The 69490-nt window shown below is 37.1% G+C and overlaps 1 protein-coding gene and 1 long non-coding RNA gene across 3 annotated transcripts in view; one reads left to right on the top strand and one right to left on the bottom strand.

Annotated features, from left to right (window-relative positions):
- Positions 1-23789: 23789 nt before the first annotated feature.
- Positions 23790-47003, bottom strand: hnf4b (hepatic nuclear factor 4, beta). Its single transcript, XM_067416827.1, has 11 exons — positions 46827-47003; positions 46575-46714; positions 38129-38312; positions 36225-36319; positions 33580-33680; positions 33146-33295; positions 32957-33044; positions 32313-32465; positions 29129-29392; positions 25544-25663; positions 23790-24468 (listed from the first exon to the last, which is right to left on the bottom strand). Exons 2-11 carry the CDS (start codon positions 46687-46689, stop codon positions 24341-24343), a joined length of 1398 nt encoding a protein of 465 aa, XP_067272928.1. The 5' UTR covers positions 46690-46714; positions 46827-47003; the 3' UTR covers positions 23790-24340.
- Positions 47004-56815: 9812 nt separating this feature from the next.
- The window catches only part of LOC137082963 (uncharacterized), a 96784-nt gene continuing 84109 nt past the window's right edge, over positions 56816-69490 (top strand). For both annotated transcript variants that reach the window (XR_010906436.1, XR_010906435.1), the window contains exons 1-2: positions 56816-56924; positions 58707-58817. This is a non-coding gene — a long non-coding RNA (uncharacterized lncRNA). The remainder of the gene's footprint in view (positions 56925-58706; positions 58818-69490) is intronic.

Raw genomic sequence — 69490 nt, 5'->3', positions numbered from 1 at the left:
TTAAAAGAAGTAAATTTACTTTTCTGCATCCTAGCTCAAAATCATCAGTGCTTTACTGCCAAGGGCATTTCTGTGTGACAATAAAACAATACTAAGTTTATCTGCATTTGCAGCAAATTCGATAATATCTACCATTATTTGTCCTTGTCCTAGTTTTATTTATATACTCCAATTTAAGGCCCCAACCCCAGCAAAAACATTTTTGAACTCATGGGCCGGATGTGCTGGGTATGCCAGAGCTGAATTTTAGCCCCAGTCCAGCCCTGACTGTCTCTGAGGTTTCTTTGGTGTTTGTCACCCAGAATTTAAATACTGATGCTGCCGTCTACATTATGAGTCAATAATCACGTAATCACAGTGTCATATCACATATTGTTGCAATTTATTTTGAGGAAAATAAATCCAAGCTGGCTCCCAAAATGTTGCAGGTTTGAATTTATGGTGTTTTTCTACTCAATGTGGCGCAGGTGCAACGCACATTTTTTTTGCTAGTTTAATCCTAACACAGTTATCATTATCATTATGTGCCTCATTGTTTAAAGAACAAATTCATTTGTGCCCATTTTTGGTTGGCGATGAGGTGTTTTTAGGCACATTGTTGCCGTGTTGCTATTTTTAGGCAATTGAAAATGACTGCGTACCACATAAAGGTGAGCTAGTAATATGCCTCTATAAGTGGGTGCACAATGCGCATACACTCTGCTTTTTACACACACAGGAATGCGCAGCAGCAAACAAACATTTTTAAATAAAAGTATTACATTGTAAAAAAATATTGCGTACATAATGAAACAAAAAACGTCATAATGTATAGTCACTGCATGTGTCAGAATTACCTATTTGCTGTTGTGGCACTAGTGTATAGAAATGAAAACGGAAGACCCCCATCTATCCAGACTACAATGTTTGGGAGTGTTTGTGTTTCATGGACTCTTGTTTATTATTTGGATAGGAGATAAGTAGTAATTATGCATTCATTTGTGTGTATACAGCTTCATAATACAGCTAGGTGTTGTTTTGACTACCTGTGAGAGTTTACGCAGAGAACTGAGATTGCTATACTGCGTATTCTTTATACAGTAAAGTGAGAGAAGAATATGTGGTAAAGAGAGGAATGATTTTTTTTGCCTGATTAATGGTTAAACTAATCAGTAAAGAGTAATATGAGTTCAGTGAAGCACGTGGAGATCACTAATGTCCGCCATTTTGTGTTAATTGCGAGATAATGTCGTAATACAGTTTGACCTGTAACACTGAAATTACAAATTAAATTGGCAACTTATTTAACCAACCGTGGCAATACACACATGTATTTAAACTGACTCATCGGGTTGAGGGTAACTATTCCACCATGTAAATAGCAAATCCGCCATGGTGCAAGCACAACTGGCTTTTGAAGGGAATGGGAGATGAGATGAGATTGGTTTATTGTGTCCAAAACACACCCATTAATCATTAAGAGAATAGGGACAACCCAATCACCATTTTTCCTGTTGTTAAACTATAGCAAAAGTGCATTCTGACCCGCCCTAAGAGCACCTGCAACATGCGCTTTAGACCATGTGCTTAGATCGATAAAATAGAGCCCTTAATCTTAGTTTTATCTTTTTGCAAAAAAATAATTAAAGCTGCAGTCCGTAACTTTTTGCACTCTAGTGGTTAATAAACAGAACTGCATTCATCTTGCGGAAGAACATTGCTGCCGGAGCTACTTCTCTCTGTTTACATCTATGGCGGATCACGCAGGGACTTTGCTCCTCCACAGCAGTACCTACCAGTCTGGCCTAAAATAGCCCCAATATAAATACTTATTATAAGTGTACCATAATGATTCAGGGTAAGAAAAAAACACGGTTTGGAAAATGGATTCATGTTGTACATTCTCATTATATATTTTTTGTAAATCTTGAACACAAAAAAAAAAAGTTACGGACAGCAGCTTTAAAATAATGAAATAAAAAATAGACAAACAACCAGATTTGAAAATTATTTTTTAAATTGTATTTATTTATTTTAAATATTTTAAACATCGCCTCTCTGAAATATTAATTTAAACCCAGAGAACCATCATATTTAATTTCTTAGACCAATAAATAAATAAAATACAACATTTTTTGTAAATCAGTAATTCCATTACAATAATTAATATCAGTCCAGCTATTAATTTATAAATGTTTCATATTTGAAATTATTGTTTTTTTTTAACAAAAATTATTGAGGACCTGAATTTCAAATAATTTTGTATTCATTTATAATTTATAGAAATGGTCTTTTTAAATGTATAATTATTTGTATGGTACTATATTTCAGAACCAACACTGTAAACCCTAATAAGTTGAGAATACTCAAATGATTTGAGGAAAGTGATTCCCTCAATTCAATTGAGTAATGGAGTCTCCTAAAACTTGAATATTTAAGTTTACTTAACTTGGTGCTCACTTTCACTGTACTTAAATTGTTAAGTTCACCAAACTTGCTACACCAGTTCAGTACACCATGCTGGGTACAACCAATCAAAACTTCCCCATTGGTCCCAACATGCATTGCAGCATGAATAAATTATGCGTCTGAATTGTGACAAATTTTCTTTGAATTCGTACTATTTGCTGTTACTTTTGCTGTTTTGTTCTGATGTTTTTGTAGCTTGTTTTATGTTCAGAGTTGATCTGTTTATCAGATCTTTTCACCATTGTAAAAAGTTTTGTCACCATTGTAGAGATTCATACGCAGATTAGTGATGTGTGTATGTGTCTAACTAATGCCATAGATTTAAACATTTTGTGCACATTAAAAAAAAAAAAAAATTTTGATTAGCACAATAGTGAAGATTCTAGTATTATTAATATTTCAAAACTATTAATAACTGCTTTGACAGCCAAAGCATTGGACTCTGCACAAGATCAGGAATTCTGCCTATACTTGATGATGTTATTATCATCATCAATGAATAAACAACATCACTTGATGATATTTTCTCTTGGCTTTTTGTTACTGAACATATGTGTCTCACAAACACAAAGCAGCCAGAGAAACACTAATATTACATTATAATTTGTCAAGAGCCCAACTAAAGCAAACACTTATCTCCATCATGGTGACTTCCAACAAAACTATTATTTTCATTAAAACAAAAATAAAGTCAATCTGGTTATAAGTTAGTTCACGTATTATTGTTAGGTTTAGTAACTTACAAATTTTTACTTACCGAATTTAAGATTGCACACAATGAAAAATTCTCCATCTTAATTTGAATCAGCAACAGGTGAGGCGAAAAGGACCGCCTTTTGGAAATGTCCTCCAATCAGTGAATTCGTTCTCTTGTTGCTAGACAGAACTCCTTGCATGGCCAATCACATCAAAGCAACACCAGAGTGAGCTATTTTAATTACTTATGATTTTGAGTTCATACAACTTGAAATCTTAAGTTTATGCATTTTGTAGGTTAATAAGTTATACTAACTTATATGACTGAGTTTTTAGACTAAACTAGTAATTTTTAGTCAAGTTTACTTGATTTGTTTAAGTAAAGACAACATTAGGGTTTACAGTGAATGCCACTGAACACTGACCAATAACTATAAACATATCTATAAAAATGATATTCTGTCTGTAATCGAAATAAAGCAGGGGCATTGATTTTAGCTTGAAAGAGGTACAGTCAGGGCCGTAGCTGGGTATCTGGGGCCTGGTGCAGGTTGTTGCTGTGAGCCCCCTTGCAGGGCCAGGGGCCCCTTGAAACGTCACCACCTTTCACCTGTTAGCGATGGCTCTGCAACATAAAGTAAAATAGTACATACAGTAAACAAATCTGTTTCCCCCCTGTATCACCATGTTCATTTGGTTTTCTCAGAATTGTTTCGATAATGAATTCCCCTGACTTCCTTGTTTTTCCTTAACAGTAAGTCATCTCCTCTGGTCCTCTAAATAGAGACTTTTATATGGAAGAATTCTGCAGTTTAAGAATCTTTCCTGGCTCTTGTACTGTACAGAGCATCTTATAGCATCCTGACACTCTTATTTTAGTTTTGAGATTCAAATCTTTGAGTAATTTCTCACATTTTGAATGGTTGTAGTTAAGAATTGTATTGCGTGGTCTGACAAAAGCAAAAAAGATACTTTTCACAAGTACACATAAAATACTGTACATTTTTCTCCATTGGCAAAAGAGCCAGAACCTATTCAGAAAAGTCTCCAGGGACTTTGGGTTTCACATCAGTGTGTACAGACTCATCTGGCAAGGTCCTGTTGTAAACATGTTCTCTAAGAGAGAAGTACACTTTTGGAGAGACAAGATGTGCTCTTCCTCTTTTAAATCAAAATCATTTTTTAGCAAGTTCCAACAAATGCTGCCTTTTTTGTTGTTGCAATCTCTTTACTGAAACGCAATGAATCATACAGCTAGTATTGACTACAGAAAGTCTCACTCCTTGACTGTCAGTCACTTCAGGTTCTTATAAATACCACAGCACTGTATTGAAGACATAACTAAATGTTGGCTTCAGTGAGTTGTAGTATTTGTTAATGGTTCTTTACAGAACAGGGATCATTGGTTGACAGCTTCTGTACTCAGACTGACAGCTACACACAGAGCTGCTGTGCTAGTTGACAGATGATTTAAACTCTTGTTTAGTCTCAGAATGTGCTGTGATATTTTTCTTCCTGCTCAACAACAGAAAGTATTTGTCTGAACCTTGAATGAGTACCAACACACTCCGGTACATGAGGGGTACAAAACTCAGGTATAGGCTACAAAACATTAGGGTACTTATAAAGAACAAATTGGTTCCTTTCCATTAACTGTACTTTAGAAAGTAATATAAAATGTAGCTTTAACTACATGACTACACAGAAGCATTTCTTCCTCTAAACCAATGGTTCTATTCTTTTATAACTTGAAGACCCTAATTTTCCTTAATGAAATCAATCCATAATATAGGGTATATTCCTTATGTGTTTCTGTTGTAGCTGCTTGTTTTAAAATGTCTTCTGACAGTAACAGGAGTGTTTTTTTTAATAATAAAGGTAATCATGATAAATTTTGTAATTACAATGTTTCAAGAAAGTCATGTTTTTCTAACAAACAAACAAATACGTATGTATGTATATGTGTAATAAACAAATGTATATTTTATGAAATAACTGAAAATTATATTAAAGTTCAACCCACCTTATTTTGTAACTTATTTTTTCAATTTCAATTTTGATTTTTCAAGCTGTTTAGTGTGAATATTTGAGACCCCTGATTCATTAGCCACTATAGGGAGATAGCGAGAAGAATAACAAAGTTCAGTACATTGTAGAACTGTTTGCACTTCAAGCCAGTGTCTTTATAATTAAGACAACACAATAAAATAATATCGTAAGAAATACCAGTTTGCAGTACCAAACAGCATAAAGAGGAAGCTAATGACACCTGAAGCCACACACACTTAATTTACAAACGGCCACTCATCTGCTCTTATAGTTCACAAGATCACACGCACATGAAATTAGATACAGTAAATTATGCTTATTTGGCATGCTGGCAGGGGGAGGGCTCTGAACCCAGACTAGTACCCCTCAACTGGGATAGGAACCAGCCAAGAGAGAGGCGATGGGGTGGAGGAATGCTGTGAAAGTGTCACACTGTGAACTTTTTTTTGTGAATAAGTAAGCATCACTTAAAAACATACATTAAATATAACTGAATAGAATTAAGTAATTACATGCTAAGAATGAAATATACACTGTAAACCCTAATGTTGTCATTACTTAAACAAATCAAGTAATTTTGACTAAATATAGATTAGTCCAGAAACTCTAAAATATAAGTTAGTATAACTTATTAACCTACAAAATACATAAACTTAAGATTTGAAGAATCAAGTTGTATAAACTTAAAATCATAATTAATTAAAATAGCTCACACTGGTCCTTCTTTGATGTGATTGGCCACGCAAGGAGTTCTGTCTGGCAACAAGGGAACTAATTCACTGATTGGCAAAATCCCTGATCTCATGCAGAGCCTAATGCTCTGATTGTCAAAGTGGTTATTATTATTATTAGTTTTGAAGTATTATTAATAATAGCCATGAGATCTTGTGGTAATTGAACAATTTATTTATTATTTTTTTATGTGCAGAAAATGTTTAAATCTATGGCATTAGTTAGACACACACAGACATCAAGAATCCGTGTATGAATCTCTACAATGGTGACAATCAAAAAAAATAAAATAAATAAAAAATAAATAAATAAATTCTTATAAACCGATCAACTCTGTACATAAATCAAGCTACAAAACATCAGAACAAAACAGCACACATAAAAGCAGATAGTAAGAATCAAAGAAAATTAGTCACAATTTATATGCATAATTTATTCATGCCGCAATGCATGTTGGGGCCCATGGGGAAGTTTTGATTGGTAGTACCCAGCATGGTGAAACAAGGACAACACAAACCAATACAGTTTTTGATTTGTTAACATAATATGGGGTGGTTGTGTACTTCATTTTTAAAGTTCTGTGAAAGCTCAAAACTTTTAGCCTGACGTGGTCATTCTCAATTCTAGTCAGAATATGAGTCTGAAACTGCTCCATTGGGCTGTGATTATGAGGCGTGTTTCAACCGAACCAGGAAAGACATCAATTGGACAGACCTACAACCAATCAGAGCAACGAAGGGACGCATTGTCAAATGTCAACAGAGTTCAACTGCACTGTGTTGCCAAGTCCGCATTTTTTCCGCTGAGAAGCGACCATTATGTGACATATAGACTCATGAGTGCGAATTTTAGCAGGCAACCTTGCCAAAATAACACAAATTTTACCCCCCAAACGCCATTTTTTCCCCAGAGAACCCCCCGAGAAGCTATTAGTGCTAGTAGTTGGCGCTTTTTGTTGTTAAAACTTGGCAACCCTGCCGCGCGCTGAAATCAGGCTGGAATACACGATCTTTGCCAGTGTTGTAAAATAATTTAATGATACAAAGAGTACTTACCCAACATGATCATCATTTCTGAGAGAAATTGAGATGGCGAATGCATATACAAACAAGCTCTCCGTTTAGGATTCAAACAAATATAATCCAAGCCCCTTTGATGACGTGCATGATTACATTACTGTTTATCCTCTGTCCGTTATCGTCTAAAGCCTGCCCTGATGATTTCATTGGTCCGAACAGTTTCTGTTCGGGGATAATTACTCCTCTATGGAGCAATGCCAGACCGAATTGCCCAACTTAAAAATGTTGCGGGCGGGGCTGAGTTCGGCTGGCATCCAGGCTACAAAACTTTGTCATAGTAACTGAAAATAATTGAGTTACCTTAACAGAAAACAATGTCATATTAACTGCAAATATTTGAGTTAAGCTAAATGAGGACTTTAATTTAACGGTTATTAAAAGGTACAAGTAGCATGTAATCCAACCTTTTAAGTTCTGGAAAAAAACTGACTTTTAAGTTAATCAACATAAAAATTTGAGGCAACGATTGGGCCTCCTTGTTAGAGTGTCTGACTACGGACCAGGGTTCGAGTCCCGCTTGGAACGGACAGTTCGACAAGGAGGGGTTACATTGGTGCCATAACCCAGATGCGAGTGAGGTTTAGAGGAGTGAATGTAACAGAAGCCAGCTAGTAGTCACTGTGCAAGTAAACCTCACTCCTCTGACCTCAAGAGATGCTCTAGCGACTGACGCTAGAGGTTGCAGCCTTTAGCCTCGTTGTTCAAGTGTCCGACTCTTATGCCAGCACACCCGGGTTCGATTTCCGCTTGAAACAAACTGTTCGAACAGGAAGGGTTACACATATATAAGTCCGCTCATCCGGGTAAATGAATGGGTGCTACTTTTGAATCACACACATAACAGATTCACTTTTTCCAACACATTTGGCGCTATCTTCTACTCCTTTATGGAGCTAAACCTCATCGATGCACAAGGGCATTGAAGGCTATTCCATCAGGTACAACCCAACAGAAGGTCAACTGTGGTACTAGTCATATATTTTTTTAATAATGGCAATGGGAGGAATGTTTCACAAAACACAGTGCATTGGACTCTGCCATGTAAGTTCATAATAAGAAGGTTGTGTCTGATGAGTCCCGTTTTCTTTTACATCACATGGACGTGTGTGCCGTTTACCTGGGGAAGTAATGGCATCAGAATGCACTGTGGGACAATGACAAGCCGGTAAAAGGAGTGTGATGCTCTGGCCAATGTTGAGGCACTGGGAAACTGGCACTGGGAAACCCTGGGTTTGGTTGTTCATGTACCGTAAATTTGACACGTGCCACCTACCTAAATATTGTTGCAGACCAAGTGCATCCCTTCATGACCATGATGCACCCTGGTGGAAGTGTTCTCTTTCAGCAGGATGATATAGCTTTTCACACTGCACACATTGTTCAGGAAAGGTTTGAGGAACAAGATGAAGAGTTCAAAGTGTTGTCCTAGCCTCCAAATTCCCCAGATCTCAATCCAATTGAGCATTTGCAGGATGTACTGGAGCAAGAAGTTTTTTTCTATCTTACAGCATACAGGACTTGAAAGATTTGCTTCTTATGTGTTGGTGTCAGATACCACAGGACACCTTCAGGGGACTTTTAGAGTCCTTGGCTCGATGGGTTGGTGCTCTTTTGGCAGCACGTTAGGTCCTAGTGTTTTGACTCATCTGTGTATTGTCACAGATGCCAGCCATTCTGTCAGTTATGACTTGCATAACAATGATTATTTTTTAAGAGCATTTATTAAGCATGGTTAATGTTAATATTGGTGTTAAATAAGACTGAAATCTGAAGACAAATTATATTTTTTTCCAGATAAGTTCCAGATAATAGAAAAATAATAGAACCTAATCACATCTCAATGCATTTACACAGTAATCAACTGCATTAGGTTAGGTATGATTATTTTAACAGGTAATTCTGTACTGGAATATAAAGTGTAACCCTCCCAAACTGGCTCCCCAAACTCAATGTTTGAGCTCTAAAACAAGCAAGGATCAGGCAGAGGAGCTGCTTGCCAGAGGCAGCAATACTAATACGACATGAGCAAGAAATGACAGGATTTATGTATACTTTGCTAATGCCATTTGAGAGAGGAAATCTTCTGTATTTTACTGGATTATTCTACATTATGTAATGTTATTGCTTAATACTAATGTATAAGTGTTCTTTCAGAATGGAGCCGACACAGTTATATCAGAAGAGTGGAAAAGTACTCTCCTGCCTGCGGCCCCATTGCTTGTGCGCATTTCTCCCTCTGGGGTCGCTCTGTATGTAACCAGGTGCACTGGAGGCCTCAGTTCAAGCCAAAGTAGAAGGGCTGCCAAGACGTGCCCGTTTGCTTCTTATTTTCTATCATATCTCAGCCTTGAGAGCCAGGCTCCATGTGTGAGTGTGCGGTTCAGGGTGAAAATGTGAGCTTGAGGTTGCAGGGAGGTTATTCATCTTCAGATTTTCTACACTGAAAGATCAGTGTCCGGCTTGCACAATAAGCTTGAGAGAAAGCTACATGGATTTGGCATTGTACTGGGATGCTCCATTGTTCATTATAAGAGATTCATGCCATGCAAATACTGGTATTGTGAATGATCTAGCCAGACAATAAAGACAAGGCTGGACACACATTCTGGCCTGTTTAAATCAAACACAGCTGCCCATGAGCCCTAAATAACCCTGCTCCACTTTTGTAATTTATAGTGTCCCAGATCCTAAATTTCCTCTGGACAAACATAGGCAGAAAGACTTATTTCTAATTCAGGGAGCCATCCATAAACATAGTCAAAAGGGAAGTCCAAAGAGCTTCTCCTGTAAAACAACATTGACAATGACAACTCGAGGCATTCTGAGGAGGCTGTGATAGTTGCTCACACTGTGTGAAATTTGGAGTTCCGTGCTATAATGCTTGTATTGCCAGTTTCATTGCACAAAACACTGCTCTAAAAGAGTTTTTTCACAGTGATGCCACTGAAGAACAATTTTGGTTCCTCAAAGAACCTTTCCGTTAACAGAACCATTTTTTTTTTTTTTAGTGTGAAGAATATTTTATAATCTAAAGAACTTTCTAAAGACTTTATTGCCATTAATGGTTCCATGAAGAACCTTTGATATTCACAGAACCTTTCCTTTGCACTAAAGGTTTCAATCTCTATGAACCCCCTCCTTCTGAAAAGCGCAATATGCTCTGATTGTTCAGCTGGACCTGTGTGTTGTGATTGGTCAACTGCTTAGAGCATTCGGGAAATGTCGCAGCCTTACCACTGCAAGTTTCACACTAGCCTACTAACGCAACTTAAACAGACTTCACCCCTTTATTTTGCATATACCTTGGATGGGAATTATTTAAATGTGTAATATTGTGACATGTTTTTTTTTTTCCGGAAGAAAACTCGAGTTGAGGCATTTCAGGGAGTTTAAAAAACTGTGTTTACTGAGAGTCCCTTTGATATAGAGTCCCTTTGGAGTGACTTTGTGCTTTGTAACTTTGCAGACCTATTTCATGCTCAAACAACATCAGGCTACACACTAAAGAAAGTTGAACATGTAAACTATTCAGATGAATTTGGTCATTATACATCATTCAAAACTGTTAAGTGTCTACTTTTGTGTACACTCAATACAAGATTTGTCTACGCTCAAATATTCTTCATATAATACAGATAATAAAAAACCTATTGTTTTCCTTTTTTTAAAGAGTGTGATTCATTGTCTGGATGGAAGACAAAAAATAGAAGGTTAGAATTAGATAAAGCAGCTTGTGGCTATTGTATACAAGAACTGATAATGATGTGTGATGTACATTAAAGGAACAACATGACAGGGGTTTAATTAAGATGATAAACCGTGACCACCACTGAACATCATTATACATAACAAGTTAATCACACAGACGTTCACTCTCTGATTCATATAATGACATTAATATGTCATAACCTTATTTGGTTAACAATAGATTGGTTATTATAAAAAGGCCTGCACTCTATTAAGACTTTTCTGTTGAGGCCTTAGGTACATCAAGATGTCTCAGACTAATCTCTGGCTTAGCATACTATTGTGATGTGCTGTTCTACATCTTATTATAAAGACTGCAAACAGAAAATGGGCTTTGTTTAAACCCAAAAGTCTTAAACACATGTGCTATCAGAAATGTCATAATTCCCACTTCAGAAGTTGAATTACGCCATCATCATCTTCATGCATACCTGCACCCTTGCTTGACAGTATGTTATTCAATATTGAATTTAAAGTCCATATATTTTGAATGTACTGATTTGCAACTTAGCATGGCAAATGTGTAATTACAGTACATGACATGTATAGTTTTATTATATTATTTAAAGGATTTATTAAATTGTACACTGATGGATGAGATATATTAGGCAGCAACTGAACATTTTGTCCTCAAAGTTTATGTGTTAGAAGCAGGACAAATGGGCAAGCGTAAGGATTTGTGCGAGTTTGACAAGAGCCAAATTGTGATGGCTAGATGGCTTGGGTCACAGCATCTCCAAAACTGCAGCTCTTGTGGGGTGTTCCCGGTCTGCAGTGGTCAGTATCTATCAAAAGTGAGCCAAGGAAGGAACAGTAGTGAACCGGCGACAGGGTAATGGCCAAGGCTCATTGATGCACATGGGGAGCGATGGTTGGCTTGTGTTATCCAATCAAACAGACAAGCTACTGTAGCTCAAATTACACCCTGCCACAAACAAAAATGGTTCAGCGATGGTTTGAGGAGCACAATAACAAGTTTTGTTGACTTGGCCTTCAAATTCCCCAGATCTCAATCCAGTCGAGCATCTGTGGGATGTGCTGAACAAGTCTAATCAAGTCTACAAGTCTAAGTCCATGGAGACCCTTCCTCGCACCTGACAGGATCTGCTGCTCACATCTTGGTGCCAGATATCACAGCACATCTTTTAGGGGTCTAGTGGAGTTCATGCCTTGATGGGTCAGGGCTCTTTTGGCATCAAAATGGGGACCAACACAATATAAGAAGGTGGAGTTAGAATTGAAGTTAGAATGCACTTGACCATCTGAAAACATCACAATCAGTTCACAATCAGGCATATTCATTTAAAGTATATAAATTCCGTTGTACTTTTTAAAAGTATGCTAAAGTGTACTTCTTTTTCTCAAAGGTACACAAGGTGGAAATATTTGATAAGAGAAAATTCTGAGAAGTGATGCTCATGCAAGTTGCTTGCTAAAAATATGAATGCACCATTATTAATCTGCAAATAAATCAGAGAAACCTGCACTGGCTGAGTTAGTAATTAGCGCTAATGTGTCTCTTTAGTTCAACCCATTTTGGGCTTGATCATTATTTATCTATTATTAAGAGCAGCAATTTTGTTTCACTCAGTAGCTGAACAAAAAGAAGCTTTTAAGAAGTTTGAGGCCAATATTCGCTTTTGCGTTTGTGCAAATACTTCATTTAAGTATGGCTTCCTGTCACAAATTCATAAATTAATGTGCACTGTGTAGGCTGCTGTCATTTTATGAGAGCAAACAGCTGACAGCTTGTATCTCCATTATAAACAGATGGGAGGTGCTTTTGTTTTGTGCTCTCGCTGCTGTTTTTAAAGTGCCATAGTTTAAGTGGGCAAAAAAATTAAGAATAACTGTGTGGTTTAAATTTACTGCTCTACATGTCTTTTAGCTTGTCATCACATGCCATTGTTATTGGATAATTGTGGCAATGCTTCATTACTTAGATGGAGACAGGGATCTGTATTTTATTTTAGAAGACTCAAAGCTGATTTTCCAAATGTGATGGTCGTGTTATTGTGGGCATGGTGTCCGTGTGGAGAATATCTCCAGAGCAGAGCTGTTTATGACACGGATCAGCAGAGTTTAATAAAAATCAGGCCAGGCTACGGACTGACCATTTTGTCTTTGTCTGTGTGCTCTGGTCCTTGTCTTTCCCTGGCACCTGGGAATGCTTATGACGGCGCCAATTCCACCATGGGTTCTGAGGTTTTGAGATGCTTGGTTTCAAGTGACAGGTCTACACTTTACTTATCCCCACTTCTCTCGTTCTTGGCTAGTAAACCAGCATCTCCTCCCATCTATGATCCCTATATTTTCATGGTTGTGTCGTCATATTTGCGTTGATATTTTGAGCTTTTTACCATCTACTTTACTTTGATTAAAGAATTACAGACAGAGACACGGTAATTTTCCCACTGTGCTCAACCACAGTGTTGTTTTAACATTTGGGCTCTAATTTTGATGTCTTACAAAAAAAGTTTGTATAGCGCCAAAACACCATACTAAGAATGAGGCTTTGCACTGGGTGGTGATGTTAAGCTTTGCTTTTTGTTTTTGGCTAAAGTAAGTGCAAATACAACGCAGGTGCCAGCAGGCGTTTCTGAAGAAAAATATGGCCAAACAAGATTTTGGGAGCACAATATGGATTTTGTCACATTTTAGAAAGGTAATACATGATGAAAAGGGTGGTGGTGATGGTGGGGGCTATTTCATGCATTCACTGTTAAAGAGTTGGGTTCTCATACTAAACATGGCCAAAATAATTTTTTTTATAAAAAACGAGTTGGACGTATGATGGAGTATGACTGTGCCAAATACACTTCTTTAGGAGTTGAACAAGTTTCAGAAAGTTTTTTTTCTTTTCTTCAAGTAGCATGGCCCTTGTCTGGCTATCACTAGACTAAGCTCAAACTTGTAAGATTAAACATTGGTCAGGGGAGTCTGCTCTGTGTTTTCTGCTGCACAAGAAGCGTGATAAAAGAGCATTATTCAAATGACTCTGTTGGATAGTCCTTCAACCAATCAGACCACAAGAGGCGTGATCAACGAACATAATTCAAATGACTCTGTAGAGTTCGTAAGCAATTCGATAGTCCTTCAACCAATCAGACCACAAGAGGCGTGATCAACGGGCATCGATCGCAATGGGTTGCGAGTGTTCTTGGATCTGCATCAAAGTCCCTTAAAGCTACACTGTGTGATATTTTCCCCCATCTAGCGGTGAAAAGGTAAATGACCATCCAGTGAATAATAGTTTCTGTTCCTCTCAATTACGATTTCGTTTTAACTCCTACAGTGGCCAATTTAGTCCAAGATTAACATGGCAATCCCCCTCTTCACATTCGACACGGTGCCATCGAGTATTAAAACGTGAAAGGCGAAGCTTTAATTTACGGGTATGTCCCTCTTTGGCTGATGTACTTTCAAGATGAAGAGGCAACATGGCGACCAGCATTCGAACCCCTCACCCGTATGTATTTTCAATGGCATATTATAAACTTACGAGAATATTACAGAATCAGAAAATTATCAGAAAAACACACCAATTTTGGGTTTTGCACTTTCTCTCATTCATAAGTAATTGGAGTGCACTCTTGTGTCTTCCCATATATCTAAAGTCTTTGTCTGCACTTGATCCTTTGTGTGTTTGATCCTGCCTCAACCTTGCTACAAGGGATTGCTACATCGCTAACAATGAATTAATATAAACAAGACTGAACAGTTTTTTTAACAGTTTTTTATTACAAAAAAATAATATGTCCTTAACCACCCCTACATATTCAACTGTATTTGATGGGAGGGATTTGAGGCAAATGTGACTTTTTTTCCTTCTACAAATTCTGATGTCTGAAAAAAAATCACTGTATTCAAGCTACTATCAATCTTTATGTCTTAAGCCAACTGCAGACACCTGTACAGTAAGGCAAAATCCAGGATAGATCACTGAATCCAGTATGGATGACAGCTGTTCTGGATAGCCGTAAGAGGGACTTTGAAAATGCATCTGAGTTGAGCTTTGAATTGTTCCACAGGCTTCATTTATTGAGAAATTAGCAAATTTGGATTACAGTATATGCTTTTTATCATTTTGATTCATCGTGATTCATCATCAATACTGAAAACAAGAGATCTGTTCATAAACATGTACAGCTGTTTTCTGCCCTTTTGTTTCTCTGAAACATATGAGCATATTTATTCTCTAACTGTTATCGGCTACTATGCTGGAATTGAACACTGAGACAAATGTATGGAAACTGGCTTGTAATACACTCAGACTGAGCTACAGTGACTGGTAATGAATCACATGGTTAGTTAGAACTATTATTTGCATAAAAGCTGTAAAATCTGTTACAGGAGCAGAATGAGGAAGTATGTCATTTATGTTCCCTAAAATGTTGTCTTTTTAAAAGCAAATTGACGAGGAATATTACCTAAAACATGAGCACATCATCTGATATAATGGGAAACCACTCAAATTCGTGTCAATCTAGTCATTCATTAACCCTTTACTTGACCCTTTACACTGAAAAAAGAGGATGTCTAATCAGCTTCCTCTAATTTTCTGAAATTCAAAATGTGTTTTTTTCCAAACCTGATTTATTAACATATGCATTTATTTTAACATTTCCAACTTCAAGTTATTCCATATTACCAGATGTATGTTTTTTAAAAACTGATGCTACATATTTGACATAGAAATCAGTTGTTGATAGATTATCATGATGAACAAAACGTGCAAGACTCTTATTTTCTACAATAATTCAAAATGCTACATTTTATGCTACAAATTTACACTTTAGCACACTTTTAAAAAAAATACTTATGGTGGTGCTATGTTAGTCGACACATTACATCCAAATATGGGCATTTTTAAGCATGACAAAAGATTAATTAAAGCAATTAATTAAAATTATATTTTTAAGAGTGCATTTATGTGTGTTGAATATGAATATAAAACTAATAAATAATGTCACTGGCTTGCCAAAAGTAGTAACAAAAACAAGTTTTCCTTTTAAGCAGAAACGAATAGGCTCTGCCAATAATTACAGCAGCATCCGAAAAAGAAGAAATCCGGTGTTTCAGGTTTAACAGAAGCAAGACTTCGGGTCAATTAGTGTGACGGCATGCTGAAAGACCCAGTTTGTGCTAATGCGGACTGTGCGGTTTGTCATTTATTAACTCTGTTTTCTGGTGACAGCAAAGACAGGACTGAAGCATCATGGAAAAGCCCAGAAAAGAGCAGAAAAAGCGGTGTGAAAGGCAGCCAGCTGGAAATAAGTGAAGCTCCCAAAGTTCTTGGAGAATGTCTTTTCAACAACATTCAGCAGCCCTGTACAGCCATGAACAGTGTTGCCACAGTTACTTTGAAAAAGTAATCTGATTACTGATTACTGATTACTCCTTTAAAAAGTAACTTAGTTACTTTACAGATTACTTGATTTTAAAAGTAACTAAGTTAGATTACAAGTTACTTTATTAGTTACATTCAGGAGTTGCCGACAACACCCCTGCCGCCTCAAAATAGAAATGACAACCGTTTTTGGCAACACACTTTATTGCATTTATGCCAGAGCCTGACGGCCCCGACTTTTTTACGCCCCTTTTTTAGGCTTCTCCTTCGTTTTATATTTATTTTAATAATTAAAATGAACAATGAGATGTGCTGGTGGAAACAACATGAGACCATGATAGCTTGCGCCACTGTCGAGAAATGGCTCGCGCAGGGTTAAAGAGTCCGTTTCTTCAGTGCAGCTGCTAGAGTTATGGCCTTTTTACAACCGGTTCCTTCATTCGTTTTCTCTGAGCAGGTATCTATCGGATTGCTAAATGACCAGGAGTAACGTTAGGCCTAAATGCCTTCCGAGAGTCTTTCGAGACGTATTTAATTCTGATCACTCAAACAAACCGATTCAGAAGGTGCATGAAAGTATTTCAAACTAAACCGGACAAATGTAAATATATCTGGTTGTTTAAACCACATGTGTAAATTTTACTCCTGGCAAATAATTAAGAAATAAATGTGTGAGAGCGTGTTATGGTGTAGTCAGATAGATATGACGGTGCTACTGCTACATCGCTGCAAATGAGTAAAGCAAGCCAACGCAAATGGCCGTTAATGAAACTTTAAAATAAGTCACACAAAACACAATCATCTTCAATATAAATTAATGAGACTAATGATCTTACCAGTGCTTAGGTCTCTCTCTCTCATATTGCGATCTTTGAATTTGAAATGGGCTGCTGAATAAAATGCTAGAATCTTTTGCTTTGATGTAAACTCCGTTAAATGAGCATAGGCTATACCGCGGGAATTGAAGATCGGATTTATATTAATTTAGCTGAAGTCTAAGGTAGGCTATAAGACAACCTGCATGTCCTTTTTTTTTTTTTTAGATTGTGTAGCCCGTTTCGTTGTTTTGAGCGCCGTTGCGAGCAATAGGCTAATCTACCAGCCTGCCTCAGCTCGTCAGAAATGCCTTTGTGGTGGTATAATAACTAGCCTACTTTGTTTTTAATGTCAAAGTGGTTATATTTCGTTTCATTTCTTTATTGAGTTCATTTAGAAAAATGTTTAGAGCAATTTTTGTTTGTTAAATTAAAGTTTTAATTTTTTTATGTGACGACCCAGTGAGTTAACCGCATGAGTCTCTCAAACCAACTCTTGAATTGTCTTGCCTATATAAACTTTAATTTAACAAACAAAAAATTGCTCTGAACATTGTTCTAAATAAGGATAAAAAAGAAACGAAACGAAAAATAACTACTTTGACATTAAAAACAAAACTGAACTATTTTAATGGCTGCAACAATGTAAAAAGTAAAATAAATAAATAAAAAACACGGGCTCCAGCCGGACTCGGGCTGAGAATTTTGATAAGCTGTTGGTTTTTACAAAGGAAAATGACTAAAATAGTAACTCACAGTGACTTGGATAAGTAACTTTAATCTGATTACTGGTTTGGAAATAGTAACGCGTTAGATTACTCGTTACTGGAAAAAAGTAGTCAGATTAGAGTAACGCGTTACTATGTAACGCGTTACTGGCATCACTGGCCATGAAGAAAGATGAATCTATCTCCTTGAATGAAAACTGGTTTATTCTTAGCAAAACACATTATAAACCTTTAAAATAAACAGAGAAACACTGTTTATTTTGCTGTTGTATTCAAAAGTGATGGCAGGGCACGCAGTGATGATACTGGATGATAACGTCATATTAGATAGACGGTAAAAAACAATGGGTCAGGATTTTGCAGCTTAGACATTAAGTTGGGATGCTGTATCTGCATTGCTTCATTTTCCATTGAGTTCTGCAGACATGACATATAGCACTTCATGTTCCATCGTCTTGAAGTCAATGGGTTTTTTGAATGGGCTTTTGGTTAAATGCCTGACATAAGGTCCGCGGTTGACACAAGACATTGACATATCTTTTTTTTCACTGCGTATTTTCACATTTTATTCTACAACATGAAATACATTAGTAATACTGCCTTGTGGTTTTGCAAAGCTTTTACTTGTCTTGTAAAAGTCGGGACAACCTCATCACTCACTATTCCGCTTTTAAAGCAACGTTGAGTTTATAATTGTGCTCTTGCAAACTATTCTAACTCAAACTTTCATGGAAAGTTAGAATAGAGTTGTCAGAAGCTTAATGGTGGTGACATTAGTCATGTGACCGTGGTGTAGTTCATTCATAGACCACGTTTAGCCTTTTAATTCTGGCAATTGTATTTAGGTTTAAAAATGTTGTTCAAGTTTGTGAAGATTTTAATGATAAACAAAATGTGCAAGAATCATACACATTTGTTTTTCACAGATCTAAAATCTTTTTTACAATATAATTATTTTCTGCCATTCAAAAGTAGTAGTAACCAGTGTTGGATAAGTTACTCGTATGCACGTCTGATGCATATGGCACACTTAACTGGTTACATTAACTGGAAACACTTCAGGATTTTTAGGGTCGTCCTCTGATCTATGTCCAGGAGACGCGTGTCACGTTCTTCAACTGTCTGGAAACAACCGCCTGGGATGCTGTGTTGCCAAACCCACTTGTGGTAAAAGAACGCTGTCGTGTTTACAACTGTGACAATGAATGTTTATAAGGATCAACTAAACTCTGGATTTTCAAAACTATGTAAAGTATGTAAAGTTTGTGGCATTGACTCTATAAAAATACGTCCAAGAGTTTTACACACTGGTCTGCAGATACCTAGTCTCAGCCTCAGACGGCTCGCCCACTGACCATTGGCTTAACTTCTGATGCATATGGCAAACTTATCTGGAAACACTTCAGGACTTTCAAAGTCATCATCTGATTGTTCTTTAACTCCAAACTCCTTTGTGGAAGAAGAAAATCATTGTGTTTACAACTGTGACAATGGCCACTACCAGGGTCAACTAAACGCTAAATTTTCAAAAGTATGTCAGGCTGCATTGTTGCAGTAAACTTGGACAACATTCTTGAGTGAATAATTTATATGCACACTGAAATCTATAAAATATTTAATGCATCCATTTACATCAGAAGTAGCTGCTGGAAGCTTATGGGAAAACTCATTTTCTTGAAAATACTGAAGGCTGTGGAAACTGCACAAACATATGGCGAGGCGGTGTAACTACACAAACCAATTTGGGCGTGTCCTGCAACCAGCAAGCGGAGACTGCCAAAATGTGCGGAGCTACTGCCATTAAAAGTGGCCCATTTCGCCATGGAAATTTATTTATTCTCTTTCAGTGACGACTCACCTCTTCATTGAGTTCTCCTATTTGAAAGCCTTCTCGCCGTCGACAGCCGGGAATGCGCATTCTGAACTACTCGACGAATGGATCATTTTGGCCCAGTTGAAAGCCGAATTATTAACTCACAAATCCTTGCTTCTCATTCATATAAATTGCCTTGGGCTCAAGATCAACATATCCAAGAGTGTAATCTCCACCAGTTAACGGATAACCTTCCTGGGAACAGCTCTCGACTCTTTCCAAATGAGAGCCTGTCACCATCCAACAGCTAGCGGTATCGATCTTACCTCCCCCTCAGAACCTTTCAAAAGGCACTGGGCCTTGGCCTCTGCATCATCAGCACTCCAGTTAGGCCTACTGCATATGTGCCCTCTGCAGTGTTGGCTGAAGCCCCGAGTCCAGGCTCATCCTTGGGGGTCTGGCCGCCTTCGCATCAGGGTGAACCATGGCTGCATCAAAGCACTGGGTCACTGGAAAGACACCAGTTGGTATTAGACTGGTGTAAGCGTGGGTCTAGTCTCGAGGAGGAAGGGGGTTTCAACAGATGCCTCCAACCTAGGTTGGGGAGCTCTGTGCGAAGGGCAGGCCAACCTCCAGCCTCTGGTCAAGCTTGGAGAAAAGGCTACATGTCAACTGGATCGAGATGAGAGCTGTCTCCCGAGCCCTAGAAACCTTCCTCCCGAAATCACGCCTTGGTCCGTATGGACAACATGGCAGTGTTGTCCTACATAAATCACCAGGGCGGACTCAGGTCAGGAAACTTGTACCACATGGCCAAGCACCTCCTGCTATGGGCACAGTCCAGCCTGCGCTTGCTAAGAGCAGGGCATGTATCGGGCAAATTGAACCAGGGAGCAGACATGCTGTCTCTCCATCCTCAGATGGTTCAGCTAATATGGACTATCTTCAGGAGGGCAGAGGTAGACCTCTTCGCCTCAGAAGACAACTCTCACTGTCTAACATTCTTTTCGAAGAACATACGTGCTGGCCCACAAATGTCATGAGTCATGAGTCCATTCAGAGCCTAGGTCATTTCACAATCTGCCTTTCCCTCATCGGAAGATTAAACCTACTCTGCCCTGTCAGGGCTTTCAGAGTCTATATAGAGTGTTTGGCCCATTCCAGGCAGTCAGAACAGCTCTTCGGTGACAGCACATAAGGGCTTCTGGTCACAAAACAAAGATTATCACATTGGATAGTAGATGCTATCTCTTTGGCCTATTCCTCGACAGGCCTTCAATGTCCCATAGGCGTCAGAGCTCATTACACGAGAGGCATGGCTTCCTCATGGGCTTGGTCCAGTGGTGTACCAATTGATGACATTTGTGCAGTGACCGGCTGGTCCCTTACCATCCACATTTGTGAGACATATTTGTCTAGGCCCCGTTAGATTTCTGACTAAAGGTCTACTCTAAATGCCTCAGGCCTTGCTACCTCAGACGGGAGTTCTGAGCGAAGTCATTAGCTTAAATAGCACAGCGTGATTGTACTGGGTTCCCATAAGTGCCTAGCAGACACAATACGAGTGAACCGCTTTCGAAAGGGAACGTACTCCGTAACTCACGTAACCTTGGTTCCCTGAGAATAACAGGAAAGAGTATTGCGTATAGTATTGCGTATGTGCCCATGCTATTAAGCTTCACATCCAGGTATTGTTGCTTCAGTCGTATTAACCTGATTTTTATGCCGAAATGGGACGCTTTTATAACTACGGCCATTTTGGCGGCCTCAGCTCGCTGGTGCCGCCTCACCAAAGGTTTGTGCAGTTTCCACAGCCCAGCCAATCAGCGTGCTTAAAATGAGTTTTCCCATAAGCGTCCAGCAGTTGCAATACTCGTTCCAGTTATTCTCAGGGAACCAAGGTTATGTGAGTAACTGTGTATGTTAGTAATGGCTTCTGACATATTTGGTAACACTTGTGTCATTTCTAGTGGGTACCATGATCTTTAATTTAGAATAGTGATCTAAATAACTAGTAATTCCTTTAGAAGGATTTGGTAATAGTTTACTCATCACTATCTAAAACCTTACAAAAACCTCAAAAGCTTAAAATGATTTCAGTCGTTACTTGGGAGTTATCATGCTTTTCAAAATACGGATACCTTCTGAAGGACTTGGTAATACTTGAGGCATAACGGGTTACCATGATCTTTACTTTAGAATTAATTATACGTTGTATATTACTCACATTAATTATGAACCTGAATATAGTAGTTCTTAGTAGTCCTCTGGGAGGTATGAAAAAAATAGTTGTTACTGATTAATAGTGAACTACTTACTAATTAGTTTTTTTTGTTAGTTAATAGTAGTTACCAGAATGTTAATATAGTGTTACCTTCATTAGTGACAGAACAGTATTCTAAAGTGTTACCTTATTAAGTAATTATTTTATGTTAATTGCAAAATTTTTATTATATATCTTAATTTTTTTTAAACTAATAATATCTGACTCTGTTTTAGTGCTCACTGACAAAATATGTGACCTACTTACTGCTGTGATGAAATATGTTTTCAGGGAATTCACATATCCAAAGTGTTATCCGGTTATGATTTTGATCATTCTTTTATTGCATAAATGTATCTGATTCACAATGCCTATGGCAATAGCGTGGTAACATTGTGGCGTTTTTTTGTTAGCTGGGGACATGTCTTCACAGGTTAGGAACATTTTTTATTAAACTTTGCACAATAAAATAATTACTCGTCTATTACGTATGATTGGTTTTGCAAGTGTGTGAGTATGAAATCATTGATTTGACCCCCCCCCCCCCCTCAAAAAAAAGGTCCCATTGAATAAATGTTAACAAGTGCAGCTCTTCGTTATTTGGACAGAGCCTCTCGCTGTGGCTACTGTTGCCAGGGGGGCAAATATTTCTTGTTCCATCTCTTTATTGATGTATAGCCACCTACTAAGCCCCTCTGCTGCTGATGAGTCAGACTATCCCTCCTGAACGCCTTAACTTGTTTCTAACCTAGTGGAAAGGTGAAATACAGAGATAGGCTCTTAAACAACTAGGCCTGTAACTTCATACACGGCTATTTAAAAGATAATATTTAGGCTAAGATTATTGTAAAATACACCTTCTCTGTGATGATCTATTTAATTATGATCTGTGAATTACTTAAAGGTATAGTTCATTGTACATTTTGTAATTACATTATTGTCCAAACCTGCATGAGTTTCTTTCTTCTGCTTAACATAAAAGAAGATATTTTGAAGAAAATGGTTAACCAGATTGTTGACGACAACCACTGACTTCCATAGTTGGGGAAACAAATAAAATAAATATGGAAGTCAATGGGTGCCATCGACTATCTGGTTACCAACATTCTTTAAAATGTCTTCTTTTGAGTCAAAGATGGTACATTTTTTATTTTATTTTTGGGAACTATCCCTTTAGGTTTTCACATATTCAGATTAGTTTTGTTCCCCCCAGATTACTTTTTATAGATTTTCTTTTTTGTTGTTTTTTGTATGGGTTAATCTTTATTGGATTTCTATGGGTTTTGTTAAAGACTACTTATTTGAATTGTATATTAATTTAAAAATTAGTCATACATTAAAAGCATAATCACAAAACTTTCAACATGAAAGCATAATCACCCTTTATGTCATGGGAAAAGCTTTTGATAATAGTAAGCATTTGGCACCCTCTGGTGAATATTATGAAGTATTGGTCTGATATATTCAAGGCAAGCTTAATGTTTTTCTAAGTTCATGTTTAAAAATGTCAAAATTAAATTCTGTTTCCTTACTAAACTAAGTAAATTATTTGATAAAAAAAGAGTCTTGATATTCATAAAATTTAAGTCAAGTAATAATGCAAAACTTTTTTTTTCTACTAATTTGTACTTTTTTAACAAAAAACTGAGAGAAATGTGTATGATACAATCAATACAACAAATATATGATACAACAAAACATAGATAAGTATAGATTATATATATATATATATATAAATATATATATATATATATATATATATATATATATATATATATATATATATATATATATATATATATATATATATATATATATATATATATATATATATATATATATATATATATATATATATATATATATATATATATATATATATATATATATATATATATATATTGATGTTGAAACCAATCAGGCAGACTATCCCTCATGTGTTTGACATCTGGTATCTGATTGAACCATGAACCCATGAGAGTTGTTGAATTGTAATGTTTATGTACGCGCCCTGCCATGTCACCATCCAATAAATTAGACAATCATTTACCAGTGATCTCAATACAAAATACTGCTTGGAGGCTTTTTATTGTATGTTTATCGCTCACATAAAAAAATTAACACCATTACATTTTAACACTATTATTAAGCATAGCATGTTAAATGTAAAACACAATGACTCCCCATCCCCAATTTTAGTTTCTGTGTGCAGTGCACATGCATCAGAGGTGAAGGTCTTAAAGGGATGGTTCACTCAAAAAATAAATAAAAAAAATCTGTCATTATTTACTCACCCTCAAGTTGTTCCAAACCTGTATGAGTTTCTGTCTTCTGCTAAACACAAAGTAATATAATTTGAAGAATATGGGTAACCAAACAGTTGACTTCCATATTATGGAAAAAAAAAAAAATACTATGGAAGTCAATGGGGTTCGTCAACTGTCTGGTTACCGACATTCTTAAAAATATCTTATTTTGTGTTGAGCAGACGAAAGAAACTCATAGAGGAGTTTCATACAAATTGAGGGTGAGTAAATGATGTCAAAATGTTATTTTTTGGCTGAACTATCCCTTTAAGTATATAAAGTTAGTCATGTCTGGATAACCTTTATACATGTGGTTAAAGGCACGTGTGTACAGTTGGCATGGCGAGACTGCTGGACATTTCTCTTGGCATGTCTGCTGCTTGTTCATGTGTGAAGACCTCAGGCCCAGTGTGTGTGGGTAGCAGGGGATCTTCAGGCAGAGCTGTTACAGACAAAAGTCACAGTAATGATACAATTTATATCTAGGCCAGTGAAGTAACATTGAAACATGCGTTTTCTGTGAAGGGGCTTTGCAACTATTTTGTGCAAAACATACACATAAACTTAAACCTAACTGAAGTGAAGTGAATAACTAATAATAAGGTGCCTACAAATTCCCATTATACCATTTTGGTTTTTTAAACATAAACTAGATTTGTGATTGGAAAACTTCCAGCTGTTCAAGTCTTATAGTTTATTTGAAAACAAAGATTCTGTGATCATACAAAGCTATAAGACTTGGAATGATGATCATATGGGTCATATGGATTATTGTTATGCACTGTAAGGAAAAGGTCAGTAGAAAAATGGAAAAGGTACTGGTAATTTTCTGCCAGGACATTATCCATTAAGTTTACTTTCCCTTTAACCCTAAAACACAACACAATGCAATACATAATTCAATATACAGCTACAACAACTATAACGAGTCAATATGGATAATTCCTTCATATTAACAATTTTAATTTCTGTAATTTCTAAATCAATAAATATTGTGTGTGTGTGTGTGTGTGTGTGTGTGTGTGTGTGTGTGTGTGTGTGTGTGTGTGTGTGTGTGTGTGTGTGTGTGTGTGTGTGTGTGTGTGTGTGTGTGTGTGTGTGTGTGTGTGTGTGTGTGTGTGTGTGTGTGTGTGTGTGTGTGTGTGTGTGTGTGTGTGTGTGTGTGTGTGTGTGTGTGTGTGTGTGTGTGTGTGTGTGTGTGTGTGTGTGTGTCTGTGTTAGAGACTATACAATGCATTATAATGTGCATAATAAATGAAATAAACATAATTGAAATAAAGTACATTTAATGCTTAAATTAAAGTTTTTACTGTGTAAAGTGTGGTGTTGGTTGGATGTGTTTTATGGAAAAGTGAAGCACAGACGTTGTGCAAAATATGTTCTTTTGTGTTTCACATGTACACAAATCCACACAAGTTTGAAATGACATGATGGTGCATAAATTAAATCAAAATTGAAATTTTCGGGTGGACTATCCCTTTATTGACAGCTTGACTACCTGAGCTTGTGATACTCACTAGAAGGTACAGGAAGGATCACCGATGTGAAGTTAGGCATTGGGATATGCTCTGTCAGTATTCCTCTGGAGAGGACAGACTCTGCAGCTGTGCTGAATATAAGTGCCTCAGGATTCGACTCTACAGAAAGGCAGAAAAGTTATTGTTTTATTCCATTTCCAGCCATTAACTGCAGCTAAATCCGAAAAAGCCTCCTCAGAGCGCTAATGGTGGGTCTTATCTTAAGCTCAAGAGCTTAGACTGAGACAGATGGACTCTGGACTGAGTTCTCCTCTGGAATCTTAACCAGCTTTGAGTTCAATGAAGTTTGTGCTGGAGAAAATTTCCATGATGTCTCACAGTGTTGGGGGTAACTCATTGCAAGTAACTCGGATTAAGTAATCAATTACTTTTTCAAATAACAAGTAATGCATTACTTTTCAAATTTACAACAAATATCTTTTACTTTTTCAATTATAAGTAATGAAGGTTACTTTGCTTTCACATTTATTGAATGACAGCTCTCCTGTCCCCATGTTAAGACAAACTAAGTGCGGAGTCGTTGTGTGTGAACATGATGGTTATTTTAGTTCTAGACTAAAGGTGAGTGTGCATTTACTAATCTCACTTGCAAAAAAAAAGAAAAAAGATTAAGTATTGCTCAAAATTAATACAATTTGTGAAATGCATAATCAGATTTCAAACCTTCAATAATTAAATATGTTAAATAAATAAAAAATATTTTTATACATTTAATCTCACTTTGACCAATGTACTTGCTGCGGCAAAAATGCGTTTATGGCTTATGGCTAATTGTTAGTGTTACCTGAGGCTAATCATTTAACTTTTGGTGCAAAAGGGTCTTTACATTTGCTTAAAAATATTTTTTTTTTGCTATATATATATATATATATATATATATATATATATATATATATATATATATATATATATATATATATATATATATATATATATATATATATCAAAAAAAATATTTTTAATTATTATAATATATTATAATTATTATAATTATTATTTTAATTATTTATATATATATATATATACACACACATATAAAACAAGCCCAGGTGAAAAAAAGTAACATAAAAGTAATACTTTTCGTAAAAAGTAACTAAGTAACGCAATTAGTTACTTTTTAAGGGATTAATGCAATATTGTAAAGCATTACTTTTCAAAGTAACTTATCCCATCACCGATGTCTCAGGACCAGCACTACTCATCCAAGAGTTTATATACGATTCCTAAATCAGCAGCATGGCAATTCAGAGGAACATGTTATCGTTCAGGAGAGTTTATGAAATTCTCAGATATATTAGATTTTTGATTGAACTTTGTCTCAGATGTTTCTCCTTAAAATTTCTTGAGAGAAATAAGTATATGAGAATAAAGCTATAATATGAGCTGGTAAAAATGTGCTTACTTTAAATTGTTATGGAAATAATAAATATACTTAAAGGAATACTTAAATGTGAAAAGACTAAGGTTTTAGGACACTTGATTGCATGTTAATTACCATAGTTTATATTTATATTAAAAAACATATTAGCTAAACTTTATTGTGCTTTTTTGACCCACTTAAAGGGGGTGAAATGCTGTTTCATGCATGCTGAGCTTTTTACACTGTTAAAGACTTGGATTTCCATCCTAAACATAAACAAAGTTTCAAAAACTAATGTTGGACATTTGATGGAGTATTTCTGTGTCAAAAATACTCCTTCCGGTTTCTCACAAGTTTCTGAGAGCGGAAGGTCCTTGTATGGGCCGTACGGGCTCTTCTCCCGGTAGGGTGCGCGTGCATGTGACTAGAGGCGAGAGAGCAAATGCACGCCCATGAACACTCTCTCAGCTGCAGATCCACTCGTCCGTGAACACTTTATAGTCCGCGCCGCGCTCCACTTTATTCCTATGGGTGACATCAAGCGACTTCAACGCTTCAGCACAGCATTCCGGGAAGGCAGCGCTGCATTTGAACCGATTTGAACGCAGAAATGACGGGAAGCTTCACAACATTGCTTCAGTCGCGTCTCAAAGTGGATTTCCATGGCCACTGCTGTCACAGGACTTCACCAAATCATCCCAAAGAAGTGTGTTTTTGACGGAGCGGTCCCAGCGATAAAGGTTCGGTCCTGCTTTGGAAGCAGGCGGTGAGTAAAACTGCTTCAAATGTCTGTTGTTGGCTATCAGTCGCGTGAGTAAACATCAGTAAACGGCACGATCGTGTATAGTTAATTTATCAATGGAGCATGCGATCTATGGTGTGTGTTTAAATACATTTGTTTAGCTGACCACTATAGGTGTCAGTTTGTTTATTGTAAAACCACCCAAACATAAACCTAGAGGAGGTTCTCACAAAGCGTGTTTCGTCATTCAAATGCGCTAACGGTTACTCCATTGTTGTTCTATGTATAACGTTACACTAGTCTGACGTGCAAATTCGTTTTGCTTGCTACTGCTAAGGTTTAGTCGCATACAATAGTCTATAAACCGAATCATGTCCTCATAAACTGCGAGTAAACACACACAAATGTTGACAGGCCACTAAATACAGTACAGACCACAGAGACGGACGTCCTGCTGTTACTGTTTCTCCTGTTCAATTTATTTCAGCCTCCGAATCTGATTCTGGATCATATCTGTATTAGCTGAGATCGATAGCTATGGGTTTCTCCACGCTTGAGGACGTCACCGCTTTGTGCGCACTCGTCATTCTTTAGCTCCGCCCACACGATACGCCTCCAGGCACATAGTTTTTTCCGGAAAGACTCGGTACAGCCCATATTTCTTTTATAAATATAATAAAACTAAAGACTTTTCGGAGATATGAAGGATGCAATACTACTCTATAGGTACTCAAGATTGACTGAAACTGAGTGTTTCACCCCCCCCCCCCTTTAAGTTAATTTTATGTGGAATTTATAATTCCTTCTAATGTCTTATAAATGTGTCCTATAGTAAAAAAGACTTTTGTATTTATACATTTGTAATGATGAACTTAGTACTGTTAAATAAAATATTGAATAACACAGTAGGCTACTTTGCATGTGCTTTAGCTATTCAAAATAAGTGTACTCATTTAAAGCATGACAAATTATTATTGAAACTTAATGATTTAAAATGTACTTCAAAGGAAAAAACTTGTTATGAAAGTCTATAAGTACACATTTATATAATTAATATTATATTATCTGCAAGTACATTAAGTCTTAAAAATGTAAAATGTTAAGTACACTACAAGTGTATATTCAAAATAATTAAGCACACTTCTTTTTCTCAAGGGTTACACAAGAAATTTATTAAAAAAAATGATTTTTGTTGCGTAACTGCAGTTTGATACAGTATCATGACAATCTGACCAGTGTCTGCGGCATTGATGAGATCTCTCAATGGAGACAAATCTGAGATTACTGGTGTAGTTTTGTTATGAGAAAGATCTGGGAAGCTTGAGACTTCAGCAAGTGTGTCTAAGAGCTTAATTTGTTCTTCATTTAATCTCACTGCTGGGTTGAAGATATAATGTAGATATTAAAGAGATCTCACTTGTTATCGTTCTTTAATTCGGTACAAAGCACATTAATTTTGTACCTGAGGCCGGCAGTGCTTCAGGTCCTCTGGTTGCTTCTTCTCCCAGGAGCATCTCCATCAACAGGCTGTCCACATTGGCTTTGCCCAAGAGCCGCATCAGCTGCAGCTGCTCCACCATCTGCCAGGCCACACTCTGGAGTGTGGTCAGCAACAACAGCAGCTCCCCAAACCGCCCTCGTTGCTCACTAGTGGCCTCATCCAGCAGCACCTGGGCCTGGAATCGCAGTCGGCGCACTGCCTGAACGCATTGCAGTCCAGGGCAATCTGAAACACAGACGGTGTTCAGTGACGTTGGTTACAAAAACAAAGGTCATTGAGAGATGTATTGTGTTTAGCTGAGAAAGCATTTGTCAATGAGTGCATGGAATGGATAACTGAGTATTGAGTGTTGTATGTGTAGGTGTTCTTGTGAAAATGTACATTATATTTTATAAGCAACAATCTCAGACAGATGTTTAAAGTCTCTGGACAAATGTCTGCAACTGGTTTAAGAGGGAAAAATCATGCATTCCAAAATGAATTGAAAGGAAGCCAATTATTCAGTTCTGAATTTTGTCCAACTCTTTTGTGCAGTTGTTTTCCAGCTAACAGGGAACATTTTAAGAATATTCTGGCAAGGTTCTCTCAAAGCTATGAACAAATGTTCTTCCAGTAGCATTAACAGAATATTTGTTATGTGATATCCGGTCTTTAATATTGTTCTCAAAACGTTAGCACAAATTTTTTATATACATTGTGTAAATATTATTGTTGTATTTTATATATATATATATATATATATATATATATATATATATATATATATATATATATATATATATATATATATATATATAGTATTAGCAATGTATACATGTAGTAGATTGTGAAACAGTATGCAATAAAAAAATGTTCAGTGTATATGATTATACTTATTAAAATCACAAATGGATGCTGACAGTGGGGGGAGCTATTTGCTCTTAGTTCTCGCTTTATATTAGGTCTTTAAAGGACAACTCCGGTGAGAAATGAACCTAGGTGTAATTAAAAGATGGTTACCAAGTAGATCCTTCTCTGGGATCCATTTTCATGGAAATCGAATGTAAAGAGTTTTATCTCTAAACACAGATTATCTTATAACGCTTGTCTATGGGGCACAGAGTAAGTGAAATTAAATCAGCAGTTAATACCACTAACAAGGCTCAAAATAGCCTCACACTAACACGGTAGCATAATGAGGGTCCCTACATGCAAACTGAAGCATTGAGAACTTTGTACGTGTACAAACAGTTTAATAAGAAGATACTTTATAAACAGTGCATTACGCGTTCACGGACAGGTGCCATCTTGGAAAACAGTCTCGACTCGTCGAGCGACGAGCGCTCTGCTAAGTGATGAACTGTGACTTGGAATCTCATATGGTCTGTTGTTTTCCGGAAGAAACCACTGAACATGACAGAAAATAAATAAATAAAAATAAAAATGTCCATGTTATTACATTTCACAAACTTAATTCCTATCGACCAGCTCACTGAGAACAGCGCTCGTGGATCGATTCGTCGAGACTGTTTTCCAAGATGGCTGCTGTCTGTAAACGCATAATGCAATGTGTTTATAAAGTATCATCTTATTAAACTGTTTGTGCACTTTCAAAGTTCTCAATGCTTCGGTGTGCATGTAGAGACCCTCAGTTAGTGTGAGGCTATTTTTTAGCCTTGTTAGTGGTATTAACTAGCGATTTAATTTCACTACCCTGTGCCCCATAGACTAGTGTTATAAGCTAATCTGTTTTTAAAGATAAAACTCTTTACATTCGATTTTCATGAAAACGCATCCCAGAGAACGATCTTCTCGGTAACCACGTGTTAATTAGTCCAACGTTCATTTCTCACCGGAGTTGTCCTTTAAGTACTATGTACTAACATTTAAATTAATCATGTGTTATGGGTAGGTTATAAGGGATATTCCACCGCTTTTTCATATTAAACTATGTCATTCTCTTAACTAAGATGATTTGATACATACCTCTCTCGTCTCAGTGTGTGCACAGTGCACTTAAATCGCTCTGACATGCAGTGACGATCTGATAGCATTTAGCTTAGCCCACTAAGCCCAGTTCATTCACTATGGTAGTAAACAGATTTTAAGTTAGAAGCGACCAAACACCTCCACAGTTTCCCTATTTAAATACAGTTACACGAATAGTTGAACAATTAAGTATGATGACAAAAAAAAAAAAAAACGTGGCGCCTTTCTAAGCGAATTAAAAAGGAGAACTATAATGTATGGCGGAATAGCACTTCTAGAGTACTTTGACTCTGCGCAGTTAAAAGTCCCGCCTGAAACATCCCCCCTCACATCTCACCCTCCCTCTCTCATTTCTGTTAATAGGGGGGAGGGGGGGAGATGTGAGGGAGCATTTTTCAGCCAGGACTTTTTACTGCATTTTAGTTAAGGGAATAACGCCGAGTCAAAGTAGGCCTACTCTAGAAGTGCTATTCCTCCACACATTATAGTTCTCCGTTTTAATCCACTTAGAAGTTCAACTATTCGTTTAACTGTATTTAAATAGGGAAAACGTGGAGGTGTTTGGTCGTCTAACTTGATCTTAGTGAGCTAAATTAAGTTAAATGCTATCAGATCGTCAGAGCGCGTCAGAGCGATTAAGTGCACACACTCAGGGTGGGTTAATGGGTAAGGGAAGGGTCAACAGTGGAATTATAGATAGACTACAGAGGTAATTATGTGTAGGTATCTTTAAATATAAGTACAATGTAAAAACATACACATGTGCACTGTATTAAAGAATTATTTAAATGTTAGTATATAGTAGTTAAAGACACCTTATATAAAGTGCGACTGAAAAATAGACAAAACCTGTAATATTTCTTTATTAATGACATTTTTATGTCAAACATGTGAAGATAAAAAGTTGGCAACCTCTGCTCTAACTGTAGTAAATTAAACAAAGCAATCCTTTCTGACCAACCTGGCTCCACTGTTATAATCAGACCTCCAGGCCAACAGGCAGGAAAGTCTAGAACTCAACAATCCACACCATCGTGTTTCAGATATTAATAGATTCTCATAAAACATCATGAAACCAAAGAAGTCAGTACAACAAAACAGTGCCAGGAACAAGCACAGAAGCTCCTGGCACAGACAGTGTGTTTGACTGGGAACAAAGCGATGATCCCTGACTAACCTGGGGCAAAGAAGACAATGGTTTTGAGACAGACAAACTCTGTGTCTGTGATGTTCAGCTCTTTCAGAGGTCTCACCAGCTCTTCAAAGATACGAGACGCTACCTTGGACATCTCTTGCTCGGTGCCTCTAAAAGGAATGATGAAGTCGTTTCCTGCACAAACACAGTATAATGAAAAATCATGCTCACATACAAGGTAGCCAATTTCGGGTCATTCAAATGCATTACTCTGTGAGCTCTGTAACTTTTAATGTGTATTCCTATGTTGTCATTTAAACAAAAAGTTGTATATCAGATTGTATATAGCTCTGGTACTTGAAATGTGTTGATTATCACTAAAAAAAATATTGTTTATTAAATATTATTTTTTTAACCCTTATCCCAAAATATATAATGATTGAGAGCTAATCATTTAGCCTCCCCCCCCCACACACACAATCTCTCTCTCTCTCTCTCTCTCTCTCTCTCTCTCTCTCTCTCTCTCTCTCTCTCTCTCTCTCTCTCTCTCTCTCACTCTCACTCACTCACTCACTCACTCACTCACTCACTCACTCACTCACTCACTCACTCACTCACTCACTCACTCACTCACTCACTCACTCACTCACTCACTCACTCACTCACTCACTCACTCACTCACTCACCTAACAGAATGATGTCATTGTAGGGAAGTGAACGTCTTGCTACCCCTAAGATGAGGTGCTCTGCAGAGTGAGCTCTCAACAGCGCCACCTGCACACACACACACACATCAACACAGGACACTTGGTGTCCACCAAAATACAAGACGTGATAGCTCATGATCAAACAAACACTTTTGGGAACAGGCCTACCCTGTCATCCACCGACAGCGTACAGAATTCAGGGATACGCTTCGCCCACTCCACTAGGAGGAGGAGCTGTTGTTTCATGGATTCACACACATCACCCACGCAGGCAATCTTCTTAGTGTTGATGTCCCTCATGAGATTCTGGGAGGGGTTCTGTGAACGGCGGAAGGAGTAGAGTTAGTGGATAAAACCATAAACCAGGGGTCCTCAAACTTGGTCCTGGAGGGCCGCTGTCCTGCAGTGTTTAACTCCAACCCCAGTTAAACACTTCAACCAGCTAATCAATGCCTTAAAAAGGGAACTACAATAATTAAAATAAAAAATTGTAAATAATTACATTTCAGATTTTTGAATGCTTTATGAGCTGAATGTTTGAAAGAATGGAATATTGTTCACAAATGTGAATGTTTTGAAAGTAAGTTCATCAGGAAGCTCACCTGAGTGAAAGCCTCTGCCTGAAGTAGCACATCAATGGTGAGAGTGCCCACGGCCTGGCCTTCTCTACGACAGCTGATACGGTCGCGCTCATTCTGAACAGCTAAGAGACAAGCAAAAATCAGTCAAAATAATATCAATTTACTTGTGTTTCTTATAGAAAACAGATAACAAAGCCAGCACATGCATATTACATAAAAATGGTCAAGTAAAAAAAAAAAAAACAGTAACACCCTTGTGGAAAAGAACTTAAAGTCACTATGAAAGCAAAATTGACCACTTATTTTTTTTATGTCATATTGCAGTATTTATGATAACGTATTTATCCATATTTTTCAATTCACATGCCCTCATAATCTTTCAATAAAATAGTAATAGAAGGTGCCAGTAATCAATCCCCTAACAACCACCCAATACCACATAGCAACCACCCAGAGCGCAATAGAAGCCCCCTAGCAATCACCCAGCACAACAAAATATTATTAAAACATAATTATCTAAAATGTATTTTTAACTTAACATTATTACTTTTTAAACTTTTTTTTACTTTTTAAAAATGTACTTAAGTTCAGTTCTGTACAAATGAAATGCACGAGAGTCTGGTAAGACCAGGCTAGGGGTAAGTACCTTCTGGTGACCGTTGTTGAAAACAAACACGCCCCTACCCCCAAAAGGTCACCCCTTCCATCACAAAAAACCAAACCGTTCTCATGAACAACTCTATAGTAAATGAGCACAACATTCCAACTAATGAACATATTACAATTATGACCAGATTAGAGTTATAGGGATCACAAAAACACAAACTGTTCTAATGACAACTTGATAGTACACATGCGCAATAGTCCATCTAACGACATATTACAATTATGACCGAAAAAGGGTTATATAGATCATGAAAAGAGGAAAAAAAATCATATTAGGAGTATAGTATCTTACTTGTTGGATACATTTTATGAGCTGACGTTTTGAAACAGACAGTGAGGAGATTTAGATGCTCCATACGGTGTGGAAATGAACAGCTCTTTATCGCTGAAGTGAGTGACAATACGATCGCAAATTAACAAACAAGCGAACATGACACACAAGCATATTCAAGCAAAAGCCAGCATATATTAGTTCTCGGCAACATGTCCTCCAACCAATACGCCTATATAGGTCGTTTGTCACTTCCTTGAAATATGAGTGTTTATTAAAGTTGCGCCCCCATCGACAATATTTTAATTAATTAAATAAGATGCACAGGAGTGTTTTCTAAAGTTGTGCAGCAGGACACTTTCATTTTAAAGCATTTTCCCCTTTTATCTGCTTAATATTTCAGGTTTTGCATAGCTCAGTTGGTAAAGCATTGCACTATACAACAACAACATGTGATCCACACTGTTGCATACCACACACAGCATTTATTCATCATTTTTTATTTAAAATCCAAAAGTTGTTACTGAACATGGCTCGTCAGAATTGCAATTCTCTTTACTTTTTCATAGAAGTCAGGTTTTAACGTACAACATTTTATTCAATTCATTAATTCATATTTATATTGCCTAGTACTTTAGATTTAGCTCACACAAGGGGCAAAGTATTTAAACATAGGTTATAGGATAAAATTCACAAACATTTTAAATTCGAAACTTACAATAGGCTATTCAAAAACAGCCGACTCTCGTCTTTTCTTTCGTTTTTAAACCCTTTTAAAAAGAAATCCTGAAGGTCATAAAGAACTAAATAAAAAAAATAAAAAATGTTAGCTACAAAAGTGATTCAGTCAAGTAGCTCTTTTTCTCACTATCACACTTGAATGGTTTAAGAGAATTTGCATGAATGTGGATCATTTATGAAAAGTATGATGATTTAAAGAGGTCATGAGTTGATGAATCAACTTTTCATTCAGCCTTCGATATATAAAAGTTAATTGTGACATTAGAATGTTTTGTAAGTTTTGAAGCTGAAAACTCCCTTGTTAGTCAAAGAAAAGCTTTTATTGGCACCAGGCCCAGCAAACAATCTATCTCAGTATATGTTAGGCAGTGACGTCAGAGTGTGGTGAAACACTAGCCTAGAAATCTAGACGCACCCTCGTGGCAGCAAATCTGATCTGCCGCAAGTGTCGTCTAGCAACTCTTAATAGACGTCAGAGCTATAAACACCAGATCACTGAAATGTATTGTTTCTCTGTTACTTTTTTTTTAAAAGGATGCGGCTTTATCCTACTAAGGAAGACTTTTAGGAAGGCTATCTATTCCAATAAATGTTAAGGACAAATGACACTAGCCCTCACTGTGAAACTTGGCATCTTTAAAAGCAGCTTTGACAAGATGTCTTAGCCTCATGCATTGAGCAGAGCAGAGACCTTTCTAAAGATTTTAATCAGTGGCCCAGGCTTTTATATTGTTTCTTTGCTTTTCACCTTGAAAGTATATTACATTTTATATGATGGTTTTGGGAATTGCAATATTGTAATATTTTCAGTTCACCCAGTTGTTCAATATTTTGAATTCACACAGGCATGCAGACATTCATAAGTATTGGGATAAGTCCAATAACTCAATTAGTTTTTGTAGGCCCAGTCCAGATCTGTGACCTTGAAGAAAGTCTTTTAACTCTGCATCATAAACTAAAGTGAAATGGACTTTTCTCATTCTGTTACCTTCTTTTCTCATGCCGGCTCTGAAACACTTTCGAAGTCTGCAGTATCGGCACTGGTTCCTTTTGTCTTTGTCCACCACACACTGCCTGCTGAACCTTCACACACACAAAGACAGATATACATAGGCTACTATAATTCTCACATTTGAAGGGATTCAAAGAAACACTTCAGGTCATACTCTCACAACTTCTGATAAAGGTGGTCACAGATAAAAGGTTTTTTTTAAGTTTAAGTTCTAGACATAGACATTGTGGTAATTGATAGAAGTGCTCCTGCCACTAAGACAATATGTGTCAGTCAACTCCTGTGGAGCTGTGAAATAACATTTACGTTATATACGCTGTGACATCAACTCTGTATAGGATTGTATAAAGGTAACACTTTATAATCAGGTTGTATTCAGTAATGCATTAGTTAACATGAACTAACGATGAACAATGCCTCTGTTCAGGATTATTAATCTTTGTTAAATGGATAGTTCACTTTGAAATTAAATTTTGATATGTTTTAGCTTACCTCATAGGCATCCGAGATGTAGGAGTATTTGTTTCCCCAGTAGTTTCAATTTTGATCATTTTAGGTCAAACCGTTCTTGTCTGTGCCTCACATAATGCAGGTCTATGGTCACCACCTCAAAGAAAACAAACAGTATTTATATCGTTTTTACCTCTTGTACACCACAGGAAACACACATGCGCGCCCTCGGATCAGTCGGACGTAGTGGTGTACAAGAGGTTAAAAACGATATAAATTCTGTTCGTTTTCTCACACAAACCGCTCGTTTCGTGTCTTAGGCCATCAGTGTGTACTTACGATGGGGGATTGTTTAATTTGGACTTCTCTGTGTATGCTCTTTGAGGTGGTGACCATAGACCTGCATTATATGAGGCACAGACAAGAACAGTTTGACCTAAAATGATCAAAATTTAAACTACTGGGGAAACAAATACTCCTACATCTCGGATGCCCATGAGGTAAGCTAAAACATATCAAAATTTAATTTCAAAGTGAACTATCCCTTTAATGTTAACTCACACATATATTAATGCATCTATTCACATTAACAGCGCAATTGGTTAACATTATTTTTTTTATATATATAACATTATATAACTTTTTTTTTTTTTTGTATGTCTTGTTGTTGGGCCTAGAGTCTGTAATAAAGTTTATATATTACATAGTTAATGTTTTGTTAACACGAACTAACCATGAACAATGCCTGTCGCTTTACTGTTTTTGTAAGGTTATCTTAATGTATTATTTATATTTACATTAGTTGTCGTAGAAGCTGACACACACTAAGGATGAACATTTGTAACTCACCATCTTACTCTAAAGGTAAAAATGTTGTTGTGTACTTTATCTTTAATTTATCAAATCATTGCTATGCATCGTAATGCATAGCGGTACGCATCGGCCTCAGTTATAGAGATGCACATTCCTAGTAGAGCTACAGTAACATCTTTAGCTAACTCATCTTGATATCCTTTCCATCTGGTTATCAGCCTAGGACTAGTGAATGCTTAATGAGCTGCAGGACAACCATATTCATTCGCACTGTCACACAGAGCTGAAGCACAACCAAAACAATGTTCTTATGTAAAATGTATGCAGAATTTATTGATTTTTTACAGCTAATGGGCCATAGTGTACCTTTTTTAATTCAGTAAATATATGGGTCAATGTATATTGGATCCTATACTGGCTTTCATTTTGCTCTCAGTGAGTATCAGATAACAATATCTGAAATCTTAATTCATCTCCAAAGTGAATTTTCAAACTCTTCTATATAGCAACAATTCACACTATGTTTAACTAACCTAGATTAATTAAACATTATTTGTAAGCATGTTAAGCACATGTGTATAGTTATGAATCTGATGGCGAATGCATGGTCATCTCACCTGCATGTGTAGGCATGGTTCTTGCGCACACTCCTCCTAAAGAAGCCTTTGCATCCATCGCAGCTGGACGCACCGTAGTGTTTTCCTGTAGCTCTGTCTGCGCAGATAGCACAAAGATTCATGCTGCTCTGCTGCGGCACAGGATCTGGGGCTGATGCAGATGCATGGCCTGGTATTAGAAGATCTTAGTTGGAAAAAGAAAGAAAGAAGTCCCTTATTAATCTTACCAAGGCTGCATTTGTTTGAAAAACAAAAACAAAGAAACAATGTAAACTTATGAAATATTATAACCATTTAAAATATTTTTATTTTATTTTAATATACTTAAAATTGTTGCGTATATAAAATATACGTAAAAAAGCTGAATTTTCAGCATCATTACTCCAGTCTTCAGTCACAGTCTCTTTCAGAAATCATTCTAATATACAGATTTGCTGCTCAAGAAACATTTCTTATCATCATCATTGTTGAAAACAGTTGCGTAAATTAGTTGTTTCATATCTTTCATTGATATAAACATTTTATTAAAATATGGTTATAAGAAGAATTAAAGATGCAAGCAGAGATGAAAGGGCCCTCACACCAGGCACGGCGGCAGGATTCCAGTTTTGGATGGGCCAGACCAATTGTGGGTGGGCCTTAATTTAAAAACGTTATCAAGTCACTGTTTAACCTAATAAAAATGACTGACTGATATACTGTTATAGCTTATATGGAAGCTATATATGGAAGCTATATTTTCCACTTTTTTTCTCACAATTGCGAGTTATAAAGTCACAATTCTGACTTTATGTCACACAATTGCGAGTTTATATCTCATAATTGTGAACTTATAACAACTGGATTTTCTAAAAGAAACTCATATTTTTGCGTCAAAAGACAGGCTTAAAAGATTGCCAAATGTGAAAATAGCATGGGATGAAGAGAGAACATGAGAAGAATATTCAATTCGTTGCAAATAAAATTATTTAACAGAAAAGAAAAGGTAGGCCTATAGGGCCTTTATTATCTCTCCGAAATTACAGGAGTAGTTGGTGGGGTTTGCTCTTGAAAATGTCAATGATTTCATCCAAGTCAAGAGCCGCGTTTCCATTACCCTTCAAATTGCGCAAATTGAAACTGCAAATTGAAAATACGCCCAATGGAAACGCGGCAATTTCGCAAAAACTCCCATAGAAACAATTCAAAATACTCTGTCATTTGTATACAGATAAGTTCAAGACATAATTATAAACTATAAACTGTCTACTTTTATTTTTATTTTTGGACTCAGGGAACTAATTATTTTGCATGCACTCACTCCAAACGCTGTCTTCATTTAAAACATTTTTGTTTTGTTTTTTTAAATGCCATTTTTTTCTTTTCCAAAGCATTTCTAAATTCAGTTCTTCTGCCAATCAAATGAAATGTCTAGCCAAAATAACGAAAGTGGTATAAAAAATATACAAAAAACATGAGTTACCAACCAAATACAAATATTTAGCTCTTCTCTATATGCGTCAACCTGGCGCGCGTAAAAGTCGATCATTATTTACAGATGACGTTTGTTTGGAGAGAAGACGAGATGGAGTTCTTTATTAAACTCATAAAAGACAATCGGATTACAGTAATACTGGATTCTAAACACAGAAATGCTACATTATCATGAAGACCTTGAAGCAGATCTGACACACACACACACACACACACACACACACACACACACACACACACACACACACACACACACACACACACACACACACACACACACACACACACACACACACACACACACACACACACACACACACACACCTCATATCCGTGCCGCTTAATTAACCTAAGGGGCTTTCCTTGCCATTAACGCTTGGACATTGGACACGTCTCCTTCCAATAAAAATAATGGCTAGTGTGGTGGATAGGATATACAAACCTACCAAGTGCCATCATTTTGGAATGACCTATCGTGAGAGGAAAATAATACGATTTAGTCGCATAACTGCAGCTATGGAAACGCTGTCATTTCGCAATAGTTTTTTATCGACATTTAAGAAATATCGCAAAAGTTTTTCGCGAATCTGTAATGGAAACGCAGCAGATCGGAAATTATCTGCCCGAGTTACAACAACTTCCTGTTTTATGGCCCCCACAGACACACCCTCCAGGGAAAACTCAAGATCTAATTAAACATCGCCAACAGGCATTTAGATTAGACTGTGCAAATATGATGATGATCTGATTAAATCTCTAGGAGGACTTTCTTAAAGTACGACATCTGGAAATGGCAAAAACCACAAAACATTTTCAGAAAAAAATTAAAAATATATAATTTCCTGTTTTTTTTGTGTGATTTTGCACCCAGGGTCTTTTTTGTAGGTATTGGAATGCTACATGTCTACTCGTACATGAAACGAAGCTCGAACAGCGCTTCATTGAAATTTTGTAGGTGGCGGTATCGAGCCATTTTGCCACATCTAATTCTGAAACCCATATCAAATGTAAATGTTCACCACTTGACGCATGTGCAAAGTTTATTGAGCATCTTTTCGAGCATGTTTTGGCCCCCAAAAATATGATTAATTTGGGAGAATAATAATAGGCTGAGCAATTATAATAGGGTCCTCACACCATTGGTGCTCAGGCCCTAATAAAACGTCATCAGCATGCGCAAGTGGTAACCAAAAAGACCATGAAGAATCACACTAAGGCTGTTATAGTTTTTATGTGTGCTGAAAATAAGAGGATGCAGGGGAAAAAGAGGAAAGGAAAGAGCTTAAGCATTTTTAAGTTTTAGTGGCATGTTGTGTTGATTCATGTTGCATTTTTTATTGGCTGCTTAGTAGACATAGGTCATAGCAGCAAACACACAGTGCGATGATCATGCTGAATTTCTGACACTGTTAGAAAATGATCGTAGCCTATTTTTAGTCTTAAGACTGTGACAACGGCTGTCTTTGAAACTCTTTCACTGTACAACATAGTTTCACAATGGCAGTCTTTCGTCCGTGACAGCCGAAAATCGTGAGGTGCATCCCAGGCTTTAGTCAGCTCCTCAATCTCATGATAATTGAAATGACTCCTGCTGCTGGTCTGTGCTGCGACTCTCGTTCGGCTCACGCTGCATTGGGCAAACACGTTCAGTTTTTAATTGTAGAGTCTGTTCTCTAACTGAACTAAATCATTTTTACTATTGTAAAAAATCTAAATGAAGTTGGGGGGCAGTGCCTCTAGCAAGTGATGTAACCGGTGTTGCAGCTGAACATCGGCAACACAGACTATTCCGGTAAGCCTCTTTATGTAAATACTCACAAAGACTGACATTTTGACATATGTTTGCGTATATTTGAAAGTTTAGACATACACCTAAAACTAGTATACTTTGCTATTTAGTATCCAAGTATCCTTTGCTAATCTGTGTTCTCTCTCAGCACACACGTGCGGGGATCAGTCTCTTTTGTAGTTTAATGCGCTTTTAATAACCCTTTTTAAAATAAAGCATGTCCTTTAAAAGATTGCATTTTACAACAGTCCCGTTACATGATTTGACTAATTTGTACATTAAGTTTAGACTTTTAAGGAGGGGCAAGATCACAACGCTTTAAAGGAAAGGAATAGCATGCAAACATATATAAAACATATCTTTTCAACAAGCATTTTGGATAATGCAATCATATGTATTATGTGATGGGTATATATAGATGTATAGGTGTCTAAATGTATACTGTAATTGTACAATATGAAGTGACCTTGAGCTACGGAAAGGCGCTATATAAATAAAACTTCTTTTAGGGACAATAAGGGTGAATTTATCTAAATATAACTGACAATCCCCTTGTTGCAGAACCCTGATGTAAATGATTGCAATTTTTACTCAGCGGAGGAAATGTGTCCAATAACCCAGTGGGTTATCCGCTCTGAGTCAGAGCGTCTGTACTTATTACTTTGCGAAAGAGAAACTCCATTTAATTAAACAGGTCAGTGAAAAACTCAGTCTACTGCTATTTCCTAGGTAATTTCGCAGTGTTAGCTAAAATTTAATTCAATTCCCTCATGTGTTGCATTAAATTAGGCTCTGAATTTGATTGCCACCAGTTTGCATCCCAAGCCGGTGAACGTCACATCTTCACTTAGCCGATGCAGGAATAAAGCCTAATGTATGCAAATAATACACTGCACTTTAAACCCACTCAGAGAGGTAATATCCTCTAACATATAGAGCGCCTCTGGGTTCAAAGGCCAGTCATATTATATTAAGAGTCTACAATGCTTCTGGCACCCACGCATGTGTGCTTTGGTAAGATGGATCCAGTATATCTGAATCAGCAGTGCTTCTAATGATTATAGAAAATGAGATTATAATGGAAAGCAGGAACAGGTTGAAGTGGTGTGTGCACAGGCTTTTGAAAACTCCTCTTATGACTGGATAGTAATTGAAATAGCAGCATATCATGCTATAGGACCTAATGTCATTTTGAAGTTACCTTTTAGTGCCCTGTTCTGTGAGCAAATGGCCTAAACACTCAAGTATGGAAGAGTTTAAAAAAATGAGAATGGTTAAACACATGCTCTACTTGGCTTGCATTTCGGTTCTCCATGTTCATTGGCAGCAGACATGCATACAAACTGCTGACAGACCACTTTTAAACATTTATCTTTGTGTTTATGTTTTAAGTCAGCCGTGCATGTAGTGTATATGCAACTCAAATGTAATATCAATCATATTCAAACAAGCCTCCCCTGCTGAAAAGACCATCTTTGCTGGTCAACAGGATAAATCGTGTTTTGGAAGCTGTTCTTGAGAATGGGATGCTACTGGTGCACTAGGATAGGTCAATGACAAGACACTTATGTTTTGTTTTATCTATACATTTATGTAAGTTTAATTTCAAGACTTGTCCTGATATAGATAAATGAGTTAATGCCTCATTAAAAGAATTATATTCTATATACACTAACCTACAGGATTATTAGGAACACCTGTTCAATTTCTCATTAATGCAATTATCTAATCAACCAATCTCATGACAGTTGTTTCAATGCATTTAGGGGTGTGGTCCTGGTCAAGACAATCTCCTGAACTCCAAACTGAATGTCAGAATGGTAAAGAAAGATGATTTAAGCAATTTTCAGCGTGGCATGGTTGTTGGTGCCAGACGGGCCGGTCTGAGTATTTCACAATCTGCTCAGTTACTAAATCCCAGTCCCAAATCATGCACAACCATTTCTAGGGTTTACAAAGAATGGTGTGAAAAGGGAAAAACATCCAGTATGCGGCAGTCCTGGGCAAAAATGCCTTGTTGATGCTAGAGGGCAGAGGAGAACGGACTGACTGATTCAAGCTGATAGAAGAGAAACTTTGAATAAAATAACCACTTGTTACAACCAAGGTATGCAGCAAAGCATTTGTGAAGCCACAACACACACAACCTTGAGGCAGATGGGCTACAACAGCAGAAGACCCCACCGGGTACCACTCATCTCCACTACAAATAGGAAAAAGAGGCTACAATTTGCACGAGCTCACCAAAATTGGACAGTTAAAGACTGGAAAAATGTTGCCTGGTCTGATGAGTCTCGATTTCTGTTGAGACATTCAGATGGTAGAGTCAGAATATGGCGTAAACAGAATGAGAACATGGATCCATCATGCCTTACCACTCTGCAGGCTGCTGGTGGTGGTGTAATGGTGTGGGGGATGTTTTCTGGGCACATTTAAGGCCCCTTAGTGCCAATTGGGCATCGTTTAAATGCCACGTCCTACCTGAGCATTGTTTCTGACTATGTCCATCCCTTTATGACCACCATGTACCCATCCTCTGATGGCTACTTCCAGCAGGATAATGCACCATGTCACAAAGTTCAAATCATTTAAAAAATTGGTTTCTCGAACATGACAATGAGATCTCTATACTAAAATGCCCCCCACAGTCTCCAGATCTCAACCCAGTGGAGCATCTTTGGGATGTGGTGGAACGGGAGCTTCGTGCCCTGGATGTGCATCCCACAAATCTCCATCAACTGCAATATGCTATCCTATCAATATGGGCCAACATTTCTAAAGAATGCGTTCAGCATATTGTTGAATCAGTGCCATGTACAATTAAGGCAGATCTGAAGGCGAAAGAGGGTCAAACAGTATTAGTATGGTGCTCCTAATAATCCTTTATATATAATATAGTATTTAAAGGTGCACTCTCTAACTTTTCCATCCGCTAGAGGTCGCCTCAAAACAAAGGTGATGTTTGATGATGCTAATTTTGAGCACAGAATCTTGGGCCATGTGGTCTTCACCTCACAGCCGGTGGAAAAGAATCGGGATAGGACTCGGGCAGAAATCATCTTCATGGATGCGATTATTAACGTCACTGTAGTATGAAGCATAGCAGGACCGAGTGTTGTGTGAGCTGAGCAAGGCCGCAGGAGAGATTGTTATTAAGATGAACGCAACACACACTTTGCGAGCATCTCGACTTTTATTATGCCACAGTCGCCGACGCCTTTTTACGCTTTTCCGGTCATGAGTTTAAGGTAACTCAGCTCTTTTTATCATATTAGATACATTTGAGTGTGTTGAAAATTATGTTATGACCTTACTCTGTGCATTCGCTCTGCAGCTGCTGTGACACTTGTTGTACACTAAAGTCAAAAGTAAAGCGTTTCTGCAAAATAAAGGGGACTCCCTCACACGTCCGGGTTCCTTGGTTAAATAGCATTTTTCTCAAGATTTACAAATAGTTAGAAACATTTGAGATATTGTAAGTACTCAATTGAACAAAATCTATTACACTGGCCTAGTGGTTTTTGGATATTTTACTGAAATAAATGTTACATAGTGCACCTTTAAAACAATTTTTATGTGGTACATAAGCACAAAATTATGAATCATAGATAGAACTCCAGAAGACCCTCATGTGTGTCAAGGTCAATATGTCTTTAAAAGGGTTACTTCAGCGATTAGCATATGGCTTTCTATCAGTAGAAACCCTGGAGTATATTCCAATGATCGTGCTCCTCCCTCTAATATCCCCCTCTGACGAGAGATTTATGCATTTTATTACATTTTATTAAATTACTCCAGTGATGCAAATATCGTCGATTTGCGTCATCGGTAAAATGTTTGGCCAGACGCTAGAGACTACAGCCAGCAGAGGGAGCTATATCCGCATGTTTTCAACTCACACATGGGGGATGGGGTCGCACTCACAGCTCAGCTCGCAGCTGCAGTCATTCATGGAAACGGTGGAGCAAAGTGAGTATTTTATATATGATAGTTAATGTTCCAAAGGCACAAACTGAAAACGTGCCAGACTGAACATGCGCTGAGAACTACTGCCGCGAGCGTGGACGCATTTACCTCAGCTCTCAGTTTGCGTTTGTGACACTCCCTCAGCGGCTAAATCATAATATATTGAACAGACACGTCCAGTTTTTAAACTGATTTTATGAAGATGAATGCGGTGGTGGAAAGTAAAAGGGATTCAGTAGCGGTGGCTTTGGGAGTGGCCTCACAGGGCAGCGAAGCATTCTGGGAATTGTAGTCTTTCAAAAAAGTATATACAAAAATACATTTTCTGTCTTTTCTCAGTATAGAAAGCACCAAATTCAAAAATCATTTCACATTTCTACTACATTAATGACTCAGTTTAAATACAGATTCATCTTCCCGGCGCTGAAGTACCCCTTTAGTAAAATATGAGATTATTTTACCTTTTTATCATGTCCAAGTAAGATCAGGTATGAAATGAAAATGTGATGGCCAATTGATATGGTATTCATTAATAATAGATGATATATATATATATATATATATATATATATATATATATATATATATATATATATATATATATATATATATATATATATATATATATATATATATATATATATATATATATATATATATATACAAAATACATTAAAATAGGGGTAAGTTTTCAAGACTACACTGTAAAAAAAAAAAAAAAAAAATTCAGGCGCCAATTGAAAATTTTCTAGTGAGTGATTAGATAAAAAATTTTCAGTTGGCCAAATTGAATTTCTGTGAATTGATGCAATTGCATTAACAGAAATTAAATTTGGCCAACTAAATTTTTTTGATGTGATCAGTCACTAGAAAATGTTCAATTGGGGCCTGATTTTTTTTAACAATGTATATGAAACCAACATGAATACAAAAAATACATTTCTAAAGAACAAAATTATATTTTAAAAAGATGTAATTTTTATAATGGACACTCTTATACACTGAGTCAGTGACCCAACTAACTAAACCAGCAAGACTTCACTGGACAGTCAGCTGGTTTAAATGGCTAAACTAACAGCACTAACCAGCATTAACTAGCCCAGCTGGTCTTTTCAGCAGGGTCTTCAAGCATAGAAAAAGGCTTGTCTTCAGAATTCACCACTATCATTTTGTGTCAGTAACTGGGTTATGAGTCAGCAGAGCAAAGGTTAGACATACCTGTTTGTACAGGGAGAACACGGAGACCGTCAAACTCTAGCATGGTGAATGTAGGGTCCAGGGTTATTCCGTAGTCTGTTACGCTCAGGTTGAGAGAAGTCCCAGAGATCTTCATGGTAAAGTCTGGATTCGGCCTGTATCTGAGAATCAACAGCACACTGTAAAGCTCACCAGCGTTTCATTCAACGGCTTTCCATTTGAGCTTGTAAAAACTTCAGCCTCAGCATATCATTGTGTTCTTGGATCAATTACTTTGCCCTTCCTTATAAAAGACTTCCAATGTTGGAATCACATAGATGTCTTCCAGCGATCGTTGTTCTGCCATACATTGACTGGGTCAAAATATGGAGCGCTCTGATTTACTGAGGATACAGTAATTAACGGCCAAGACTCAAAAGAGCTAGACTGATAGACAGGCTGAGATTTTGCCAAATGTCTATGTGTTTGCTGTTCTCTTATCAGTGTAGAGGGAATCATAAAGGGGAGGGCTCCGGACCAGGTAAACATGACTCACTTTTCAGTGGGAAATAATATCAAGCTCATATATTTCAGCATAGTGTTGTTACTTTATTTGCTTTATTGAGTTTAAAAGATGCACCTTACCACAAGTAGCACAGAGACCAGCAGCATGATCGTAGACGTAGTGTGAAGTTGATAAGTCTACATAGTGTTTTGAGTGGTCCAATGACCATCTTCTTTCTTCAAGAAAACAGCCAGTAGATTTTATTTTCAAACTTTGCCCTTTTGGTACATTTGCTATCAGGTCAATGGTGCTATTGATCAAAGGCAGCATGATAACATGTTATTGAGTTACATTCATTCTCTCATACCACATTAAAATTGGATCACATTGCTGGGGAAACAATAAGAACAACTTGAGCTCTTTCACCATTATTATCGACACAATCAACAAGAAAACTATTCAGTGCCCCCACAAAAGTGTTTGGATATTTAAAGGTGCAGTCACTACGTTTTTGTTTATGTTTATCTCTTATTCATCTAAATAGTACCAGTGGTTTCAAACTTTATTCTGACACCTATTGGTCTTGTTCAATAGTTGTTGCTGGTGTCACCAGGTTTCGCTAGAAAACAACTGAACTGAACTCTTAAAAATAAAGGTTTCAAAAGGGGGTTTTCACAGTGATGTCACAGAAGTTGTTCAGTAAACAGCTCTTAAAAACATTTTAATAATCTGAAGAAAAGAAAAGAAAATATATAAAAATTATAAAAAGATTGTTTAAGAGTGCAGGGATCCCCTATACACTCACTTCGATAGTGATTTTGTTCCAGTTTTCTATGTTCTGCCAAAAACATTTTGTTTTTGTTCCTTGAACCATTTCTAGTCCTTCAAAAAGTCAAGAACCAAGTGACAATCTTAATATGAGATAAATGCACTGTATTTAAAAAAATGATTTATATTGACCTTAATTCTTAAGAAATAACTTCTTGAAAAAATGACCCCTAATTCACTTAGAATAAGTGGGTTTGGCAACTCTGGTTGCTGCCTCTTCACACTGAATCTGTTTGTTAATCTTTTGTTTTATTTGTTCAAATAAAAAAAATAAAACAATCTTATGCTACAGACATCCATATTAATGCTTATCTGGCTATCACCAGACCAAGCTCAATCTAAGATTGAACATTGGTCCAGGCAGTCTGCTCTGTATTTTCTACTGCACAAGAGGCATGATAAACGAGCATAATTCAAATGACTGTATGCAATTGAATAGTCCTTCAACCAATCAGACCACAAGGGGCCTTTTCAATGGGCAATGACCCATCATTGCTCTATCTGTCATCGTGTTAAACCTGTAAAAGTGTGACAGAAGCAGTAGAAATGAATGTACAGGTTTCCAGACTGAGCTGCAAGTCGAAATCAAATCACCGGCAGATCAGGCTGGGTTTACCGGTCTATATTAATGCCTATTGTTAGATAAAATCTCAACAATATGTAGCAGCTGTGGCCAATTAATGCACATGATCTGTGATATGTTGCAGTTGCAGCATTACGTGTGTAATATATACATTATGTTTGGTTGTTATATTGTTTGGTTTTCTTTTTTTCCCCCTTTGTGAATGGCAGTGAAGTGGCAGCTGACACTGGTAGATCACATGCCCATAACTGTCATATAGCAGAGGTGAAGTTCATCACATTAATTATGAATATGTTCCACAGAGGTTTGACTACCACAAAGTAGTTATATCAGTGTTTCTCAACTGGTGGGTAGCGGAGTGTGTAGTCAAAGAAACAACAACAAACGTAATTCTAAATGTTTTTTTCTGATGCGAGTCTAGTATTTTGAAAGACGTGTGAACGCTGTTGACATTTCTGTCAGATGCCGTTTAAGTAAACTCAGTATCTGCTGTCAGATGACACGTTGTCAGGTTGTGTATAAGTGACATTATTCTAACTTTATTTTTGTAGCTTATTACAACATAAAAATGTTTATCACCTAGGAATAACACACTTTCCAGCCCTGTCAGATGTTATGCTGCAACATGCCATGAAATTACCAAAAAGTACCAATAAATTACATAACTAGACTGGTAAATCTTGTGTTAGCATGGGAAGAATTGCCATGCATCCATGTGTGATATACATTATGTTCATCAGGATCGGAGCCCATGTCTTATTAAAGAATTAGTTCACCCCCTCAAAAAAAAATTCTGTCATGAATTACTCACCCTCATGTCGTTCTAAACCCATAAGACCGTAAGATGTTTTTGAAGACATTTGAGAGGTTTCTGAACCAGCCATAGGCGGCAAAGTCACTGCAACTTTCAAGGTCCAGAAAAGTAGTAAATACATCTTTAAATTAATCCATGACTCCAGTGGTTAAACCTTTATGTTACGAAGTAACGATTTTATTCAACAATTTCTTCTCATCTGCGTCAGTCTCCTACACTGTTTATGTAGTGAACACAGTACAACGCTTCCAGGTTCTATGTCAGAACGCACATTGTTGGTTCAGAAACCTCTCGGATTTCATCAAAATATCTTAATTTGTGTTCCGAAGATGAACGAAGGTCTTACAGGTTTGGAATGACATGAGGATGAATAATTAATGACATACATTTTTGGGTAAACTAACCCTTTAAAAGTTCACAAAGTGATAAAAACACAAAGTGAAAATTAACACTAACACTAACTTTCACTTTGTGTTTTTCTGTATTTTTGATACCTTTGGTGGCTCGTGCCAAATTACCTTTATTGTATTAACATAAAGTAGTTGGGGACTGTTATTTAATAGCCTTACCTCACAGGCTTACGGCATGTTTTATGTTTATGTTAAATGAAGAGGTAGGGAAGGCACTTAGTTGGTCCATTGGTTCAAATTTCTAAAAACCTGGGTCACAGAGAACATTGTATTTGTATATGTAATTTGAGCATTTTCAATTTTTTCTTATTCTAATTCACTTTTTCTTCTAAAGTGAATGGTGTATTGGTCTATGCTATACGGAAAATTGCAGATATAGAAGAGACCAGTGGTTCTCAGCTAGTGTCCCATGGCCAAACCAGCTGAAAACCACTGGTCTACTCTATATCTGCACCAATATTACCATTATATTATATATATATTGAATGGTGTAATGGTCTGTGCTATTCTATATATATAGAGATAGATAAGATAGATATATAGATATATATCTTTTCTTGGTGCTCTATACAATATATTCCGAATTTATTTGGCTTACAAATAATTTATTACACAAAATTGAATTATAATCTTTTTAAACAGGGAATAGATTATTAAATAAAAAGGATAGATTAGGATAGGATAGAATGTAGTAATTTTATTTTGACAAATTAGCTATAACAAATTATATGTCAGGCTGCATATTACATTTTTAGAAAAAGAAAACAAACAAACAAAAAAAGAGATCCATCACGCTTTTCTGTAATGGGATTTCCTCAGTGAGCATCGCTCCTTCTCTAAATGTCACACTAGGCCGTGGGTCAGACCTCCCTCAGCACACAATAACACACACAGACCACGCTTTAGATGATTGATAGCTCATAAAAACCTGTCAGTCACAGCACAGCAGAAAAGTGTGGCGTAGTCCCCCAGAAAGTTATTGCTGCGGTGCACTGAAAAATTATTTCAGAGCAGTTTGAATTCTAGATTATTTGCCGGACAAACATTTGTACTGAATAATCATGCATTTTATTTTATATTTTATTTTATATGTTTAAAAGTAATGACATGAAGTGCCAATGTAATGTTGTCTTTGCATTCATCACTAGGTGGAGACAAAGTACAGAGTATACATCAATACCTCACTTAGATTTTTTGAAGGGCACTCACAGACCAAATGCCAGACCTCAAACCATATGCACCTTTTTATGAAGGAACAGCATGAAACATGTCTTACAATTACAAGAAAAGAAAGACTCTGCCAGATACCAAAGGTTCAGATTGCAGTGCTCTATTCTGTGCCTTAAGTGACTAAAATAAGTGGCTCACCTGTCTTAAATCTGAATGCGTACAGCCAGTATAAGGCTCTGTCAGTGCACCAGAATTTACTCCTCACAGGTGCACTCGAGGCAGCTCTACCTGTCTGCATGTGTGGACTGAAGAATGATTGATGGGCGAGAGCAGCTGTATTTCAGAGTCTCAGTGCCTGTGCAGTTTGGAAAGGTAAAGTGTGGAGAGCAGCAAAATTGGACTTGGCTGTTGCTCCTTGCCTGTAATGCGGCTAGGGCTATTAACCAAACATAAATAAATGATGTCTCTGGTGCTTCATATAGCAGTTTAGCATCTGAAACTCTTCCCTTTTCACATCTTTTGTCATGGTGGAGTCATATGAAGTTATGTTTTCTATAGAATTCTGCAAAAAGCATTTATTTTTAGTTTAAAAAAAACAGTAATATTGTGAAATATTATTACAATTTAAAATAAAATGTTTTTATTTGAGTATATTTAACAATATATTTTATTACTGTGATAAAAGCAGAATTTTCAGCATCATTACTCTTTAACTTAGTCATTCTACTAATTATAATATTCTGATTACCGCTCAAGAAAAGTTTATTATAATATTATTTATCAATGCTGAAAACAACTGTGTACTTTTTTTTCAGGATTCTTTGGTGAATCGAAAGTTCAAAAGAACAGCATTTATTTAAAACATTTTACACAACTTAGGGTTGCACGATTATGACACAATTATTCACGATTCAAATATTATTATTTTTGTTTTTTTGCTTTTGTATACCATTTACCCTTAAATGTCAACCATACATTGGTTTGGTTTCTTTTCCTTTTTCTAAAAAAAAGTACAAATATGTATGGTATTATGATATTATGCTAAAACTAAAATTAAAACAATGTAAAAAAAAAAAAAAACATGCAGAAAGAAAGAAGAAAAAAACACAATTGGACAAGTGGACAATTATTATTATTTTTTTTTTGCAATTGCGCCTTTCGTTATTTATGCACTGTAAAAAAATATTTTGAAAAAAAGTTACCTGGTTGCCTTAAAATTTTGAGTTCATTGAAATTAAATTTTTGAGTTAATACAATGACAATTTTTTGAGATTGGACAACCTTTATTAAAATATTATTAAAAATGTTGTAAGCATATTGGGTAATTGTGTGTGTTTTATTTCTGATGATGCAGTGAAACATGCCAAATAGTGCTATTTTCATGATTTATCAGATTTTTTATGTGGTTCAGATACAAAAATATTTAGAGTTGCTATTTATTGAACAAATTTCCTTCATTGTATCAACTCAAATTTTTAATTTCAATAAACTCAAAATTTTAAGGCAACCAGGTTACTTACTTCTTTAAGTTAAACCAACAAAAACCAACCAAACTTTTTTACAGAGTGTAATTGTGGCATTTGTAATCACGATTAGATTTTCAATTGTACAATCCTAATACAACTGTTTGATAATAATCAGAAATGTTTCTCGAGCAGCAAATCATCACACTATGATTTCTGAAGGATCATGTGACACTAAAGACTGCAGTAATGATGCTGAAAATTCAGCTTTGATCAAATAAATGTATTTATTTATTTATTAAAATATATTTATTATCAAATAATTTTATTTATTCAAATAAAAAACATAATATTATGTTAATATTAATAATAATATTTCACAATATTACTGTTTGTTTTGCATTTTTAGTCAAATAAATGCAGCCATGGATGAACTGATCCCAAACTTCTGAATGGCAGTATATGTACATACACTATAAAAATGCTGGGTTTAAAACCACCCAAGTTGGGTTGAAAATGTACAAGCCCATGATTGGGTTTGTTTAACCCAGCGACTGGGTTGTTTTAACCCAGACATTGGGTTGTTAAGTAAACATTTAACCCAACCTCTGGGTTAAAGCAACCCAATTACTGCGTTTGTCCATTTTCAATCCAACTTGGGTTGTTTTTAACCCAGTATTTTTTAGAGTGTCGCTATACACAAAGCTCACTTCCATGCAAACAATTGAAATGAGCAGAGCTAGAGGTAATCAGGTAGCAGAGAGTATGATTACACTATGGAGATGCATCATATCCATGCTACATATTTTATACAGACCTCAGTTAATTCCGCAAAAGCAATAGCTGAAATAATGCACTGTATCATTACTGAGGCAGTTTGCTAATGGGAAAAAATCTGGGCATAAAAATACATGACCAGGAGGTGTAGAATGTGAATTACTTTGTGGTATACATGGACGATGATGCATTGCACCATCTAGTCATTAAGCTCTGCACAATTGAATTATCAACAAAATTGAACCACTCCAAATATTCACTTTATTAGTTAGAGCATCAAGACTTTTAGTTGAAGGGACTTAATGGTTTTTGTGAGTTCCATTTGCGACCATTTCAGTAATGAAGCTGCAGATTTTTCAGGCAGATCGTGTTTTGAGGCCCACTAATATCCACAGCAATTCCGACCGCACCTTACCATGAAAGTGAATGTGGGCACGTGCTTATTAGATGTTTGTAAAAGACAATCTGCATTAGAAGACTGCAAACTTCATGCAAAAAGTATGCATGTTCCTCATTAGAAAAAAAAGAGAGAGACGTCTGTGGTTTAATTCCAAAAAATGAAGGAGGGATAAAAAAGCAGCAAAAATGGGTTATAAACACATGGCAGTTGTATGATTTAGTGGAGCAATAAAGAATAGAAAGGTGGCCATTCATCATGGGAGCAAGCTCACCAGGAGAGGACCTGTCACGGACACCGCCAAGTCCGGGAGGCAGTTCAGAGCGCACACTCCAAAAATGGGCTCGGACCGATGGCTTTTCCAGACATCTTCAGATGCAGACGAGCATGCTGAGCGCTGAGCACTGTCCGCCATTTCTAAGCAGACACGAGGGGAAGATTCCGGGCAGATGGACAAATGCATAATATGGACAGTATTCCAGTGCAAAACCATGACCTGCACAAAGAATGGATTGTGTCTTGAAATTGGAAGAAATAACATGTGATTGAAGTATTTACTTTTGATTGCATGAGACTTCCAGCAATGATTTTGTGAATTAGCCCCAAGTACAGGGATGTATGGTGCAAAGTGAAGGTTCATGGAGCAAATTTGTAAATTACTGACATGGAGAAAGAAAATATCCATTCTTCCTAGTACACTACTTTCACTGCAAATTGTATTAAACACAAATTGTATATAATGTAATTAATATAACAAAAATATATTATTATTATTATTATTATTATTATTATTATTATTATTATTATATTCAGTTCTAGGGCCACCAGCCATGATGCAAGTGTTTTTTGCTAGTTTCAGCCCAACGCAGTTATCATTCTAATGTCCTACATCAGTGTTTAAATAACAAATGGAATTGTGCACCAAAATAGACTGTGCCACTGACCAACTGAAACCTGGTGTAAAGTCAATAGTGCAGTATTTGAAGAGCTCTTTTCCAAAACGCGATAAACGGCAAAAAAAAAAAAAAAGAGTTTGTCATGGCATTTTGCTGTTTGGCAATTTCCTTATTTAAAATGTACTGCAAGATGCCGTTTGTGCCCCCGCGAACGCGATCCCGGCCGGAACATAATCCTGTCCAGAACACGAGTCTTACCAGCAATCTACGACAGCCCTATCCTCCACCCGCCCCCCGAAACGCGATTGTAACCGGCAATCGTATTGACCCCTGATGTCATATGCTGCAAAAAACAAACAAAAAAAAAAACATAGATTTTATAATCAACAATAATGTTGTTTTATTTAACAATCATTGTTTAACATGTTCAGACTGAGCCAATTGACCATTAACCATTGACCGGATAAATCGAATATTAAAAAAATGGTTGTAAGTAAAAAAAAGAAATTTTCATGAAAACTATTCAAATGGATTTATAGTGTTTTGGAAAAGAGCTCCTCATTTTTTGTTATTTAAAGAGCGTGTTAGTAATATGCACCTATAAGCGGGTCCACGATGCTTGCTGGCTGTCTTTCCGCTCGCAAATCCCAGATTGTAAATAGCAAATCTAAATTATTGCAAGCGAAACTGTCTTTTAAAGGAAATGGGAGATGAGACTCTGATTTGTTTATTGCACGTTACGCCCAAAACATACTCATTATTTATTAAGAGAATAGGGAAACCCCTTTTAGACCATGTGACGGGCACTCAGACCATTGTTTTTTCAGATGTTAAACTTGCAAAAGTGGATTTGGACCAAGTGGCAACCTCCCGCGTTCTCTCTTAATACGGAAGTAATGTAAACTGCAATTCCTCAACTGGCCACTAGAGGCAGGCTCCAGAAGGGAGCAGAATCTCATTGAGCCCCATGTTAAAATGCCCAACTTTACAGCAGAAAAAAACATGTTTACAGCCAAGGGTACAAATACAGGTACAAATTGTGGTTTTTGCCTATACGGCTAATTTTGACCTACATGGCAACTGTATGGGGGTGATTTTTTTTGCTAACTCATTCGTTTACGTTATATAAAGCCTTAAAGTTCTGCATAATTAAGGGCGTGGTTACCATAGCCATTAGTGGATAGCCATTTATCTGCCGTCTAGAGTCATTGCGTCACCAAAGCTCCGCCCACATCCCGCCTCTTTACCCATTTTCTGTTATCCAGGAGTGACACGCGATGACTTACTCACAAGATGGCAACGCCCAGCTCGCCCCTACTTTAAGCTTCAGAACGGCTTATCAGAATCCTATGGGTGACGTCACGGACACTACGTCAATACTTTTTTACAGTCTATGATTTGGACACGCTAAGTAGCACTTGAGCCATGCGCTTTATGCTGGCTTCACGTGCTGTCTGAAATTTTGTACTTCCCACTACTGAAGTCGTGATTAGGAGCTCATCGCACTCAAATTTTGATTTGAGAAGAGGGCATTCATGTCCAAATTTTCAACTAGGAAACTGGTATTTGCGATCCTTCCGCGAGTACGTGAAGGCAGCATTAGACCAGTGGTTTGTTAAAAGAGGGCCGCTGTACTCTTACACTCTTCAGCAATAAAAAAATAAACATGTTTTTCATTTTTGCTTATTAGCATGATTGAATTAGGTCATCGATACGATAGTCAGCAGCAAAGACAATTTGACTCTTTGGTTAATACATTTTTATTTAACATATATAGTAATTGCAGGTTTGCATAATATTCTGAGTTTGCATTTCACTGTTTTTATACATTTTGAAGAATACTGAATCTGATTTTGTGCAAGTGTGATGAGTGAATGCTCACATCTAGTCTAGAACTACAATAAGCATCATGTTTGCACAGCGCACACAACGCCTCTGCACTCACTCCTGATTTTTTTCAACATGTCATGGGAACAGGAGAGCTGTCAGTCAATAAATGGAAAAACAAAGTAACTTGAATATTATTTCACTAGATACTTGAAAAGTGACTGATCTGATTACGTAAAATGCATTACTTATTTTATTAGTTGCTACTAGTTACAGTACTATTTACAGTCAATAAAGTATTTACAATACAACAATGTTTGTAGAATCACAGAAGCAACACAAAATATAATGCTGCTGTTATCAACATAACATAGTTTCATAGCCAAATCCAGTTCAATCAAGCAAAGTCTCCAGTGATTAAAGTTAAAGGCGATACTCTTTCATATGCAATCTGTGGGATTTTAAGGCCATGACATGCAGTATATAGGCCATGATCTGGTTGTGTGATTACACCCATATGCACAGACTACCATGCTTTTATAATGTGGGGTCAAAGTGTCACACACTCGCACTGAAAATCGGTATGGCAGTAGTGTTCATTAACTCTTATAAACTTGAGTTCACTACATGTGGGTGGAACAAACTGCTGTCAGCACAAGGTCATGAATGGTTCCCATGAAGATTCCAGCGGAGATCCCTAACTATTTCCTCTGTCGGAAGCGGTAAAATGGATTTTTTTGTTTTGTTTTATTTCTTTTTTTACTCAGATATCTATTCGATGTGCCACTCAGCATGTTTAACCATTTATTTAGTCTTGGTCCACAAGATGTTCTATTTTCTGGCTGTTTGAACTCGGCTCCATCTTCATTCCATTTACACCACCATTTACATCGGCTTTACCCTTCAGTCATTCTTCACTTTTTAGTTGCTAAAGAAATGTGGTTTAGATAGCAATGCTTGGCTTTTAAGTTTCTGCAGAAAATGTGCAACACCTTGTGTGGACCGAGTTTGTCCATAACTGCTAATAAAAGGAAAAACACATGCTGGCTCCTCTGAAGAATTACAAAAAAAAAAAAAAAAAACTCCAGCCATTCAAGGCCTCTATGAAGCAGCTTTTAATTAAAACCACTTGTTCCTGAACTTGTACTTAATGTTTCCCATTAGTCATGTTTGAGGGATTACAGACAGCTCCAATGAAAGTCAAGGATTAAATGGAAAATGCAGATGTGCGAACAATGCAGCTTGTTTTATTGTGATCACCGTCGCTTAGTAAGTATAAAAAACTAACTAGGTTTGACAAGGTTTCCTAATTTCTTTCCAATTAATGTTGACTTTGCTTTTGATGGGTTTGCGAGAAGGGGGCTTGGGTTCAAAAGTGCTTTCATGTAATGAAAAGTATTTTTTTCCTCTATTTTATTCAGTTATAGGCCTGTTTTATTTAATAGTTGTGGTCTTAACTGAAATGAATACTTTTCTTGATGTTTTCGTGTGTAAAAGTTATTTTTTTCTTATTTTGTATGAGTCAATTTTTCAGGTTTTAATTAAATTAAATCATTTTTTTTATAATAAGTCCAAAATGTGGTTTTCATAGTGATGCTATAGAAGAATCTTTTTTGGATCCCCAAAGAACCCTCCAGTGATCAGTTTTTTTTTCTTATTGCGAATAACATTTGATTAATCTAAAGAACTTTTTTCCACTATAAAGAATCTTTAGTGCATTACATGGATGTTAAACTATAGATGCCAAAAAATAACCTTTATTTTTATCAGTGAAGGGAAATGGTTTTGAATTGCTCAGGGGCTCGAACTGCATTCCTACTCAATTCGCATTTGAGATGCTCGGTGACCTTTGACACCAGGGGTTTCCCTGTCGTGCGGATATCCCAGTTTCTCTGCAAATGTTTAAAGGGCAAGGTGAGTCTTGGAGGATGTCTTTGCTCTGTCCATCATTACGCCAATGCCCTTGGCTGAAGCATCAAGTCCACACATGCTGAACTTGGCAGAGGATCAGTGAGTTGGAAGCCCATGCCTGTACATTAATTATGCCTTTCACGTACCCACCACTGAGCTAGGTGTATGTCTTTAATTATATACCCCGAGTTTGACCTCTTAGCAACAGAGTACTTGTTTTCTTCTAAAGTTTTGAGCGGCTCCTCTGAGATTCATAGAACGCGCGTGAAGCGATGCATCAACTGTGTGTTTTGCTGATTAAAATGCGGAGAGGTATTATTCAACATAAGCGTGTCGGGTGAACTCATCTCTGGAGTTTTTCTCAAAGGGAAAGTGAGTAAAATAAGTTGGAGATGAACTGTAATTCATTTTTAGACTAGACTTGTCTGCCAGGCATGGGTAAAATACAAGTGATGTGTAATGGGTTACTTGTGAGCCTGGTATTATTATTATTATCATTATTACGAAACTTTACAGAAACCTTACAGAGAAATCTATGTGCAATTTCATTGCGCTGACAGTTCTAATTAATGTGTTGTTTGTGCTCTTTAAAGCATCCCAACTCTGCATTCACGGCGAAGGCTGATTTGTGAGGCTAGCAAAGAAAAGTGTGTGTGTTGGGTGGTGAGAAGAGAAATTAATCTGTGCAACGGCCTCAGAACAAGGTATGAAAGTAATTATTTTTGCTTTTGGAGATTTGGGCATATTTATGGGGCATTACTGTAGAAGCGGGCTGTTTAATGTTATTTGCAGAGAGCACACATTGTTTTCATCAAGCACACGAGAAGCGGAGGGCATGGCTGAGAGAGATGTGACCTCAGCGATATAGTGTGCAGCTTGACTCATCCGATGGGGCCTCAACAGTTGTTATGCAAGCTACACATAATTAATAATGGAAGCAGGTTTGAAAGTTGACAACTCCTTGAATCGCCGCTTGTCTGAAATCTGTTTTGTGAAAGGCAGCTGGAAAAATGTGTAACATTCAGGGTATCGTTGTATTTCACAAAAGGTTATTCATTTTATAATTCAACTATAAAGCAATAAAGGTGTTCTTTAAACTAAGAAAAAATGGTTGTTTTAAGAACGATTAGCTGAAAAGTTCTTTTTTCAACCCCCTTTTGGAAACTAAAGTAGGCCTACTTTAAGGGTTACTTCAGTGATTTAGCATTAAGCTTTGTATTTAAACTGGGTCATTAATGTATTAGAAATGTGAAATTATTTTTGAATTTGGTGCCTTCTAAACTGAGAAAAAACTAAATGGATTTTCGTCTCATGGAGATGAAAGACAACAATTCCCAGAATGCACTTGCTTCGCTGCCCTATGAGGCCACTCCCAAAGCCACCGCTACTGGATTACTGAATCACTTTCCCACCGTGTTCATTTTCATAAAATCAGTTCAGTTAGAGAACAGAAACTACAATTAAAAACTGAACGTGTGTGTTTAATATAATCTGATTGAGCTTCTGAGCGAGTGTCACAGCACAAACGCTGCAGGAGTCAGATTACATTCATCACTAAAGCTCACATAAAGCTAATATATTCACAGCGCGTGTTCATGCATTTTCAGCACGATCATTCAAATATGCTCCCGGGTTTCTACTGATACGAAGCCATATGCTAAATCACTGAAGTAACCCTTTAAATAAGATTAACATTAGCTGGAATATAATAACAATAATAATAATAATAATAATAATAATAATAATAATAATAATAATAATAATAATAATAATAATAATAATAATGTTGCCAAAGCAAAATTTCTCATATTTTGATTTAGTTTAGGTTAAAGTATTAAAGTATTCAGGATTCAGATTGCGTGTGAAACCGCCAAACTGCTGAAATCACGATACACTCAATACACTGATTCATAACACTCCGAAACTTCAGGAAGCAGTGTTTTGAAATCTGCCGTCACTATAAAAGTCGTTATTTAGTTGTTGTTTTTTTTGCGCAAAAAAACTATTTTCGTCACTTCATAAAATGATTGTAGAGCCACTGTAGTGAGATGGGCCTTGTAACGACGTCTTTAGTGCCTTTATGGGTCTTGAGAGAGGAAATGACATTAGTGTCAATAAAGGCCTTTCTGAGGCCTCGGATTTCAACAAAAATATCTTCATTTGTGCTCCGAAGATGAACGGAGGTCTGACTGGTGTCGAACGACATGAGGGTGAGGAATTAATGACAGAATTTTCATTTGAAAATGAACTAATCTTTTAAAATAACTAAAGCTAAATAAACTAAAACTTAAAGGGGTTAGTTCACCCAAATGAAAAGTATGCCATAATTTACTCAAGCCATCCTAAGTGTAAATTACTTTTTTATTTTAGCCAAACACAATTGGAGTCATATTAAAAAATATCAATTGGAGTGAATGGTAACTTGGATTTTGAAGCCCCAAAAAAGTGCATTCATCCATCATAAAAGTAATCTATAAGATTCCAGAGAGGAAAATAAGGGCCTTCTGAAGTGAAGCGATTGCATTTTTTAAAGAACAATATTAATATTTATGACTTTATAAACTATAATAACTGGCTTCTGGTGACAGCCGACGCATGATGTATTGATGACCACGGAAGCGCAGAGGACAGAGCAAAACAAAACACTGGTCACAAATAAGAAGTCTAAAATGAGATGAAACGTTGAAGGACTTTGATATAAGAGAAGAGTAGAAGAAAGAAAGAAAGAAAGAAAGAAAGAAAGAAAGAAAGAAAGAAAGAAAGAAAGAAAGAAAGAAAGAAAGGAATGCAGTGGTTACATCATGATGCAGCAGACAATGATCGTGTGGAATGAAAATTAAACTTGGTATTACAATAAAAACAATTATTCCACATCTCTTATGAAGCCAAGGCGTGCTGAGCATTTGCAAAATGAGTGTGTCTTTTCACATCAGTGGCTCGTAAATTATTTAAATGCATTCTTCGAGAAGAATTTTGGAATGTATCATAGGATACTTGGACAGCACTGCATGTTACGTCCCCCCGTCCTCGGCTCAGGTTGAAGGGGTTAGGTGTGTGGAACAGATTCGTGTCCTTAAAAATCGTCTCATGTTATATTGGTCTGTACAATAGGCTGTGTAGATGACAGGGGTGGAAAAGCCGGGTTCTTTTTTGCCGGCTTGACTCCAGAGCAAAGAGTAAGTGCTGACTCGCGGGACCCACTTACAACTAAGACATGGTGTGCTTTCATCCCATCTGGCTGAATGGTGAAATAAATAAAAAGAATGGAAAATGGCTGCTCTCTGGGCTGTACCCCTGCTCCCCGGCTCTTTGTTAAAACCCTATCTCTGCTGCTCCATTGCCCCCAGCTACATTAAATCCCATTAAATTCACCTTCATTAAAGCAGCCCCTCTCTCCTCCTTGCTGCGGCCCCTAATGTGGGTCCTCTCAAGGACAGAGCCATAATGAGGGTAGGCTGGATTTAACCTTGACGAGTACAGGTTTTCATTTCAAAATCAATAACTTATGCTTCAAACCACTACTAGATCCAGGCTATAATTTTCAGGCATTAATTGCACAGATTATGTTTCTCCTCCAAAACTGTAATGCCAAAATGCCATTTAACTTTAAACTGCACTGTGTTTGTGCTTTTTTTTCTCCCTCTTACAAAATCCCACCGTCGTGCTCGTGATCGATGGCAATTGACAGCTCGCACGTTTTCTTTATCAGCGACTCTTTGTGCATACACACAGCGTGCTTGTTCTGGCCGGACAGCGGGGCAGATGAGATTTCAAAGGGTCGCTACACTATGTATAAACAATTAGGCAACAGGAACGCTTTTCCAAAGCCAAGCCAGAAAAGTTGCAGCACGGACTTTGCTCGGATCCTCGTGAAATTGCAGGGCAGTGTCGTCATACGTGGCAAATAGGTAAAAAGTGACTTCCATTTGACTCAGTCATTCATCTCCTGGTGCGGGAGGTAGTGGAAAATGGGGAATTATGAGAGGAGATTTGAACATGGAGCATGATGGAAAAGACAAGAGTGCAAAAAAGGCGGAACATCTGAAATAAAGGAAGAAGTTCACACTTCATTTTCCCTTTCTTTAACTTTCTATACATTCGTCTCCTCCGCGTGGGGACGCGTGTCATCGCAGAGGTCCCGTGAAATGTATTAATTTGTCCTGCGGTGATAATTTCTGCTCGACATATTCATAATGTGAAATATTGGATCTCATCCTAAGTTGGGGTGGGGGGGAAGGGGTGATTGTGGCAGCTTAATTTTTTAATCAAATCCTCCCTTTAATGGAGGTTTATTAAATTACATAGCTCATACTTGGGGAGTGGAGCGGCGGAGGCGCTGCCATGGTGTAAAAAGAGCTTTTTAGGATAATTAAATAAAATTAATAAAAACCCAGAGCCGAGTAGGAAGGAAAAAGAATGGGAAGGAGGGAAACCCAGCGGCCACATCTATGCTCAGATCCATTCTGTCTCGTTCGGGTCCTTGGGAATGCACCGTGACATATTAGCAGAGTGGGGGATGCTTCTTGAATTAAGAATATGTCACTTTTTCCATCATAAGAGTGAGCGATGTGTACGCCTATGCAAATCAGTGTTAGACTTTTTTACAGTATGCAAATGGCAGGCTGATGTATTGATATAAGATTTCGTCATGATTCATATCCTTGGGTAGAGGATGTTAAATGCTTATCAATCTTATTTTTCAAAATCTGGATTATTGTACTTATGTCAAAGACCTGTAATGTTGCTTAGAGGCAAAACAAAGCCTTTTTTATTGTCACAGAAAAGCACTGTGACACCACCATAAATATTGCTGTAGCATGTCATCATAATGTGTACTAATGTAATGTTTTAAAAGTCATTATGTGTTTTTTTTTTAATCCATGTACATGTGTTGACAGATATTTGGCACAGATGATGCATGTGAACAGCTTAATTGAGCATGTAATAGGGCTAATTGGAGCAGTGATGTATTGCTATTGTTATAAAAGTCCCACAGGGCCTCTGTTTGTCCTCTTTGGCATGACAGCAGATTGGCCTTGCCTCGCTTTATGAAGCAAGCATTTTTTCTTACCTTAGTGAGACCCTGTCCTTCATGCAACTGATACACTCTCAGAAAAAAAGGTACAGCACTGTCACTGGCCGGGTACCCTAAGGTACAAAAGTGAAAAGGTACATCTTTGTACCTTACTCGCCCCTAAAAGGTACATATCAGTACTTTAAGAGTGCATAGTAGTACCTTAAAGGTACATATTAGTACCTTTTTGGGTACCACCCCAGTGACAGAAATGTACCTTTTTTTCTGACAGTGTATAATACAAAAAATCCAGAAACATTGCAACTAAAAATAAAGTAAATCCTGAAAATATATAGTGAACCTGAAACTCGTTTTATTAGGAAGCAGGCTAATTGGAATAGTGTCCCTCTACCTACATTTACCACGCTGAAAACGCAGGTAGGCCCACAGTTCACTGCAGTTTACTGCTATTCTTTGCACATTATTATGCTATGACCTCAAAACACTATTACCATAGAGTGTGATTTGTAAGCTAATACATTCTGATGTTTGCATCAAATAACCAGCTCCATATGTACAGCTTTTCTGATAGACCACATTCACACAGCAACAGAATACGGTCATTAGGCCTGTATTTGAGTCCTTAAAGGCATAGTTCACCCAAAAATGAAAATGATCTCATGATTTACTCACCTTCAAACCATCCTAGGTGTATTCAGAGAAACACAATCTGAGCTATATTACAAAAACGCATTGCTCTTCCAAGCTTTATAATGGTAGTGAATGGCGGCCATGATTTTAAAGTCCAAAAAAGTGCATCCATCCATCATAAAAGTAATCCATATGACTCTAGGTAGCTAAAAGCCTTCTGAAGTGAAGCGTTGTGTTTTTTAAAGAAAAATATCCTTATTTAAAACTTTATACTCTAAAATAACTAGCTTCCGGCAGATGGCCTACGCATGGATTTATGCCGAAAGAGTAACCCCTGAGGCGGTGAATGGCGTGGGATGTAGCAGTAGTTTGACCTTTGATGCCTCTCATGGTTCAAACAAATAGGGCTGGGCAACAAACCAAAGCTCCTCCGACGTTTCTCTTTAAAAATGATCTTTTTAGACTTCTAGTTCGTGTTTTGTTTTGTTCTATCCTCTGCACTTCTGCGTTCATTAATACATCATGCGGTTACTCAGGGGTTACTCTTTCGCCGTAAATCAATGCGTACAGCTGTCTGTCGGAAGCTAGTTATTATGTTTTAAATATGGATATTTTTCTTACACAAAGGCATCACTTTGCTTCAAAAGGCTTTCATTAATCCACTGGAGCCGTATGGATTACAGGCAAGTCCAATTGTATTTGAGCAAGTCCGACTGTGTTTGAAGGAGGATGGCATATACAACTAGGATGGCTAGAGGGCGAGTAAATCATGGGATAGTTAAATATTTAGGTGTTTAATATTTAGTTAAATATCAACTATTCCTTTAATATTGTTATGTTCACACACAGTTATGTTATTTACGGGAGTGACACTCTATTTCATAACCGAACTCACCCCCATACATTTTCAGGACTCACAAATGCATTTTGCTAAACACACACTGTGTGAACGGCACCGGACTGGACAGCTAGGGCTACGCTCACACTGTCAGTTTTTGGGACTGACAACCGTATATACTCACAGGTTTGAGTCTCGATGTCCCGTTCAAACAGGAGTCATGCCTGTATTTTCTTGCAACCATAGCGAAAATGACCAAAGTTATTTCAAAGATAGCGACGTCCATAAAACTAAAAAAAAAGTCTTATCATTTTTGACACAATAAGAGCCCAATTGATCCACGAGTTCATCTGTCAGCTCTTCAAATTTTAATCATGCGTAGAACACAAAACTGATAGGAGTACCTCGGGTGGGAAGCAGTGACAGGATCTAAAACCTTCAGATGATGCACAGCTCATGTCTCCATCGCTGTAAGTTACCGAAATCTAAACCACAAGAAAACCTGACTGCCATGATGCATACAACACGCAGTTTTATACAATGTTTTGAAACATATATTTTAATCAGTTTCAGAGAAAATGTAATGCCTGTTTAACACCATTCAATGAACTTTTCACTTTGAATATGCCATGAAATGTGCAAGAAGCAAATATCAAGTTGCTGAAATGTTGCTACAGGCATGTAAAGTAAATGGGACATTCTGCAACAGAATAAATCTGGCATTGAAAATGAAGAAAGTGTGATCACTTTTTATTATTCGAATCAAGGTAGTTTTAATGTCACTCAGACATTTCACCAATAACATGCAGTAGGGCATAGCAAAATTGGACCAGATAGGGAATTGACTAGTCAATTTTTTTTTCGAAGACTGTTAGCTAGTTAAAATAGTAGTTGAGCAATCCCTACTGTGACATTAGAGCTGCACGATTCTGGGTGGATTGAGAATCTAGATTTTTTTTGTTTCAAAGAGAGATGACTGGATTCCAGTTTTTCGATGATTTTGAATAAACAAATTAACATGTCATTTACTAGAGGTTTTATAATAATAATAATAATAATAATAATAATAATAATAATAATAATAATAATAATAATAATAATAATAATAATAATAATAATAATAATAATAATAATAACAAGCAGCATTTAATGGGGTTCAAGCCTTTAAGGCCTTTTAAGCACAGGGGCATTAAAGACATTAAGTTTTATTTAGCAAGATTTTAAACACTGAAATAATAGATGGAAAGTCCATTTACAGTCAATATAGGCAATTTACCATATAGGAAATGCATGGTTTTTAAAGCTTTTAAAAAGTTAGAGCGTTACCTATAGTTACCTGATTGGTGGAGAGGAGACCGAGTGATGAAGCCAATCAGGATATGGGGATGATTAGGAGGCCATGATGGACAGAGGCCAATGGGCAAATTTTTTGGCCAGGATGCCGGGGTTACACCCCTACTCTTTTTCCGAAAGACATCCTGGGATTTTTAACGACCACAGAGAGTCAGGACCTCGACAAAATGCTAATTGCTGCAGTTTGTTTAAAATATTTTTTTATTTACTCTGAAGGAATATTCATTTGAATCTGTTTTAGAATAATGTTTAGTGGTGTAACGATGTAATCGGTACAATCATTGTTTGATGCACCATGTTACTTTCAAAAGATGATATGCTATATTTTCATTACTTCTGTACACTGTACATTTTTTCGTTTTTTTTTGTTCGTTAAATTAAAAAAGTAAGTAACCTGGTTGCCTTAAAATTTTGAGTTTATTGAAATTAAAAATTTGAGTTGATACAATGAAGGAAATTTGTTTAATAAATAGAAACCCCAAATATTATTGTATCTGAACCACACACACACACACACACACACACACACACACACACACACACACACACACACACACACACACACACACACACACACACACACACACACACACACACACACACACACACACACACACACACACACACACACACACACACATATATATATATATATATATATATATATATATATATATATATATATATATATCATGAAAATAGCACTATTTGGCATGTTTCACTGTGTCATCAGAAATAAAACACACAGAATTACCCAATATGCTTACAAAATCTTTTAATAATGTTTTAATAAAGGTTGTCGAATCTCAAAAAATGTTCATGGTATTAACTCAATTTTTTTTTATTTCAATAACCTCAAAATAGTACGGAAACCAGGTAACTTTTTTCTAAATAATTTTTTTACAGTGTAGACATCAGTGTTTATATCCAAACTATAAACTTTTATCCACATTCTTCTGTGATAATATAACTATTTTGTTACAGAGAAATAACAATACAATTTGGTTGATGACAGGAAAATTGTTGTCATTTAGGAATCGGATCGCAAAGGGGGTTGCATCAAGATTGCAATCTTTTGACGATTAATCATGTGACATTATCAAATTTAATTGCATACGGCTTTAAGAACTGGGCATTGTTAAATTTAATGTCCCTAGATGAAACTTATATGGGTGAGAAATAACAGTGAAAAACTTAAGAGGGGCTTTGATTATGTTGTGGGGATCTTGTGCAATTGCCCATATGATCACATCATCCCTGGTGATTAGGGCTGGAAGGCCATCATGTTACACACACACACAAATGTATGTGGCTGGCATCTATGTGCTCACGGTGTGTGCCAACTGGTTCTCAACACAATTTCTCTCTCTCACAGGAGGGAGCCGGGATATGGGCAGCAGTTGGGTCTTGTTTTGAATTAGATTACAGGTGGTATAAAATGAAGAGCACCCCGCTGTGATGCGGAGAACCTGGCCTGTAGGCCCTCTCAGAATCTCTCTGGTTGAAAAGCACATTTAAACCTTCCAGAGTAGTAAATAATTGTGCATGGTTATAATAGGCTACTAGTGTTGCTTGGGCTGTGTGTTTAATACATGGTCTGTCTTTCCCTATACTAAAGGCCCCTGTATGCTCACGACAGTTCTTTTTCTTTCTTGGCTTAGTTCAAATAAGCAGCGGTATACTGGCGAACATCCGACACCGGCCACACTGGTGAGAGTTGCGTTTTGATGAATATGTAAATATGTGCTGCCTGCTTTCCTCTCAATAACAAAATAAACACACAACAAAATTTAGAAAACAGCAAGCATTATGGGCCGTTCACACCAGATGCGAATCAAGCGACTAAATCACACTATTCGCATGTAGTTGGACGCGTAAATATTTCAAGTTTACTTGCTTCATTCGAGCGTGAAATTCGCTTCATTTGCACATCTATGTGCATCATTACACATAGATGCGATTTCGAGTCATAGGTGGGGCTTCTGCCAGGTGGCTCGTCTCGTTGTGAAATGGCTGACATGGATCGTTTCAAAATAAAGCGAATACGCTTAATTTGCCCTCTTTAACTAGCTTGTAGTCTCAATAGGCTATGTATAGTTCAAATTGAGTAAAGAGTGTATTTTACAACATACCAGATTGTTCGACCTCCTCACTCACTTCCTTCCAAGCAAGATCCTTTTTATCCCTGTTTCCATAAAGAATGAAGATGTATCATACAGCTCTATGTATCCACATGATTTTGTCCTCATTGTTGTCACTAGAGCAAGCTCCTGATTGGTTAATGTGGCACAAATATTCACCAAAGTTCAGATTTTTCAACTTGTGTCATTCGTGCTGCAGAATGTCTGTTCGCGATTGACTTAACATTTAAATCACTCTCGCTTACCGCTTCATTCGCGCCTGGTGTGAACACACCTTTAGATTGCTTAAAAGCACGCAGCCTTAAACTATTGACCATGTACACTCACCTTAAGGATTACTAGGAATACTGTATTAGTACCATACTAATACTGTGTTTGACCCTCTTTCGCCTTCAGAACTTCCTTAATTCTACGTGGCATTGATTCAACAAGGTGCTGAAAGCATTCTTTAGAAATGTTAGCCTATATTGATAGGATAGCATCTTGCAGTTGATGGAGATTTGTGGGATGCACATCCAGGGCATGAAGCTCCTGTTCCACCACATTTCAAAGATGCTCTATTGGGTTGAGATCTGGAGACTGTGGGGGCCATTTTAGTACAGTGAACTCATTCTCCTGTTCAAGAAACCAATTTTAATTGATTCGAGCTTCGTGACATGGTGTATTATCCTGCTGGAAGTAGCCATCAGAGGATGGGTACATGGTGGTCATAAAGGGATGGACATAGTCAGAAACAATGCTCAGGTAGGCCGTGGCATTTAAACAATGTCCAATTGGCACGAAGGGGCCTAAAGTTTGCCAAGAAAATATCCCCCACACCATTACACCACCACCACCAGCCTTCACAGTGATAACAAGGCATGATGGATCCATGCTCTCATTGTGTTCACGCCAAATTCTGACTCTACCATCTGAATGTCTCAACAGAAATCGAGACTCATCAGACCAGGCAACATTTTCAAATCTTCAACTGTCCAATTTTGGTGAGCTTGTTCAAATTGTAGCCTCTTTCCTATTTGTAGTGGAGATGAGTGGTACCCGGTGGGGTCTTCTGCTGATGTAGCCCACCTGCCTCAAGGTTGTGTGTGTTGTGGCTTCACAAATGCTTTTCTGCATACCTCGGTTGTAACGAGTGGTTATTTCAGTCAAAGTTGCTCTTCTATCAGCTTGAATCAGTCAGTCCGTTCTCCTCGGACCTCTAGCATCAACGAGGCATTTTTGCCCGCAGGACTGCCGCATACTGGATGTTTTTCTTTCTTCACACCATTCTTTGTAAACCCTAGAAATGGTTGTGTGTGAAAATTCCAGTAACTGAGCAGATTGTGAAATACTCAGACCGGCCTGTCTGGCACCAACAACCATGTCACGCTCAAAATGGAT

Source organism: Pseudorasbora parva, chromosome 1 (genome assembly GCF_024679245.1).
Source record: "Pseudorasbora parva isolate DD20220531a chromosome 1, ASM2467924v1, whole genome shotgun sequence".
NCBI classification, from domain to species: domain Eukaryota; kingdom Metazoa; phylum Chordata; class Actinopteri; order Cypriniformes; family Gobionidae; genus Pseudorasbora; species Pseudorasbora parva.
The sequence above is the reverse complement of the archived record's forward strand: the minus strand, read 5'-3'. Positions and strand labels throughout refer to the sequence as shown.

Bases quoted from the DNA above. Each gene is read 5' to 3' on its own strand.
- hnf4b (XM_067416827.1), bottom strand. From the start codon at position 46,689: ATGAAGATCTCTGGGACTTCTCTCAACCTGAGCGTAACAGACTACGGA. The intron at 32,466-32,956 runs GTGAGTGAGTGA...GTGTTTGTGCAG, and splicing joins CAATGACATCATTCTGTTAG to GAAACGACTTCATCATTCCT. The intron at 24,469-25,543 runs GTGAGTATCACA...TGTCTGTAACAG, and splicing joins GATCCTTCCTGTACCTTCTA to CTCTGCCTGAAGATCCCCTG.